The sequence below is a fragment of the Erithacus rubecula genome (assembly GCF_903797595.1).
Source record: "Erithacus rubecula genome assembly, chromosome: 1".
In the NCBI taxonomy this organism is placed as follows: Eukaryota; Metazoa; Chordata; class Aves; order Passeriformes; family Muscicapidae; genus Erithacus; species Erithacus rubecula.
Window position 1 is genome coordinate 95990589 of NC_136658.1, and position 72089 is coordinate 96062677.

A 72089-nucleotide genomic window follows, 5' to 3' on the forward strand; every position below is an offset into this window, starting at 1 on the left:
CAGAGCTGGGGAAGGGTCTGGAGAGTGAGTCTATGAGGAGCTGAGGGAGATGTTCAGCCTGGAGAAAGGAGGGAACAGAGATGTTGAAGGACTGGAGCTCAATTCTGATGAGGAGCAGCAGAAAGGGAGGCTCAGGGCAGACCTTATCACTCTCTACAACTGCCTGAAAAAAGCTGTACCAGGTGGGGTCAGTCTCTCCTCCCAAGTAACAAGTGACAGGACAAGAGGAACAGACTCAAGTCATGTCTGGGGAGGTTTAGATCAGGTATTAGAAAATATTTATTCACTGAAAGGGTAATCAAGTATTGGAATAGCTGCCCAGGGAGGTGGTGAAGCCATCACACCTGGAGATATTCAAAAGACATGGATGTGGCACTTGGGGACATGATTTAGTGGTGGACTTGGCAGTGCTGGGTTAATGGCTGGATTCAATGATCTCAGAGGGCTTTTCCAACTTAAAGAATTTTATTTTTCTAACAGTCAGGGTTGCTGCATAGAATGAGGTTGAGATTTCTGTGGTCATGCTAAACACCTGCACAAGTAAGGAATGTGCTAGAAATAAGGAAGAAGAGGTCACTGAAAAAAGCTGCTTCCTAGGCAGGAGCAGAGCAGTGCAGGCAGAAGAACTGCAGAGCAAACAATCACCTCTGAAAACTGTGGACACTTTCTATTCTTCTCATGTAATCCTGACTCTGCTGTCCTGCTCCTGGTTCATTCTGTCTCTCCACTTTTTTTCACCCTTTGTGTGCTTCATGCTTTTCCTTATGGCCTGTCTTTCACCCCCTTGTAAAGCAGCTCTTCCTGTCTTCATGTTCTTTACATATTCTTACTCCTGTGTTCCCAGATTTCTGCTTGGTTTTCTTCTTTTTTCTCTCTCAGTACACCGTTCCACAGAAAAATAAGAGGATTCACAAAGAACACTAAATATTAAAGGAATCAAGTCAAGAGCTAACTTAATCTTTTAGCTCACTATTTTTAGTCCTAGGGGAGCCAAGAAAAAAGCCAGAGGATGATCCAAAAAGACATATGACAGGGATGGGTAACTAGCTATCACAAGCAGTGATGAGCATCTGGACACACATGTGGATCCATCAGTTATTAAGGGTATTTTGTCGTGACATAATCTGGAATCATCCTTCCAGCTGCAGCTGGAAAAGAGAGTATGTTTATTTAACCCATCTACAATAACAGTTTTTTATATTTTGTCCTATTAATCTGAGTCTGAGTAGCTCAGAGCTGAATAAAGGGTATCATTATGAGATAGCATAAAACACTTCTGGGATTTATTTCTTGATAATGGACTTCCTCAGCCAGGAAAGAGCATCATTTCAGGGACCCTCACATAAATCTGACACAGCTTTCCATTAGATTTGAGGGACTGCTCTTGCAGCTCCTTTCCAATGCCATAGAGCAAACTCCAGGGCAGGGTAACATGATTTGCTGCCCATGGAAATCTTGCCATCAAGTCACTGAGAGCTGGATTAATCTCTCTTATCATAGCTGATCAAGCAGCAATTAAAGATTCCCTACAAGTCCTAAGCTCTCTGACTGGTTTAGCTTCCAGGGAAGGAGACCAGTGTCCCACAAGGAGAGCACCATCAATCCTGTTGGTGCCCTTTGACCATCCCCTTCCCAGCCCCTCTCACACCCTCCACTCAGCCACTGCCACAAATCACAACATAACACTCACTGGAGGATTGTAATCTGAGAAATGATCACTTTGCTCCTTTTGAGAGCATAAAATCAATGAGACGAATATTTACACTTTTCAATGGAAAATAATGGGGAAAAATTTTTGGAAATTTCTAGTACTTAATGCCTATGTGCTGCATGTACAGTTGTGAATTTATTGCCTGTTTTGATCAATTGGCCACTAATGAAGGTTACCAGCTCAGAAGAGGCCTCCCTTCTCCTGACTGATAGCCCTACTTCAATCTGTTCAAGGGCTTTGTTCAACAGCAGAGAGAATAAGGGATAAGAAGCAGAACTGCAAATAGACTGAGATTTATAAAACATGACATTTTATTATAAGTAATAAAATCAACCTACCAAGCAAAGGCAAATATTAAATGATATAGTCATGCATTTTGTTATCTACGCAAATATTTTTTAACTGTGTCAGTTTTGATTTGGTCTGTGTAAGTTCTGGATGATCACATCCTTGGGAGAGAGAACATATTTCTTCTGCTCATAAGCTTCACTTTTTATGTGAGTTATCACACAATCACATTTTCACCCATTTCCTTTAATATATTTAGTTACATCTCTCCCAATATATCAGGGTGATTTTGCTTATTGGTGCATTTCATTGCTGTTAAGATGCACTCATTGGTTGCCATGATTTTTTTCTTTCAATTTTGCATTTTAATCAGCATTCCACATATGTAACATCAGTCCTGAAGCTCATAAGAAAACTAAATCCCAATATATGCTTGCTTTTACAGTCTCTCACTCTTAGACCCAAAATTTATGTTTGAACTTTGCCAATATTCAAGTGAGGCATGGTTCTGTGGGGTTGTGACCATATATACATATAAAAATATCTATAAAGCATTTCTAATTTCATAATCTATAACAGTATGGATGTGTCCTCTAGTCTAAATCCCTATGTCAAAATACATGTAATTCTAGCTTATACCACTAGTAAGGCTAAAGTTTAAATGTTTCTCTTTCACTCCTACCTTTTAAAAATAATGAATACAGAAAAGAAGAAAATATTAAACAGTCAGCTTAAGTCAACTTTTGAAATTAATATTATTGTATTTTACAAAGTCAGGAGCGTGTATTTAAATGTGATACTGCTGCAGTGTTGGGTAGAACAGACAGTTCTATAATCTCACTTTGATTTCACATAGATCTCAAAGCTGCCACAGGGAGAAGAACATGTTAGACTCCTCCAGTGCCAGAATTTGTCTGTCCTGAAGAACAGCAGACTCATTTAGCATGCATGGATGCCCAGAAGAATTGAAAAAGCTGGTTTGCTTGAGCAGGGATGGGGGATGCTGGTAGCAGATGTGTATTGGGTGCACAGGAGAATTTGGGAAATTAGCTGTTTATTTTTCCTTTGGTTTGTTTATTTTCTCACTTTGGCATGTTTTAGCCTTTCATTCTACCATCTCTCTCCCAGTATGATGACTCTCAGTTTGCTTTTTGCATTCCTTTTTTCTCTCCTGTGACTCAATTGTCTCTTAAACAGTGTAGCACACTTTATTATCAGGCTGTTATGCATTGTCTTCTGGTGTCCTCCTTTCATAATCTCTGGGGTAAAGGTCAGATTTTGTGCCTGCAGTAGCCCAGGGCCCTGCACTGAGGACTCCTCATGCTCCCTGTGGGTTTGGGAGCCTGCTGAGGCTGCTGGGCTGGGGCTGTGCAATGCATTTCCTGCACACACTAGTCAGTCTGTATTGATACCTCTTGGAAAGCCCAAAATTAATATTCTGGTCATTTAGTCACTTGACTGATACATTCAGACTCACTCCACCAGGCTCCTTCCCCTTTCATCCTTGTGAAATCTTTTTTCATCATTTGCATTAGAAATCACAAATTTATCTCATTTTTGAGGGGGCTTTGCTGGACCTTTGCATTTATCTTAAAAATACATTTTGGATGGTCTTTGAGCTTACTTGTTTACTAGCTGAAGAGTTGTTTCTAATGCCATCATTTCCTTAATTCCTGTGCTTTTAAAGTTATAGCACTTCCTATTCCTTTGATGTCCATCTTTCCAACCATTGATCTTATCCCAAGGATTTTTTTACTGGCTAAAAGCACATGTAGAGTTTTCCCAGCCTCCTCCTGCTCTCCCTGCTTTCACCTTTTATGGTCTATAGCACAGATAAGGAACTCAGGGCTCAGAATCCTGTTCCTATAAATGTCTCAGGTTAAGAAACCTACCACACCCTAATGAACAGCTCCAAGTGTCCCATTAAGCCACTGTTTTCTGTGCCACTGGAAGGGTTTCACAGAATACCAGTGCACCTCTAGTCACAGGATTGCAACTCTTTAAATATATTGTTTAAGGGCACAGATCACCCCATTCACTTAGAAAGAACATTGTTTCAACTGTAATAGTCCCTCACCACTTCTATACACGAACAGGAGATTGTTTACAACTCTCTTTATTGTCATTTAGAACCTCTGAATTGACACTGGGAAAGTTGTTCATTCAAATTAATGTTTCTATTGGGGTCCTGCTGTCTTAAATGGTGCAGAAAATAAGTTTTTCAAAATAGAAATTGGTTTATTTACCAGAAATAGGTTTTACTTACTATTCATAATTTAGAATATGTTTCTCTGGACTCAATTCACACCACTAAAACTAATACCCTCTTAAATGATCTTTTAAGCATTATATGATTTTTTAATATATCCTTTTTAATCATGAACAGACAAGTGCAATTACTATTCACTTCCTGATTTTCTCCTCATAACGACTACTTTCTCTGCATTAAGCCACTCCAAATGGGAGTCCTTCATCAAGCTAAGGAACAATGTCTTTTGTGACTGAAAATCATAATGATGCAATTCTGAATAGCACACACTTAGCTATATGATCAATCACAAAATGTGGCACATTACTTTTAGATACAGTACAGGAAGTTCAGGTGGTCCCTTCCAACCCAAAAAAAGTTTATAATCAAGCAAAGTGTCTTTTCTCACACTCCTTGCACAGGGGTCATTCCCAAATCTTGTGTTTTCTGAGCCTGGCTCAGCTTAAAAAACAATACATCTGCCCACATTTCATCTTTCTGGTTTTGCCATGTGGAGTAACTGGGTACTGTAAGGAATACATCCACTCCCTGTATGATGTGGTGTAGCACACAAGTTTCTTGTTTACCTATCAGAGAGAGGAAATACAACGTCTCCCAGGGTGACTTTCATTTCACTAAATCTAAATACATGCAGCTTCCTTGACCTGAGGTGGGTTCCTCATGGAGGAGCAAGAATGAAGATGGAGAAGCAGGAATTTCTAGGACATGAGCCATTGCATCTCAACACAACCACCTAAAGTAATCAGACTAATTTCACTCTGTTGTCTTTCTCTCTACTGCCTAGAGGCAGTCAGACTTTTCCATCAGTTCACCTGGGGAAACCATCCCATCCTTTCTGGAAAAAATTTGAACCAAGAAATTTTGGCTCAACAGCTGCCCAGTCTTGGATGGAGAAAAGCAGTCACTGCCTGTATTTAATGTGATGAACAGATTTTGTTAAGAGCTTGGTATTGGTATTGGTATTCACTTCCCAAAACCACATGTATTATCTATTATGCACAGTGTTTGCAAGTAATCCCAGAGATGGGTAAGACTGTTCAGAACCCACATATCTGGAGCCTGGGGGATGTCTCAGAAGACCTTCTGTGTCACTGTGGCTCTAGAGCCACCAGTTATCACTGCCAAAATGTGCCATATTTTCCATGTTGTCCTGAAAAAGTCCAGCCAGTCCTGTGTCCATTTTCTGCTCTGAAACTTGTTTATAGAGGATAACTTTTGTTGAGTTTTTTTCCTGAGGATGATCCCCTTTTCCTGACAAAACCAGTACAGTCAAAGGCCTGAAAAAATAAATTAAAAAAAGAATCCTTTCACTCCAGATTTTTAATGCAAATGCCTAATTTGGAATTGAAGTGGAAGAGAATGCTTAAATGGACTTCCCTCCCCACCACACTTTTCCCTTACACTTTTCCATGCCAGCTATTCAGATATTTGCCCTGGTATTTTGATGGAGAAAAAAATTGATGTGAAGGTTTATGCCTGTCTGGCCACAGTCTTTTAAAGTTTAAGTAAAGATATATTTCATAGGAGAGGGATCAGAACTGAAAGAAGCTCAGTGAGCATCAATGCCACTGTGAGCTAATTGAGAACATAAATGAGCAGTGCTGTTTTGTCTGGAATGTTCTCTTCAGAGAATCTGTTTCAACAGGTAGGTCAGGAACAGGGGTTATTCAAGACTGGGTCATTAAAATCCCAGGGGTGGAAATTCCAGGTGAGGACAAACAGTGGAGACTGAGCCTCTTTGGAGAGGCAATGCAGGAGCATTTGTTTGGCTGCTTTTACAGGACCAATCCCAGTGTAGGCATAAACACCACTGAATTACATGAAGCTGTTTTCTCCTAGGCACCTTATCTTTTTAGTAAATATTTGGTAAGTCTTTATTGTCATATTTTTCTCAGTTTTGCCTCCATATTTTACCTCCTGCAGGCTAATGAAACTACACACTGGAGGCAGAACTGTTTGCTTCTTCTCATGATGCCTATTTTTGTGAGATCTGTTAATGACTCATACTTTTTATATACTCAGAAAATGAGTGGGGATACACTTTGCAAAGAGGGATCTGAGACACAGCTATTGAAGTTAAAAACATGCATTAATTTTGAGTACCCAATTAGAGATATTTTCAACCTTACTTTTTCAAAGCCTTGTATAGTAAACTCTAACTCAAGCAACAAATCTGAGTGTTCAGTGCTTTGACAGACTTGGTCCCAGAGTTTCATATCACATATCACAGAAAATGAGGAACACTTTGACCATGTGTGAAAAGCTCACCATATGCCTTGAATGTCCCTGCAGAGGAACATGGTGGCAGAGGCAATAACTGTAGCTGATCCTTCACAGCATCACTTGGCCATTCTTTTTTCCTCCAAGAGGTTCCTGCAACTCCTCCAATCATCTTTAATAAATGGTGGTGAGATCTTACAGGAGATCTTCTCTACTACATGTCTGATATTTATCCTTTAAAAAGTTTAATTTTGTGTTTTGACTGAGGAGGTGACATTTAGCCAAAATTATAAGTAATCACATAATTGAAGACTTCAAAATAGAGTGCTCAAGAGAGATTTAATCCCACTGCACTGACAAGTTGAACTCCAGCTCTAGCTGAATTTCCATTTTTCCATTCTGTTTGTTCACAGGGCACTGTTCCCACCAGAGCTGGGTGCTGGGGTTGGATCCACTGCAGGCACCTCAGCTGCAGCTCCTGGACTGACTCCTGCCCCACATGTCACCACAGCCCAGCTGCACCCTCTGGCCACCACCCCACAGCTGCTGCCCTGAGCACAAGGTGGGTGCAGCTGAGCTCTTCAGCCCTGTCTGATGCTGTGGGGGAGCCTGGCTCCTCTCAGTGCCCAGTCTCCTCACACAGTCACCATTTCTTCCTGACCTGACTTTTTCTTCCCTACTCCCCCTTTCAGCCTCAGTGTACCCACACTGGTGTTTCCCATCCCTGACTCTGCCCAGGTTGATCTGGGACCTCTGTTGCTACACAGGGAAGGAGACACAGAGACTGGCTGCACAGAGAAGCTGTTACAAGAGTGAATATTCAAAGGAGAAGAGATCATTAAGTCACAATTCCCAAGACCCTGAGCCATTTGGCCTGGATTATAGCTGAATAATCAAAACTGCATCATAGTGCTTTTCTTAAACAGTTTCTCTTTTTGTACTTTTGGGGTTTTTTTCTGAGTTGTTTCCTTCCTTCTCAGAAGTGGCTAATCCACTTTGTCTGAAACCTCTGAAAAATATTCAGCTTAGCACTGACATTTACAGCCTGAAGCATTCATGTCTGACAAAGTTAAAAGCAATTGAAAACAGGGTATTGTAATAGGAAACCAAAGAGGAATCCCAAACTTACTAATAAGAAGCTCTATCACCTCTGCCTATTGTAATGAATGACCCAGAGAGGGTAATTCAAAGGACCCTCTTTGCCCTTTCTCAGAAGATGAACAAGGCAACATTAAATGAAATGGAAAGGCTAAAGGGAAACACTTCTCACAGAGCTGCAGCACCTGAAATGCACTGCCAGATGATAATGCTGAGAACAAGAGTGCAGTGATTCACAGAAGAGTTAGCTCCACATAATAAGAACACCTGCAATTGTTTGATAAGACACATTTATAGAGGACATTTTTCTTTGTGCTTGAGGACATATGGCAAGTGCTAACTGCCTGAAGAATTTTTCCTAACAGATTATCTGGCCATTGGGATTATCAGATCTGCTTTTCCAAAGTATTCAGCACTGCAGTTGAATATATTTGGACTATGAAGTATTCAAACCTTCCAGTTCATTCACAGTGACCTAAGCTCTTTGCTCAGCCAGTGATAGTTGGGTGGTGGAGAGGTGTTTCGTGGTGTTTTAAGTTAGGAGAAATTTAAAGGGAGATGAGTTGCTCTGTGAAGATGATGAAATATGGATCTCTCATGAATTAAATAATTGCAGTTTTAACATCAACATTCAGTGTTCCCAGAATAGATTGAAAACACAACTGTTTATTTAAAATATAACCTCTTTCCTGCATCAGTATTTCACCAATGCTTTTAAACTCTAACATATGTCCTATTCATATATGTCCTAGCAACACTGCATGATATATTTCAAAAGAAGAAAAGTCAAAACCACCTTTCATAGCAAATGTCTAAAGGCAGCACACACTTTAAATGCCAACTTGCCACCAGATACTTGCTGTCACTTATCTAACATACTAATGAATGTTGTCATCAGTGCTACAGATGACTAGCAATAAAACAAACAGTATGATTTCCCTTAGAAGCTGCTCACCCTGCCTAGTCTGATATGATGGAAATATAAATGCATTTTCTCTGGAACGGATTCTTCAGATACATCTCATTGTATTTGTGCAATAATGGGCCTTGTACAAGCAACTTCATTTCCTCTGAACCACAACATCTCATCACACACTAGGTGTGAATTCATGATAAAATCACTCACCATTGTCAAATTGTAACATGTATATATATATATATATTTGCATCTAGGTTTTTTCATCTGACAAATCATTAATTGCAACTAAAAGTGTCTACGGATGGTCTTTAAAAAAAAGTAGCTATTCTATGGGTTTGTTTAAATTAGTCTTGTCTCAGCACTTCCAGCTGGGATGGGCATAATATGAATAATGAGTTTGTCTCACTAGAATATCTCAGTGTTCTGGCAGGCTATGAAAAGAATACAAATCATATAAATATTACCAAATTATCACTTTATTATTGTAATGAGATTTAATTTTTTTTATAAAACACAAATAAGCCAAAACCAAAAACACAAGCAAAAGACAAAGAGCATCTATATATCTGAGATTATTTATCTAGTTTTAGATTTATCAGACTTTTAGGTGTGATATTGATCAAAAACTGATAGAATCGTGGGATTTTATCCCAAGGGAGCCAGATGGGAATCACAGGAATCACCAAGTCCAGCTCCTGGCCCTTCACAGGACAACCCCAGGATTCACACCAGGTGCCTGAGAGTGCTGTGCAAGCTCTTTGTGAACCCTGGCAGGCTCTGCACTCCAACTCCAGCCCCTGTTCCAGTGCCCAGCCACTCTCTGGGTGAAGAACCTTCTCCTAATGCCCTCTTCCTAATGACCTCTCCTGCACAGGTTCCTGCCTTTTCCCTGAGTCCAAATCAGAGCAGCTCATGTGTCTGTCATAGCCTCTGTGCTGGGCTCCTTACTGTGGTGCAAAACTCTCCTTCTCTGAGCCAGAAATTGCCTGCTGCTCCTGATTTTGACAAGATGTGCAAACAGGATGAAGCAAGCAGAACCAGTGAGTGTCTGTGTCTGTGTGCCCTCTGCAATCTGGAAATGAAGTTAGCACTGAAACTGTCAAAAAAAGTTGAGTCCCCCCAACAATTAATAACATAGAGGTACCCAGGGGAAAAAAACCCAATAAACTTGTTCAATTTATAGGGTCATTGCAAGATCCTTTTTTTAAATGTCAGAATCTACTGTTCAAAAAAAGCAAATAACTTACCTTATCCATGAGGGGTTTGATTTGGTTTGAGAGGTTTTTTTTCCTGCACTGAATAATCAGTGTAGTAATTCAAGTCACTGAAGCAAAGCTGAGTAAGTGCTGCAAGGATGCTGAGACTAAATAAAATCTCCTGCTGGGCTACATAAGCACAAACAATATGGGTACCATTTCACTGCTGAGAGAAAAATCTGTGAGAAGCAGCTGTAAAAGCAGATAAAGTGGGAGAGGACTGAGCCATCCTGGTATTTTATTATTTCATGTTACCTGGTCTCAACCTCAAAATACCAATTATTTGGCATTTTCTTTAGTTGGCAGTAAAGTCAATTGAATTTTTAAAATTTTATTTATATTGATATTTAATTACTCATTCTGAGGAGATGATACAAAGTATCTGGAGGAAAAAGTTACAACAAAAAAGGATCCAGAATTAACTGATGATGCTAGTACTGCCAAAATAATAAAAAAAATCAAGTCTTTAACTGATATTTGGAAGGAGAAATAAGTCATCAAGATTTTACAGACAATACATATATATACACATATGCAATTAGATCTCTATATGTGTGAATATGTGTGGATCTATATCTGCAAGAGTTTGTATATGTCTATACACATTAAATGTATTAAATCACTAGAAAAGATAGATACTTAATAAGTGGGAGATATTGTCCCCATGAAAATCTGTTTTTTTCTAACCTATCATGACCAGCAGTTCAGGATAATTATTTGACACTAAAGTGACACCAAAGAGAAAAGAGAAGTGAAACTTTTCCCTTTCATTTGCAAAAAAATGTGCAGAACGATGGACATATTTCACTATTTCCTAAGGACCTGACTGAAGAGGTTCTCATCTCTGAATATTAACTCTATTACTGTGGACTAATTGCTGCCATCTCAATTAAGGTAGTCCACGTGTTTGTGAGGCACACAAAGGAAAACCTTGTGGTGAAAAAAAAAAAAAAAGCACCAAGTGCAATTTTTCCATGGATATTGCTAACCCAAATTATTCCAGCATCTTGGGTCATGCAGGAACAAGGATAAGGTTCATTTTGGCAGCAGGATTGCACAGCCACAGAGGGAACCACTGAGGACACACATGTGGGACAGAGTTTGTAGAACTGAACCAAATTGATTGAAACGACTTTGCAAGCTCTGAGAGCAGCTGGGGAGCTGAGGGAGGGAGGTGGCAGAGTGACAGGCACCTTGTCCCTGCCCAGGACTGGTAACTCCTCAGCCCTTTCTCCCCCCCAGCCTCCTGCCTTTACTCAGGGTTGCTTTGGTACTTCCAGCCTGATGCTAAGCTACAGTCAATGGAAACAATTATTGTGCTGGCTTTTGCCCACCATATTCTGGCTCCTAAGCAAACATCAGGTTATATCAGTTTACAAGCATTAATCAGGGCTTGTGCTGCTTGTGATTTAGAGTAATCTAAGTGAAAAAGCTTTGGAACCCAGCTTGCAAAAGCTCTAATATCTTCACAGCAAGGGACTTTACAAAGCAAAAAATACTGCCCAGTGTAGATATCATTTGCTAGTACAGATGATTTATACCACTGTAAAAAATGAAAAAAAACAACTTTATGGAAACATCAAGAAAGACTATAGATAAAACTATGCCACTATGTCACTTCTGAGGAATCTGTACATTACAAAATGTCTTGTTGCAATTTCTGATTTTGTTTAACTTGCAGCCAACCCACTCCTGTTCAGTCAGTGACACTTTTGGTTCAGCACATCACTTGGGATCAACCAGCACAAAACCACTCATGTCAGTGAAACCACCAACCTGCATTCACCATCTGGTCTATAAGGCAGTTACCATGTCTCTCATGTCAACAGTTTGCAATTTTGCTTCTGTTGGCTTTATATATCTGTGACATACCAGCTGCTAGACACCACAGCTTGTTCTATTTCTGATTCTTACTGCATATGGTGAAGTGCCTGGGTATTTTGGTACAGTTTGAAATGCTTTGGAAGTGCCAAATGTCTCACACAGTTAGCACTACTCCAGCAGTCTGTCTAGAAGTATTATCTTAGGTCATACTCATCTACGGGGGTTTGCTTTGGTTTTGTTTACTGTATGCTACAAGTAACCTGAATTTAAATTGTTCTCTGTAAGTGTAAGCTTTGTACATGACTGTGTGGCCAAATGGAGTCTGACTTCTGATCCTAAATCACAAATCTTCTGCAAGGTGAAACTCACCTTCAGCAGAGAGCTTCCCCATCACCACCACCATGCTCTTCAGCCTAATTCCCAGCTCAGGCCATCACACTAGATTATCCTGCTGCCCAACTGACACTGACATGCAAAACTGCAATTTTTATGGCAGATAAGACACCTGAGAAGTGATTTATGAAAATGAAATATGAAAATATGCTCAAAAGTTACTGCTTCATTTAACCATGGACAGCATCCTTCTTACTTCCCAGGAAATGTCCATGACTCAGGACCACCTGCATCTGGAGTATCCTTGTACATGTCTACACCAAGGAAAGAGAAGACCCAGGGACAATCTCTGCCAGCTGGCCCAGAGCTCTGAGATGTTAAAAGTACCTGAAGGGATGCTGTGTCCATGTGGGAGCTTGTCAGACTGTATTTATTACACCAAACTGAAAGTGTGTGTTGCACTCTCTGGGGTGGGGTGAAAATACAGATGAATGGTTGATGGTTTAGCTTTAGGAAAAGCTGTTACAGTGCAGGAGATCCCTACATGGATACTACCCATCCTCTCACCCAAGTTAACCCATCTTTGGACATAAGGAGGTCCTTGTTATTTCAGTTCTTTGCTGTAGCTTCCATAATGAGCTGAGTTTGTAGGTAGATTAGCTACTTTCTGCCTATTTTATTGCTTCATTGCAATTTAAGGAATGGAATAAAACAGATAAATCATTCCTCTCTACAAAAAGCCACAAATCAGCTATGTAAAAGAGTCCTAGTGCCAGGAAATCCACAAGAGGATGTGAATAATAACAGAAATGCATGAATAATGAGAGAAATGAGGGAAATAGCTTCATTAAGGTAATTTCCTTGGAAACAGTTATTGCTTGAAGCACTACAACAAAAGATATTTTGTTTATACCACAATTTAAAGAAATTATTTAATGATTCCCATGAGCATTCTCTGACTTTAAAATAAACACATTATGTCTTAGTCTGTGCCCAGAGAGTTAATGGTAAAACAAAATTGTTCAGCCTGGCTCTTACTGACATTAAAAGCATTTTGTACTGCCCTGCCAGTTTCAAGTAGCTAGACTTCTGCCAGGCTTAAGAACTAGGAATTGTACTTTTGCACATCTGGAAGGAGTCCAAAATGTATCCCAATACTGAGTACATTTTAAGCTGCTTAAGGTGACTTTACATGATGAGAACAGTAGAAAGGGTCAGGAAAGCAAATGACTGGAGGGTACAACAGCTCCACAGATGCATACTCTGGCCCCAGAGTTGCAGCAGCATTGTGACATTCCAGTTATTTAGCTGTTTTCCAAGTTCAGAAGCCCCCTTGGGCACCAACACCAGTGGGACAGACTCAGATATGGTGTTTGCAACTGCTCCAGAGAAAGAAGAATAATATTTTTGTTACAGAGTGTATTAGCTGCAATAAAAAAAGAGATTCTGTATTTGGAACACAATTGGTTTCCAGATTTGTGGGGAGTTTCTTGCAAATTAAAGCAGTACCAGGTTGCTTTCAAGAACTCAGTCCTGTTCACCCCATTTGGCAAATTGTTAGAAGGTCCTGATGAAAACCATGTGCTAATAACATTACAAAATATTCTACTAGTATTTCTATGAATATATAATGAATACTATGAAAACACCAAGACAGATTTAGTCAACAAGAAGCCTTTTAAACACCACAGAATATCAGAATAATCCTGCAAAATCAGTATCTTTCCCCAAAGACTGAAACTTTGTCTATATTATATATTGAATGAATAAGAAACCTCAAAATCACAAACCCCACTTTTTTCTTTCAGCCTCTTTTAGACAGAACAGAGCCAATTGCTCAGAAATGTTTCTCCTGAGCTGTGTTCAAGTGGCAGGGATTTACATTTAAAGTGACCATGTCTTACACTTCCAAACATACAATGAATTTAATACTCAATTTAAGTGCTCATACCATCTTATTATTTTCATTATAGCACTTTACTCTGCTCAGATGCAAAACAAGTCAGTTGCAGAGTAGGTAACTTTTGCATATGTGGATTGAAATCCAAAAATGCCTGCATGCTCATAAATGTCAGGCTCCTGTTTACTTTCATTTCTACCTCCTCAAGGCAAATTCCTTGAATTTGAATTGCTCTTCTGCTAAGGGAAGCAGGTTTTAATTCTGTAATAACCTGCCTAGACCCCACTTCCTTGTATCCCCCACAAAAAAGGCCAAAAAACCCCACAAACACCCCCCCAACCTGTCACTACACCAAAGGGAATAGAGAATTCCCTGATTAGTGCAAAAGCATGCAAAGCTTATAGGAGATGCTTCAGCACAAGACTTACAAAGCTTAATCCAGTTTTCTTGTATTCTAAACACTAATAGAAAAGCTTTGATTAAAAGGGTATTCTTTGTAAGAGTGCAAAATATTCTTTGTTAGATTTTTCTATGCTATTTTGAGCAATTTCTTCTAAATTTTGATCCTGCTTTAATTCCTGTGAGAACTTACAGCAGTAATGGGAGCAGGTTGCCCTGTGGAGTGCAGACAGACCCTTACTCTTTATTACCTCTCCAGCTACATCAATCTGATGCTCAGGCTACCAGATACTAGTGAGAGAGGAAAAATTATTCCCAACACACCATGGACATTTAGTCTGCTCCTGGAGGTGACATGGTACATCCAGGAGAGCTTACTTGGTGATCTATATTTGTTTCAAATATATATAAGCATTGAAACATTTACAGAAGTCTGAAGAGACAACCTAGAAGAAGACTGACTATTTATTATATATTCTCAGTAAAATGACATTTCTCTCAAGATATAGAAACACCAAATTTGGGGCAAAGGGGACTTGCAGATTCAGTTGTGTGGATTGACTTCTGTATATTCAGAGGATTTCACCATCTCCACGTTGAGCCTTAGGGAATTTCAAAATCAGTCACCTGTCCCCCCTATTGATACTTCATGCTAAGGCAGTAACAAATAATAGTTACCTGTAAGGGGCATCCTTCACTAGGTTCATGAACCACCTTAAGGATGGCTTCTTCATTAATCAGCCTCAGGGGAGGATTATTCAAAAGATAGCAACAAATGAAGCCTGAGTAGCAAGGGGGTCTGAATAAAAAGCAAAAATGTTATTAATGGCAAAGTCCTTTAACATCTAACCAATATTAAAAGTGACTGTCAAATAGTAAGACTTATCCTTCCCTTGAGAGTGATTGCTCTCAGAGGAGCAGCACTACAGCAGGCATAAACATTGCAAAAAGAGATCACACTGCCTTGTAATTAAAATAGAAACACCCTCACTGAAGGAAGAAGGTATACCTTAAAAGAGCCTGAAGTGATGTTTGCTAAAGTGGTGAAGTCTAGCACAAAAACAAGGGAAAAACAGAGCCAGCTGGCCTCTGTTGTGAGATTTAACTGTTTAGAGCCTTTCTCTGTCTAATCACACTATCCTCACTCGACAGTATGGCTACAGTAAGTGCCTGGCACTTCAAAACCTGCTTAATCATCAAGAGTCAGGACAAAGGGTGTTTCTGGGGCAGACAGTAAAGTTTGCTGACAATTTTCCATAAGAAAAGAAAGGGCAGAAAAGTAGCATGGATAACTTTGATGAGGAATAGTGCAGACAAAATTTCTGTCTGTTTAAGTGCTTTGAAGTTCATTCTTCCATCTGCCCTTACATGTCACACAGGCATCAGACACTTGTGTATTTTAGTGACAGAAGTTGGTGCAATGTAACCTTCCACATAAGTACAGTCAGACCCACTCTGCACTGAAAAGGGACAGTAATGGCTGTTTGAACTACTCAACACTTCTTCACACTGTGCAATGTCCACCAGCAACCTTCACTCACACCTTTTTCTGCTCAAGTTGCATATATAAAAATATTTGGAGCATCAAACAAAAAACTGCACCTGCTTCTGACTTGTACAGAAATTTGATTTCCATATTTACTGTCCTCCATCCAGGAATGCAAAAGAAAGGAAAAAATAAACTGAATACATAGCCTTAGTTAGATTTAGTGGTGTTGAGTAGTTTGGGAGGATATAATTAATATAATTAGTTCCACATGGAATTTTGAGGTGCTGTTGGGCTATGAGGCATGTGTGCTTGCAGACCTTGTTCTGCTATTTCAGCATGCAAGGTTAGTTTCAAAAACCTTTGTAGAAAGCTTCCCATCCTCAACATCTAATGCAATCACTAAGTTATATATCCAAGATATCTTGATCTCCAACTACCTTCCCCCACTTTAAATACAAAACAGCCAAGTCATTCTATGCATCATAGCAGAATCATATTTCTAAATAACAGTAATTTTTTATCATCAAGGGCTTACTTCTATTTATTTGCTGATTGAATCATTACAAATCAAACTGGTAGTAAATTTACTTCTGTTGAGAAGCCTTTACAGAATAATTCAATTTTCTATAAACATGTTTAATTTCTGTAAGCGATAGTAAATTATTTCCCTGATTATTTTTGAAGAGTTTTTTCTTTCATTTTTCTGCCTTCCCGAGCTATTGATTGAAATCTGGAGGCAGGTGAATAACGACTCACTCACTCCAAGTGTTTGAAATGCAATATGGGCTCCATGGTGATTCATTAAATTAGGTTAAGAATACATGGAAGTTTTCCCAAATTGCAGGAAGCTGTCCAAGTTACTATAAAAGATAAATATTGTTATGAAAATAAATGAAAATGAAATCACTTCTTTTATTTCTCAGGATATTCACAAATCACTCACAGTAATGAGTCAGGATTAAATACCTCTACAGTCTAGCAGATCCAGGGTGTCAAACTTTAGACATGAAATATCCATATTTCTTGTCTGCTGCCAGAGACTTTGTCTAGGATGGAATTTCAGGCCTCATTAAATGGCCCTTGCCCACCAAAAGTTTGGATAAAAGTGGTGTTATTGCCATTTGAGAAAAATTGGTGCAATCTTCCTCTTCTGAAAAATTGTACTTCTTAGAGATACAGAGACTTAGAATCCCTGTTGGCACTAGGGATCATTGTTGGTGGCCAAAACTTTAGAAATAGGCATGAGTTATAGGGCAAGCATGGGAAAGAAAGCTGCCAGGTCAGCTAGTCTTGGTCTCGGTAGGGATGCTGGCTCTGTGGCACTCCACAGATTTTCCACATGGCACCCATTCAGAGCAAGCCCCACAGGAAACACTTTCATTACTTCATTTTCTAGCTTCATTTCTACCTGCTGCATAGGCATGAGATGCACTTTCCTCTCAAATCATCCAGCTGAAAGCCTGCCCATCCCCAGCTTGTGATGACTCTTGACCTGCCCCCCTTCCCCTGCCTGGCTGGAGGGTGACTTAGTAACACTGAAATAGCAGAGTAAACTTATGTGAGCAGAAATTTGTCCTTTGGGTTTTTTCCCTACATAATACAGAGCTATAAAATTAAAATAACTGCTTTTGGCAAGGCAGATTACATCTCTGATGTTCTGCAGTGCTGCTGACTTCAGTCACTGCATCATTAAACCCTGTGGGGTGAAGGCAGGTGATGGTTCACTGTAAACAGAACAGGACTTTTCCCCTCTTCTGCATCTGAAGCCCCTGGACAACAGGAACAGTCTGTAACAACTTCTGTGTGGGGCAGCAATGAATCAGGAGGACTTGGGAACAATGTCAAAGCAGTGCCCAGGGCTGGCAGAGAGCAAAGGAAAGAAAGGTTTCCCTCTCTAAAGGACTGAAAAGGAACACTAGAAGGGGTTGCCATAGAAAGGGAGGTAAACAAGGATATTTGTCTACAGTGTGTTCCAATAAGATAAAGGATACACTAAAACTTCTCTAACAGGGAATGAAAGACTGACAGGGGTTTAAACATTCAAATAAACACTTTTTACAATTGTGGTCACAAGGAATTTTCTGTGGCTGGAGAGAGTAAACAGTGGCTCTCACAGAAGATGATTTCTAAGTTTGTGAGCTGAGGCTTATGAGACATTTAAAATACAGAGTTTTTTTCCTTTTTTCCTCTTCTTCTGAGCCTGAGGGGAAACATATAATGTCAAACCTTTAAGTGCAAAGGTGAAAAGCATGCACACAATACTTCCAGAAAGCATGGACAGGCTGACTCATATGGAAGCATCCAGTGGCTTTAAATGTCTCCAGCTTTAATGTAACTAGGCAAGTAATTTTTAATTTTGAAGAAAAGCAATTGAAGATTTTAAGAAAAATTCCAGCAAAGCTCCTGAACTACAATTGCCAGAAGCTTGAGGCAAAATCCAGCCCTTCACCTCTGTTACAACCTGCCCCAGAAGGTGAGAGTAACACAGGTTATTGTTAATAGATCCCTTGGGTGGATTAGAGTGAAATGACATTGAATGACCAGTGTTTGTAAAAATATATATGTAGAGTTTATTTTTGAACAATTTGGTTGCAATGGAAGTTTTCCAACTGAGTCACTCCCAGCCTTAATTTCTTAAGGGACTAGATTGTGTTTGGAAACTGACCTCAAGTGGAAAGACAGTTCCAAAGAAAATTGTCCCAGGTTAAGGAAAGGAAAGAACATATAACTGGGACAATCCATAAGAAAACAACATTATCTTGATCCTAGTTTTCCAAACATACCATCAGTCTGCCATACCCATTGCCTGAAAATAATCCATTATCTTTCATGAGAGTTTTGTGGACACTTTGCCACAGTAGTGTGTTGTTGAAGAAACAAACCAGCTCTTTTGAAGAACAAGGTCATGAATATTTGGTTTAGTTAAAGATAAGGAACTGACTAGTAGAAAATTAAGGAGAGGCTATTGCCTCAGTAACAGATAATACAGCTGTGAGGGGGGTGGGGATGTGAAAGCAAAAAAGGCTTCCTGGAAGTGTTCAGATAGTCTGGAAGCCAGCTGAGCTTCCAGCATCCAGTTATACCTAACTGAACAACACTTCCTTCAGCAGATGCCTGACTTTGCAGAGATACCAATATTTTTGTCACAAGCTATGATGTTGATTGACAAAATGAATACATCCCCCAGTGATTTTTTATTTTTTAATAAAAAGGATAAAATAAAAGGGATTAGATGAAGCAGCAAAAATTCTCTCTGTAATAAAGTCTAGAGAATCAATGTGGTCAAGTCATCTAAGATAGGATGCATTTAAATAATTATATGGCAGAAGCTTCCTACTAAGATTATGAAAAGCATTCCCTAGAAAACAGCACTACAGCCTGTATCAGCTAAAAATGCACAGGAGATGCTGGCCAATAAAAAAATTGGCACATTTAATTGTTTGAGCTTCAGAAGTACTAAAAGTTTACAGCATTGCAAAGAAACCATGGCTACAGATGAATTAATTGACTTTTTTGTTCAAAACACTGACAAAAAGACAAGAAAAGATGACACTTGTAGGGATAAAATCAACTGTGAGTTTCCACCTTCTAACTGAGAGAGCACTTTGTCAGGGTGACTGACTTCATGTGTTTCTGTTATTAAAGAAGCACCATGGAAAAACAATTAAGAAAATAGATGATACAGAGAAGCAAACTGTCATCATGGATTTTTCTATCTGAAACAGAGCAATAAAGAAGATCTATCTGACTTTAACTGCACCAAAATTCATCTTCTAACAGGAGAGTGTGGTGGAATTTCTAAACTGCACACTGCAACTCAGGATTCTTGGATGTTCAAAGCCAGACATCCCTTAGCTTACATCTCCAGTTTACAAAAATGGCACACAAAACTTATCTTTATTTTCAGTAATTAATTAGGTCATTAACTAGATAAAAGAAATTAATCACCAAGAATAATAAGCATTTCTGTCTCTGGGCAGTTGTCAGTGGGATGGGCCCAGACTCTTCAGTACTCCCAATAATAAGACAAGGGGCAACAGTCACAAACTGAAGTTCCATCTAAATATGAGGAAAATCTTTACTGTGAGGGTGACAGAGCACTGGAAGAGGCTACACAGAGAGGTTGTGAAATCTCCTTCCCTGAAGGTACTCAAAATTCACCTGGATGTGGTTCAGTGCAACCTGCTCCAGGTGAAGCTGCTTTAGCAGGAGATCTGGGCCAGGTGATCTCCAGAAGTTCATTCCAATCCCAACCATTCTGTGATTTCTGTCATTCTCTAGATACTTTGGGGAAAATTTGGCTCTACTCTGTTTTTTAGGCTCGCATGCCTTTTCTAAAGGTCATATCCTGGAAACTGGTGCTTTCATTGATCAGGTTATTATTGGATCAAATAATATTTGTTCATGTTCTCTAGGATAAAAACAAGATTGTTACAGGTAACTGATGCAACACACAAAGCCAGCACATAATGCAACATCGGTGATGCAGAGAAGAAGTGCTCTAAGTACTCAACTGTTTGTGCCAAGGGCATCACTAGCATGACCAACACAGAAACCCAGAGAAGCTTCAGCAAAATAATGAATTAACTGACATAAAAGGAGCTGCTTAAGATGTTTGGCCATGACATGGCAAAAGAAGACACTTTTTGAATGTCCCGTACTGAAACATGAAACATGGTCTGAAAAAAAGAGAAAGAAAATTGAAGGGAAAGCACCAAATGTATCACCTAATAATACAAGAAGGGAATGCACAAAGTGGAGGAGATTAAATGAACCAGTGGAAAGGACACACATCAGAAGGAGGGCTAGGAAGATAGCAGGTCAAATACAGATGTTTTTTAAAAAGGTGAGTTGGGATGAAGCATTTGCAGCACATTTCATTTAGGGTATAACACAAGAGAAAAGATGACACAGATTAAAAGTCCCCCTTTGGAAGGGGGAAAAGAAATAGCAATTTTGGGCAAACATCAAAGGGTGTAATTGCTCTGTTTATACTGAATGAAAAATGTTCTGCAAAGGAGTCAATTTGCATAATGGGCAGGCATTTAGTATGATTTATAGCCCTGCCTTAAAAGCAGTGGAGTGAAAAAAATGTTGTTAAAACCTCTGCATTTTCTTAGAGGAATAACTGGTGTTAAAGAAGAAACTTGTAAGAACATAATGAATTTGGAGACTGGGAAGAAGCTGCAGGTGGACATGTGTTATTGCACAGTTAGATGGGGAGCTGCAAGGACACCTTTTCCCCAGTACCATTATGGGGAACAGGAGAAAAGCACCTTGCAGGCAGCCACAGTCAGATCCCACAAAACTCTGATGAGGACAGATTTTCCCAACAGTGCTCTAATGTGTGGTGATATACTCTCCATCCTAAATAGTAAACTAGCAGCCACTTGCCCTGCTGAATCTCCCCAAGCTGCCTGCCTGGGCTCTAGCTCATGTGTCATATTTTGCTTGGTAACTTCCATACCAAAACCAATCTGGATGTAAAAAATGTTTCTTCATTTCCTGCTGCTCCTGTTGCCAGCTGGACCTGTTAATTGAGACTGCCCAGGTCTCGGGTATCAGTGGATATGGAAAACACACAGCCCAGAAAAGGGACAGGGCAGGACCCCTCTTGGGACAGCTGCCCCTCTGTTTCTGCAGCTTGAAGCAGTTGCAGAATGACAGCCTCATCTAAAATCAGCTAAATCAGTGAGAGGCACAAGGCCTGCGATTGTATCAGGCTTCAACAGTAAAACAACTTTTTTATGCCATTTAAATTACACTCAGGGGAAGAGAAGTGTAGATAACTGAGAGGAGCCTTTAGAGCAGTGTGCCAGGGCTGCCCAAAGCTCCTGGTTGGAGAAGCCTGACACAGAGACTGGCAGAGAGCTCTGTGCAGGTGAGCACTGAGCTCTGGGGCTGAGCTGATTGCTGCCTGGGAGCTCAGAGGGTACACATGGCATCAGCAGTTGCTGCTGGGTGCCTTTAGGCTGAGCCTAAAGTTATAGCTCAGCTTTGCTCCTGGGATCCAGGGCAGTTATATTCCCAGGCTACCTCTGGCCTCATTTTGCTCTTGAAAAGTGACTGCTTTTCCCACAAAGATGTTGCCACAGCACTCTGTGCTTGCTCTCCATGCTGATCCCTCAGCCCTTCTCCTGTTCTTCAGGTCCTGATGCCAGGCAGAGTTAGCTCCACGTGATTGGCACAGCGATATTCCTGTGAGTTTTGCATAGCCTGTAAAATGCTCTCCTTTTTGAAAAAAACCTGCTCTGCCATTCACCTTCCAGCTGAGATGGAATTCATGGCATGCCTATTTTGTTTTGAATCAAAAGAGGTGATCACATTTTGATTTGCCCGTGGATAATATTTAGTGCAGGCTTTTAAAGGAAAACCTTTTTGCTTTGTTCTGCAAGACATTGAGCACTCCCAAATTTTAAACAGCCTGATGTAGTGGGAGTTGTCCCTGCCCATGGTAGGGGGGTTGAAACTCAATGATACTTTAAGATCCTTCCCAACCCAAACCATTCTGTGATACAATGATTCACTAATCTAAATGATAAACCATAAGCCCCCACAATGGAATAATCTTGATCATGTTCTGGTGATAATCACTGAGAAATTAGTAAAAGCTAGAGCTAAACATTGTTCTTTTCAAACTCACTGTTCTATTTACTTCCTTGAAAATGTGGAGATTTTGTTCCCTCAACTGAGTGCAAAATAATTTCTAGCAAACAAGTACTAACGGAACAAACTTGTTCATATATTTTTGAGAGGTGTAAAAAATGAATGAAAACATTTTTGGGAAAAATGCCACTAATAACATTTGACTGTTTATCTTTGAAAAAAAAAAAAAACAACAACAGAACAACATTAAGCTAAGATTAGCAGGTTAATAGTGCATGTAAAATCAATACCAGATAACTTAAATTGTCAACTAATCTCAATTCACACATAAGTGTACTATAGAGTCTGTTGGGATTTTTATCCTGTTTCATTAATGAAAAAGGAAAGATTTTTTCCAAGATTACCCAGGCTGTTCATTTTATAGATTGTCCTATAAAAAACACTGTTCTGTAAAAGAGAGGAAACAGGAATCTGATACAAATCTAATACAGAATGCAGTTGAGTAATTCATAATTTGAGTTCCATTCATAAATGTATTAACTTTATAAAGGTAGAAAAATATTTACCCTCTCACACACAATCTAACTCATTATCCCTGATTGGTACCATATTCAGGACATTTGTCTTTTGAGCATTATTTAAACAATTTAAACTCATTAGGGACTGCAAAACCATTACTTACAGGGAGCAGCATCTTACATAAAGAGTTAAAGATACATCTTACCAACCTCACCTATGTAATAAGACCAAAATCACTACAGATTCTACAGCAGGGTCCTGAGTGTGTGGTAGCCATAACAGAAAGAACAGGAAAATGTCATGATATTATTATGTCAGCATGAAAGATCTTATTGTTCCCAGTCAAATTCCCTTTATTCCTGAACATGTTCTTGTTACACATTTGCTGTGGGATTTTCAGGCTATTTTAGAGTATTTATGACTCAGTTATGAATCTTCATAAACACAGATCATTGTCAGCATGGGCTCAAATGAATTCAGTATCTCCAAGGAGAAATAAATAGCCAATAAGAAGCACACTTCTTATTTCACATGTCTATTCAAATACTGTCTCATATCAGTTAGATCCATACACTTTAAAGCCTGCTTCAAGAGACAATGGCTGCACTTGTAAATAGGAGCCGAAGCACTCAACAAGCTGAAAAGGAGTCACTGAAACAGGGGATGTCACTAGACACAAAGCTTGGCAGACACTCATGATGGAGCATGACAGCATGAAAACCTTGACTGCATGTAGATCCTGTTTATGATTGTTCATTTGTGGTTCTTTTCAAGGAGAATAATCTTTGCTTCCAGAGTGATTAAGAGTCTTATTTATTACTTCATTCTGACCACTGTATAACAGTACTTCACAACTATTTCTTTATTTGAACCACAGAATCACAGGATCAATCATGTTGGAAAAGACCTCTGAAATCACTGTCCAACCCATGACTCAACACCTGCCAATTAGATCAGGGCACTGAATGTCACATCCAATCTTTCCTTAAACACCAGCATGACAGTGACTCCATCACCCCTCTGGGCAGCCCATTTCAATATCTAATCACCTTTTCTGTGAAAAAAACCCTTAATGCCCAACTTAAACCTCCCCTGGTGGAGTTTAAAATTATGATATCCTCTTGTCCTGCCAGGGGTTGCCTGGGAAAAGAGGCTGATCCCTGTCTGACCACAACAGGCAGATGTAGAGAGTGGTAAGGTCAGTCCCTCAAAGCACTCTGATGCTCTGAGAGAGCATTTCTGCCAAGTAGAACACACTTGTAGGAAATTGGTTAAATTTCAGCTGTGTCTCAGTTCATTCTCACTGTCTAAGCCCATAAATTCTTAGTAAATAACAGCAATGCCATGATTAAGCATTTCTCTTTCTTTATCTGGTAAGAATTGCATTTGTAAGAGAAGGTACTTAATTTTCAGGACGTAAACCATTAGAAACCAGATGTTTACATCCTTCTATTTGCCTTAGGCTGTGATGCCCAAACCTAAGATGAAGACAAAAACCAATTTAAAGGAAGATATAACATATCCTGCATCTACGCAGGACCTCTATGGTGTACGGGTGGGACCCATAGCATTAATCTAAAAATCTGAAATCCTTTCTGCTATTTCTAATAAATGATGAAATCGGGGAAGATGAGTAGTTTTTTGAATCCTGGTATCTATTACAGAAAAGGTGGTCTTACTTCATCCCTGACAGGCATCTGCAGGGAGTTTGCCAGTTTGCCAATTCTTCTTGATAAGGGCCATTTGGGTCAGCTCCAGTGAAAATGTTAATTATTCTATTGAACTAAGTACAGGAAGGAAAAGATGGATGGGCTGGCTGGAGTAATGACCACTGCACTCGGGGAAGGTGCAGAGCCAAAGGCATTACAAGGAGTGCAAGGCTCAGAGTGGGAAGGAGATGAGAAGCAGGATGAGAAAGGTGAGGAGGGCCAGGTGTGGCAGGGGCTCTGTGTGTGCTTTGTACCCTCATTCTGAGAGGGAAGTGGGAGTCTGGCCCCACAAGAACATGCTCACCTTCTCCATCTTCCCACTTGTTCACTCCTTCAGTGTGCAGTGAACAAACAGCACAAAATACAGAAGCATCTAAGCTGGCAGTGTGCCCTGGTGGCCAAGGAGGTAAATGGAATCCCAGTGTGCATAAGGAAAAGCACTGCCAGCAGGTCCAGGGAGGTGATCCTGCCCCACTACACATCCCTGGAGTGCTGTGCCCAATTCTGGGCTCCTCAGAGTAAGAGAGACCTGGAGATCCTGGAGTGGGTTCAGTGAAGGGCAAAAAAGATGAACAAGGGATCTGAGCATCTCTCTCATGAGGAAAGGCTGAGGAAACTGTGCCTGCTCAGACTCAAGGAGAGATGACTAAAAGGGGGCATCAAGAATGTTTATCAGTACCTGAAGGGAGGGTGCCAGAGGATGGAGCCAGGCTCTTCTCAATGGTGTTGGGCAATAGGACAACAACAAAAAGTCTTTGAACTCCACTAACAAAGTGATAGATTATTTCTCAGAGTGGAAAACTTTTGCTGATAGCTTTTTATTGGCTAGTGGCTTAGTTTATCCTCATGAAACATTGAATGAGCACTCTTAATAACCATTCTGAGTGAAAGAACAGCTTGGGCAGTGAGGTGAAGTGCCTCCACCTGCTGTGTTAGCCCAGGCACAAAGAGCTCTTGGAATTGCCTTTATACACATAGAGCTTAGTGTCAAAAAAGGTGTTTTCATTTATCAGCTCCCTCACAGAGTTTGCAAAGTAACATTTTCTAGCTTTTCTGGTTCTTTGGTCTCAATTTAGAGCTATTCAGATGGGAAATGCACAGTGCCTTCCTGCGTACAAATATCTTGATACTTTTTACTTTTCAGTGAAGTTAAAGTTTTTATGTCAGGAAAATGGCTGTGGTTAGACATTGGCCAAGAGTGTTCCCAGTGCAGCCTATTGGTATTAATGGAAAACCTCCTATTTGACTACCAAGGTTTGGAAAAGAACCACAAAACCTGTGCTGAGTTTTCAGAAGTGGCTGAAAGCTAAACAGCTGTGCTGGGTTGAGTCTTCTTCAGTTTTAAATACTATAGAGGACATGGTTTCATTTTATCTTCCCCATATTTAGCATGCCTGAAATGATCCATTTGCATTGTACATTACAGAGAGCAGCCTGGACTGTTACTGCTGTTAAATGTCTTGTCAGTGCTGCTGGGGTTTTTTCATCTAAGGGATAGAATGGTTTTCAAATTTGAATGGAAAGGATTTAATTATTTCTACTCTTTCTTCCCAGCATTTTAAATATTAATACGATATCTGTATTTTGGCACACCTGAAAGAGCAGACTAGATTAGGCACAAAAGTTTAATCTCACAGAAGGTGGGTGAAGGATAGTCTTGTTTTCAGTCACTGCTCAAGTTCTTGGAAAGGATTTTCAGTATGACAGCATAATTGGTGTGTTGCAGATAATTGCTGATAATTCAGAGTCCTCTGATAACTTTCATCCGTGTCCAATACCCCATCAGCATAGATGATCTTCTGAGGCTAGCTAATCTCCTTCATTTTACTGACAGAATCTTTTCAAAATAAGTGTCTGCTGAAAATCTTTTCTTTCCTGTCAGGTTTGTAAGGTGGAAGCTGAGGACCTCAATGTTCTTAATGCAGTCCACAATGTGTTCATACTGCCTGAGGTTTAAACTTCTTTGCTGAATAGCAGTGAATAATTTAGTTTCAGCTGCAAAGTTACTGACAGCTGCAACAGTCCTTTTGCCTTTTCTAGTGCTGCATATAGCATCCAAATTAGCAATACAAGCACACTAGAAGAATGCTAATACATAGAATGCAGGGTGGATGAAAAGCACCCCGAAGTTAAAAAAGAGGTATGTGTCTAATGTACATGTGTCCCAAGCAAAGGGATGAAAGCAAAGTGTCACAACTACAGCTCCAGTTGAATGACTGCAGAGTCATTCCTCGGTACAGGATCCTCAAAGCACTTGTCAGATGCTTTGTCTTTTCCATATTCACATTTTCACTGAACTTCCAGGATGATACATTCATTTCCTACTTGAACTCTCTTCTCTTCTAACAGTACACTCTGACAGATAATAGGATTAGTTCCACAAAATGCAGAAAAAGCAATAGTTATACTTGTGTTGTTTTAGAAGTCCCTTATTTGGGATTTCTATGAATAGCATGTTTGCTGAAGCACAGTGATATGCTAAAAAAATTATTCAAAAAGTAATTTATTTTTCACACACTTGTCTGCCTGCCCAGAAAACCAATAATTTGTTTATTCAGTTAAATAAGATAGGACACTGACTTGCCAAGACACAGAAATGAGTTCTGAGAGCTGTCAATACATTCATGAATACAGATAGCATTTTACACTGACGTTGATTTAATTTTAACTGAGGGTTTATGCATCTTTCTGAAAGATTCTTTCCCTATGGTATTAATGGTGAGAACCATCAGAGCTGTAAACTCCAGGGTTCTTCCAGCTCTCTCATTTCATATGGATAACATCCATCGTGGGAAGAGCTGTATTTTATTGGAATGGCATAACTGAATTGAGACCCTAATAAATCATATCCATTGGCACATTCTCTGCAAACCTTTGGCAGTCTGATTCCTGAGTGAAGTTTAGGAACATGTTTATGAATGTACTCTCCACAGATGGAGTGGGAATTTCACACTGTGCCTTTCCTCTTTATGTAGGATGGACAGCTTTCTTCTTCTGGTTCACGGCTGACTTTTCCAGCGGGCTCACAGTTCTGCATCTCAATTTTGTCTCTCTCTGCAGTTGCTATAAATGCAGAATTGAATTTGCTGAATGCTGTTATGTGTCTTTTTCTGGTAAATCAAGACAACAAATCACTGAGTTCAGGGAACTTATGCCATTAGAAAAGCAGTGTGATATCAGAATTGGCTGTCTGTCTCATTGCAAGCAAAGCAATGCTCCAAATCAGACTAAGCTTTACCTATTTCACACTTCCAGGTTTCCTTCAGATGCACAATTTTTCCAGGGATAAAAGTTCAGTTATTTCAGCATTGCAAAGCCTTTCATCCCTCTGTCCTCATTGCAGCTAATGTAACTGCTTGTTGCAAATGATTGATTTTGCTCCTTTTTTTCCTTCATTAGTTTATCTTTTGTTAGATGCTCAGAGAATTCTGAACACCCATCTACCTGTGTATTTTCAGAAGTTGTTTATACGAAGCACTCTCCTATTTTGTAACCTTTATTAAACCCTAAGTTTATGAAAGCTTTCATGGAGTCTGAGCACATATGTATCACCTGACTATCCTTATTTACAACCTCACTGATTCCTAACTTAAGTAGCATTAGGTTGGAGGGCAATGGCCTCCTTCTATGAATGTTGTGATGATTTTTCCCCTATTCTTTGTATTTCTTCACATTCCTACTGATTTTATGTTTTAATATGCTGTCGTCTTCAGACACCAGAAGCAAGGTGTCTGCCCTGCAGCACCCTAGCTCTCTCTCCACATTTTTTGGACATCAGTCTAATATTTGCATCACGTTTCCTTCTGCTACCACTTGTCAGAGCAAAGTCACTACTTGGCACCAAATCCAGCACTGCAAAATTCACAGGAGGTGTTTTACGAAAGAGAACTACACTGGTAAATGGCTTTGCTTTCCAGAAAACCCAATCCTTCCCTTGCTTCTCAGACATCGGCGGGAGTTAAGCAATAAAGATCGAGTCAGATGCTCTGTTGACATGGCAAAACCACTGTAACAAATCCCATGAGTGGGTATTGGCGACAGCACACAAAACTAAAACCACAGCTAAATTAAACTAAGACGAGAGCAGAAGCTCTGTCCAACTTCTGCCTCTTCCCGTCCCTGCTGTAGGAATGCCCTCCGAGCCTGTCACTGTCTGTCACTCGCTGCCTTTGGCGCTGCGGAGGCCTGAGCGCAGCAGCGCGGAGCCCTCGGCCGGCTCTCGGTGCCTGCGACCCGCCGTGTCAGTGCCCGCTGGGGTGGCAGCGGCCCCTCCACGCTCCCTACCTGTCCATGGCCCCTCACGGTCCCTCACTGTCCCTCACTGCCCCTCCATGGCCCCTCACGGTCCCTCCATGGCCCCTCACGGTCCCTCACTGCCCCTCACAGTCCCTCCATAGCCCCTCACGGTCCCTCACTGCCCCTCACAGTCCCTCCATGGCCCCTCACGGTCCCTCCATAGCCCCTCACGGTCCCTCCACGGCCCCTTACGGCCCCTCCCCGCCCGGCCGCGCCGCCGGCTCAGCTCCGCCCTCTGGCGGCCGCGCCCCGCAGCGCCCGGGAGAGCGGCGGGCTCGGGGTTCTCGGGGGGCTCGGGGGGCTCGGGGGGTTCCGGGGGCTCGGGGGCTCGGGGGCTCGGGGGGCTCGGGGGGCTCGGGGTGCTCGGGGGGCTCGGGGGCTCCGGGGGGTTCAGGGGGCTCAGCCCCGAGAAAGGGCGGCAGGGGCACATCCCACCGGCCCCCCAAAAGCACATACGAGCTGCTGGAGCAAACCTGCGGCCCGAGCTGCCGCCGGGGTGCAGAGCCCTGGAGGAGCCCCGGGCGCAGCGCGGGATGCGCGGCGAGGCTGCTGGAGCCGCGCGCGGCTGGGCCCGGAGCAGCACCGGGCCGCCCGCCGGTCACAGCCACGGCCGCTCCCCGGAACCCAGAGGGAAATCACTGCCCCGAAGTACTTGAGATTTGCTCTTTTTCTCCTGTGAGGGAAGATAATGTAAACCAAAACAGATAGCAGATGTAGACAAAAACGATTTGTTTAGACTTATCATTACTGCATGACTCTATATTGCATGATTTTCTTTTTGAAACGTCCCTGAAGTGCAATACGAAGATGGGAAATGGTAATATTACCTTGCTGTATTTCTTCAACACATTTCTTGGTGAGTTATGCCAGGAAGCTTTGGAACCATTTGTTTAGAAGAAAAAAGCTTTAACAGCCTTGTTGATGATGGGTTTCAATATATTTTTCTTCTCTAAAGTATGTATTTGACACTGAGTTGTTTCATTTGTTCCAATCTCCAAGAGTACAATTCTTATTATTAATAATAACAATATTTCAATTTTTGTGTTTTTCTCTTGGGTGGGGAGCTGTACTTCCCCATGACAATCAAGATGTGGAAAAAAAAAAAAGAGTGCATCTTACCTTATAAAAGGAAAAGAACAGCATGCATTCAGCAATAATTTATTCCAGCAGCTGCTTATCAGTGACAACGTTGAAAAAAAAGAAATGTTCCTACTCCAGGAGCCCAAGGAGGATACTGGGATGATGCAGGGAAGGAAGGAGAGAAATGGGTGTGAATCCATCAGCACTGCTTAGCCTAAGGAAGGGCTGGAACATCCTAAATGATATTTCTGGCAAGCCAGGGGTCAGGAACAAAGATTTAATCTTGTTAAATCAGCACCTGTATTTCCTGTGAAGTGACACAGGATGCACACAGGGCTGATGCTCACAATTCTAGGTCTCAACACAGATCTTCTGGCCTTTGGTATTCCTGCCTGACCTTGCCAGACTTAATGTTTGAATAAACTCTCAGGCTGACTTTGCCCAAGTTTCACCAACCAAGTAAAGTCTGAGGTACCTCCAATGGTCTCAATGGAGTTCAGTGCTGTCTGGCAGTAGGTTCTGAAAAAAAAAAATACATAAAAAAATAAAAAAGGGTGTTAGTATGAAGGATTGGTAACATTGAGGATGGTGTTACATTACCTGTTTTGCAGTGTGTATACCACTCCATGCTCTGCTCTCCTCAGCTATCTTGCCAGGGAAGTGCTTCCACATCCCTGCTAAGGGTCAGCAACTGCAGGGAAGTGCTGGCTCTGCTGATGGCCAAGAGCAAAGGAGCTTCCCAGGACTGTTTGACCACAGTGCAATGCTAGAAAGTGCCCAGTTCAAGGTGCCCTTCAGGGAGAATTAGCAATCTCAGAACAAGCATGAGTTGTATGCACTTTTCTTGCCCTTCTAATGCTGCAGTCCCCAACCTTCTTGCACCCAGATCCTTTTATTCCCCTTTTATCTTGGAAAACAGATACATGGAAAAAGAGCATCTTCTTTTACAGATCCAGTCCAAACTTTTAATCTGGCTTCATCCCTTCCACAGCACTGGAGTTTCATGCACAAAATTCCATAATTCTTTAAGATTCCTCTAGCCCAAACTGTACTACTAGCTTCACCTAACTTGGACATGTAGGTACTTAGGATAATGTATTTGATTATACATTTAACCCAAAATCTTGGCTTCCCCTGCTTCTCTCATCTGACTTCACTTTTTCTGCATGCTTTTTACCTTCTGCAGGATCTTTGATGATTTCTTTTTGTGTCCCCTCAGCTGTTTGTGGGATGATCTTTCCTTTGTCCCTCTGAGATGTCCTTATCCACAAATGTGTGTCTTCTTTCCATGCAGATGACCTTCAAATCTCAATGACTTTCCCATCCATCAGGATGGGAATCTCATCCTGCAATATTTCCTGGGGGTATATTCTTATTTGTTGCCAACATGAGCTCAGCATGGTTAAAAGAAATGTTAATGTTTTCTCTGCACCAAGGTGGCAGCACTTTTCTTGGCTGCTTTTCACTCAGTCCTGCTTCCTACCTGTTGCTCTCCCTGCATCCTCATCTTTATGTCTTGCAGGGTGTGGGTGTGGGGATGTGTGTCCCTGTATAAAGTGTGTAAAATAAAACTTTCCCTACCTCCTTTTTAGCTAATATTTCTTGCCAATATCTTGCCTGTTATAGCATTCTTTGTTCTCAAAAATGTATTGTTGCTTCTTGGAGGGTTGCCAAGATCCTTTTCTTTGCATTGGGCTCTCATCAACATTCTGTGCATCTTTTCCAAATGTGCCCTCCTTGAAAGTGGCTCACACAGGCAGCTTTCTGCATTCTCAAGTCCCTTTTCATCCCTCATTTACCAGGTACAGACTGGTTCCTTGCTCCTGCTGGCCCACCATGCAGCCTTTACTTTCTCACTCACTACATTTTCAGATGCTGTTATGGCTGTACTAATCTTCAAGCCTGGCAGAAGTCTCCTGTAAATATATATCTGCAAGTGTCTCTTTCAAACAATTCCTTCTCCATAAGCACACATCCAGTGTGTTAGACAGTTCAGACATCCCTTCCAGCTGTGTCAGTTTTTGATGACTGCGTGTCATGATGAAACGCTGGGAATAAGTAAGGGATTTGTGAAGCTAAAAACACACTGAAGGAGTTGCCTAATTTAGAATTAACAAGCTATTTTCAAAGGCACAGTGGGAGCACTTCACATTGTATGGCCTGCATCTTTATTTGCACTGTAGGCTGTGCGTCAGCAAGGCTGCAGGGTGGAGGCAACTTGACAATGCTTCATTTCCATTTTTACATATGCAAGAAACCAGCACATTGTATCTACTCAGGAGACTTTTACATATTCAGTTCCTTCCCCAGTCCCTCTGACCTCCAGTCATGCAGGTATGAGTACAGATCTTTGCTCAAGAAAATAAAAAGTTTATGTAATTTACTCTCTGTAAAGCCCTGATATAAATCTGATCCCTGGAATGAAATGGGTTGGAAAATCACCTTTTTGTGAACAGTTTCTGTTAAATTTGGTGACTGAAAGGGAGTGGTGAACACAGAGCATGATTTGGGCATGCAGGGGTGACAGCAATAAAAATGAAGAATTTGCTTGAAGAGATTATAGACAGGATGCCTTACACTGCTTTGTCCCCTGTGGGAGGTGAAGAGTTTGCAGAAGGAGAATGCTTGGTAAATCAGCGGATGTTGTGCTCCACAAGCTCAGCAGTGAGTAATCCCTGGTTCACTGGTTCCTAGCCCCAGTAATCCAGTTATCAGGAAATAGCAGAACCCTGAGCACAGGGACTCCTCTCCTGACTCTTGGCTGTAGATGCAAGTTTATTCATCTCCTCTGAGCTGGGAAGAGGCTGATATGAAGGAAAGTCACACGAGCAACCATGACACCCCTGGCAAAGAGCTGTGCTCCAAGGAGATGATTCCCCATCACTCCCATTCCCTGCATGCTGCAGGTGCCTGGTGTGGGGGATGCTGCATGGGCTGCCCACCCTGGTGCAGCAGGCTGTTCCTGCTCTCAGAGGTGATGGCTGGTGGCAGCACCAGCATTCTCTGGCTTCCATCACCTGATCATTTCCCATGGAACATCACAGGGCCTCAGAATCACCTGTTGCATTAGATTTTCCAAAGCAATCTGTTTAGATATGTAGTACATATGATCAGTGTCTTTCAAAAGACCTCAACTGGCTGTTAGGGCTCTGAATATATTCCTGGAATTGTGATTGATCTGCAGCTGCAGATCTCCAAGCACCTTTGAAAAGTGTGTACTTTTGTCAATGCAGACTGCATTTGCTTGAAACTCTGGCTGCACTTCTGGGTGGTGAGCTCATAAGCAATCTGTAGGCCTAAATTTCATTACCTTTCATGTAGGTTTAAGTGCTTTAGAAAATTTTGCCCATCAAACTTTTACAAATCTCCCCATTGTGCACAGTTAAGGAGCAAAAGAAGGTTGTCTCTTTGCAGTTGTCATTTGGGTGTTGGACAAAGGTTGAGAGATGACAAAAAAAGAATCTAATGAAAGTATGTGTGGAATCTCTCATTGTCCAACCAAAAAACATTATAATGCAGGACCAGGCTCATGAGTCCTGCATTATTCTGCTCACAACTCTGCCAACAGCCTAAGTAACTTTGTCCCAGTCACTTTTTTTTTTTTTTTTTTTTTTTTTTAATATTCATGCAGGTTACTCCAGTGGTGATACAGGGGTAATGATGCTTACCTTCCACTGGAGAGAGGCTTGGGATCTTGAAATGAACACAGAAGTGGTGTGCTCATACAAATGCCCAGACATCTTGCCTGCTCAGGGAAGATAAACACTAGAGCAAAATGATTAAAAAGGTACACCATTTATTATAAACAAACCCTCTCAAATGCAATTTATGACAAGACAAAAACATGTCTGGGAAATATCCTCAGCATTTTTAAGTTACTTCTGAGGTACATCTGTAGGCCAGGCAATGATGAATAAAACCTGTGCCCTTAATCTTCCCTGAAACAGTCTATTTACATTTGACATAAATAATGAATATTTTTTTATAATCTAAATTGTTTCAAGCATTATAGGATCTGGTTTTGTTCAGTTTAAAGTTCGATTTTTTAATTTTTTTTTTTGTCTTTTCAGTTTCTCATTCTCTGCAGTCAGAATAATTTGTCCTAAACCTGAAGCCCAGATTTGTCAAAAGCAAAAACGAGAAAGCTGTAAATTTAGACTTGAAGTGCGTCCTGGAATAACTATCAGCCTTGCAAAGATAAAGGTGAAGTGCATCCTCCCAGAGATCATGGGAGCCCTTTCCTTCACTGATGGAGACATCTGGGATATGGTGATATGCCCCATCTCAAAAGAGTGATCAGCATCACTGCCTGCTGCCAGATCAGCAGGATTTCCAGCATTGCTTCTCATTTCTTCATTTGCTCACCCCACATAGTTTGCCATGTAAAGGGAAGAGAGGTTCCAGTGTAGAAGAGCTCAAATGATGAAGAGGGATGACTTGTTTTTTCTTAGAGGACTTTTGTCCAACTGATCACCTTTTTTTCCATCTGGAAAAATAAAGGCTTGTGATGAGAGCTAGAGATGTTATGTTTGTGAGCAGTGGGTTCACAAATCCCAGTGTAAAGAATTTGTTTGAATGGGAAGGGAGACAAGAGGTCCCCACCTCCTACTCAGGGTAGGTCACTGCCAGATACTGACCAGGCTGCTGGGCACAGGGGTCCAGCAGGATTACAACAAGTGGCTGCTCCCACTCCCAAAAATGTCCTCTCCCCTTTATCCCAATGCTCAGAAAGCAAAGTGTGGGGGAGGGAGGGGAGGTGTGCACGCCTTTGTTATGCAGCCCCTATCACCAGGCTCCCAGATGTGCTAGGGGATATTCTGGGAGAGGTGTCCCACCATAGTGTGTGGCAGGGCTGCTTCAGTAGCTCCACAGTTCCTCTCTGTGCCTTTGGTTCTGCTGTGCCAAACACAGCATTGCCTCCAAATGGCATCCACCCAGCCTGGGAGCCCTGCCCAGAGCTGGCCCTGACCCACAGAAGTGCCCGTGTGCCCCAATCAGAATGTGCACAGTTGTTCTGTGTCCTCTGCTTTTAACGGTGGTAACCTCCAGCCTACTCTTAAAAGCAGGCTGAAAGGAATACTTGAAAATCTGGCTTCTCCTCTGCACTCTCAAGCTCTCAGCACAGCACTTTCATGGATGTTTGGCTTGAAAAACATATGTAAGTAGCCCTACTTGAAGTTAAGGGTACACATAAGTCCTTTGTTGACTTAGAGTGGACAGCAGAAAAACAGCTGAAAATACTGACCCAGGTCACGAGAATGAGGCAGAAAAGCAGTTATAGAAACCTCTTGCTTCGAATCCCACCCTGGGACACCACTTTCAAATCCCTGGAGATTTTCCAGATTGTGTCCTGAAATGCTTCTTTTATGCAGGACCCAGTGAAAACACTTTAAAGCCTGCTTTGAATCGCCTTCCCTCTCACTTGCAAGTAACTCTAACAGTTGGTGAAACATTCTTTTGCATGCAAAAATGAGCAGTTGTGAGAGAAAGTGTAAAGTACAGCTTCATTTAACTCTGCAGGCTGGTTTCCAAATTAACTGTGTATCTCTGCAGTCCAGACAGTCCGCATATATATTCATAAATAGCCTTTTGTAAAGCATTAAGGCATCAGTAATAGTTATATCTTAATTCATTTCTCAGAAGAAGTTTTTTCAGACTGTTATAAGCCAAGCAAATTTCTTTCTGCTGCATCTCAATATTCATTATCTATGGATGCCTGTATGATGGCTACCTCACAAATAGAAATTATTGCATAGAATGGTGAACTTTGTCTCTTGGCATTGTCACCTCCAAATTTAAAAATTTAACATAAAAGGGTGTAGAGTTAAGGCTTCTCTGTATAACTTCAAGCTCACAGTGCTAAAATTAATTTGCCTACCTTAAGGATAATGTTGGTTTTTATCCTGATTGGCTTTATTAATTTAATTCATCCAGGGAGGAGAGGGGAAGATTAATTTGGCCTTATATCATCATTCTCTTTCATTGTAACAATTGAATACCAGAGTGCAAGTAAAATAGTTGTGCTTTTAAGTGAAGAAGGTGGGATGGCTTTTCTGAACACATCGTTTGCAGTGTGAAATTAACTGGGCTGGGTTTTGTTTGGTTGGTTGATTTGTTTGGGGTAAGGCTGTTTGGTTTTGGGTTTTGGTGTATTTGAGGGGTTTTGTGGTTTTTTTCGGGGGGGTGGCTTGGGGTTGTTTTTGTTTTGGGAATATTTGGGGTTTGGGTTTTTATTTTTTTGGGGGGGGGGGAAGACTTGTTTTCGGGTTTTTGTTTGAAGGGGGAGGTTTGGGTTTTTTTGTTGTTGTTTTGGTTTGGTTTTTTTTTTTTTTTTTGGCAGAGAGGAGGTGGGTGGCGAGCCGGTGACGCACGTCGGGAGCCCTAAGTGAGCAGATGTGTATTTTTTCAGCTAAAGAGTTAAGGGCGGTGCTGGCCGCCCGCGCGGCGCGGCGCTCCCCGGAGCATCCAGCAGGCGGCCGGAGCTCCCGGTGCGATCCCGGTGCGCTCCCCGGTGCTCCCCGTGCGCTCCTCGGTGCTCTCCGGTGCTCCTCGGTGCTCCCCGAGCGCTCCCGGTGCGCTCCCCGGTGCTCTCCGGTGCTCCTCGGTGTTCCCCGTGCGCTCCTCGGTGCTCCTCGGTGCTCCCCGAGCGCTCCCGGTGCGCTCCCCGGTGCTCTCCGGTGCTCCCCGTGCGCTCCCGGTGCGCTCCCCGTGCGCTCCTCGGTGCTCCCCGGTGCTCTCCGGTGCTCCTCGGTGCACCCCGTGCGCTCCTCGGTGCTCCCCGGTGCTCCCCGTGCGCTCCCTGTGCTCTCCGTTTGGTCCCCGAACGCTCCCCGGCGCTCCCGGCTTTTCCCGGCTTTTCCCGGCGCTCCGGACGCGCTGCCAGCAGCCCGCGCACCCCGTGGGAAGCAGCGCAAGGACTGACGTCCGAACATGCTGCCTATAGGATCCGAGCTGCCAACCGAGCCCCGCTTTCCCCCCGCGCTTTAAATCCGGCTGGCGGGGGCAGGCGCCCAGAGCGGGAGAGATTGGGAATGCGGCGTGGCAGCAACTCCCGAAAGTTCTTGCTTTCTGTAACTCCGTGCTTTCGGACTCGGAGCTGCCGGGCAGACCTGAAGCTGGGAGTTTAAGGAGCCCCGGTTGCGAAAATGCCTGCCACTTGCTGGGCTTTGAATTTGACAATTGGTCTTCCAGAGCTGAGGAATACTTAACAGCAAGAGAAGTCAAGGAGGAAAAGGCAAGTTTCACAATTCAAACCATGCTAAAACATGTTCTTCTTTCACCTTATGGAAGCAGACTGTGGAAAAAGCTGCAGGTGCTTTTTGATTTGGTTATTGACAAGATGTCTCACAAAGTAATATGACTTTTAAACTCTTCTGACTGTTTAAAGCCAGCGAGGAGCGGCAAAATTAAAGCAAGAAATTAATTTGAGGACTTTCAAAGAAGAAAGCAGTTTTCCAAGAAGAGCAAAGTGGGACGATGGCATCTGGAGAGTGCCTTCTGCTAGACTTAGACACAGATAACTTCATTTTCTATAACATCTCTCTCAACCAGAGTGCAAACGTCTCCCTCCTTGAGGAAGACTGGTTTTACCCAGCGTTCCTCTACGCCATCCCCACCATCTATGGGATCATCATTCTGATAGGCCTTATCGGCAATATCACTTTGATTAAGGTCTTCTGTACTGTGAAATCCATGCGAAATGTCCCTAATTTGTTCATTTCCAGTTTGGCCCTGGGAGACCTGCTGCTTTTAGTGACTTGTGTGCCTGTGGATGCCAGCAGGTACCTTGCTGACGAGTGGCTGTTCGGCAGAACTGGATGCAAACTTATCCCCTTCATACAGCTCACCTCTGTAGGGGTGTCAGTCTTCACTCTCACTGCTCTCTCAGCTGACAGGTAAGCTTGGCTGCTGTTGCCTTGAAAAGAAGCCTGCATAATTATGACTCCATAAAATGCATAATTATAAATTTGTATTTTTGGGTTAAATGTTTCTTTTTAATGTAATGAGGGAAAAAGAATCACCTCAGGTGTTTTCTGATGGATATTAGCATACAGGAGGAGGATGCAGACTGAACACAGGATACTTTTTCTAAGCTAAATGTTTGTACAATTTAGCTAATAGGCTACATTAATTCAAAGAGAGACAAGAGGAGAACAAACTAAAGACCAGAGACAGAAAATGCCATTAATGAAGCTCTGCTAAAAGGTAGCATGTTCATATTTGCCAAAGAGATAATTGATCCATACTTCATGAAGTGTGAAGGCACTGGAGCAGCAATTTAAAGTGCAGTGAGAATCAATTTTTTTCTAGTGGCTTGCTTCCTTATAGTTAACAATATGTGAGGTAATATTTCATTCAATATTTTTCAAATATTCAAATGAGCTTGCCAGGAATCACAGTTGCCATAGCCAGTGTATTTCCCTTGGTGAAACAGTTTGCCCCTTATCCAGTCAAAACTGATCTGTGCTGTTAGTTGAGAAACTTCATTTTCCATAATGTTTAGTGAAAAATAATGTGTAGTAAATGCGCTGTTTTATTTTCTGGATACTTCCAAAAGAGATTAAGGAATACATTGTCACTATGATGAAGTGATGCAGAAGTAATAAGTGAAAAATTATTTCAGTTTTGTTGTGATCAAAAAACACATAGGGATTGTATCTTTGCTCACAAATAATTGAAACTAGGTTTGCTTTGGGTAGTCCCTTGAGTGTCACTGCCTCTTGCTAAGCTGCTCTAAAACATCAGACTACTTATGTTCAGATTTCAGTGTAGTTCACACTCATATTTCAATATACTCTTTGCAGTTTCAACAAAAGCAGATAACTCCTCCATGTTTCAGACAGAATGGTCAATATGTTTGTCCTCTCCTCCATGTTGGGATATATAAAAATAGCACTGTCTGTCCCAGAAACAGATGACAAACAGACCTATGTGTAGATAAAAGTCTTAAAGCAATATTCTTTAAAGTGCTGTGGAGATAGGAAAACAGCACTAGTGAAAGACCACAATCACTTTTGCTCCTGAGTTTGATGTGGTGTCTGGACCACCTCTGACAGCTCTGAAGAAAATGTTGGGAAAACAGTAAGTATCTCTCCAGGAAAATACATCTTTCTAAAGTTGTAATGTAAGTTGTTTTAAGAGGTGTAAGGAAAAGAAAAATGCATTGTAAGGAAGATTATGTTAGAGATATTTATTGCTATCTGATCGCATGCTACATAAAGTAAACATTGCAAATGCTTTTACTGAGCAGCACATCAGTAACACTTTCTGCCTGAAGTGATAGAACAGAACAGAAAACAGCAGCTGTGCCAGGCTCTGGGTTTGGTGACTTCAAGTTCTGAACTTCAGCTTTATCAGGAACCCGTTAACCATCATGCTGCACTGATGATCAAATGTTTCCATTTTCAAGGGATCATTTTACCTTCTTCTAATGCATCTGTGGTTCACTGCAGAAGGAGATAATGAAACTTGTAACTTTGTTAGGTCTGTGAATCTAATATGCTGTGCATTGAAACACAAGTGTCCCTTATCCATTAAGTTTGCTGAAGTTTCTATTTTGATAAATTAACAGCAGTGCTGGGTTAATTTTGTTACAAAATAATGCAGTCTATATTTTGTCAACTGACAGCCCATTAGTCTATTTCCTTAAAGCTGTCACCCTGAGCTCCAGACCCCAGCATTAATCATGTCAGAATCACTAGGGAAATAACCTTAAAATGTAAAGGGAAAACTTCCAAAATGTGAGTTGCATGTGAACCAGGGTGGTGATGCTGGCTGGGGGCTGTGGAGGGTCTGGAAGCCCAACACCCTGCTGCAGGTGAGATGCTGAGCCTGGCAGGTGGGGTGGTTTCATAGACACCCATTTCTGATGGCAGCCATGGCAGAGCATGAAGGGAAACAGAAGAAAGGGGCGTGGTGGTGAGATGATTAATGCTCAGTGCTGTGAATCCTACCTGAGATGCTCACATGAGGCATGTGAATGTCTCTGTTCTCATTAATCTAAGCCATACACCATGTCAGAGAAAAGCCTCCTAAACCTCCTGCTCTGAACAACATTACATGACACTCCCCAAGAAAAGGGAAACTTGTCAGTGTACTACAGATCTTTTTTCTATAATTCATCATCTGCAAAAAATTATCATAAAACCCTCTTGGTTTCAGCATCCTTCCATTGCAAAAGCAAATGGAAACAACTGCTGGCATTACTGAACGTATCATGGTGATGCCTAGAGAGACATCCCAGGGAACAGAAGTCTGAAGTGTAAAGAAAAGCATTGGAGTGGGATACAAGAGGGTCATTTTCAGAGATATGACCATTGAAACACAAGGTGAAAGGCAGTGGGTAGGTGTGAGGGGCAGATAGAGTATGTGAGAGTGTGTGAGACACTTGTGCTACATTATAACAATGGTACAAATCATCCAGGCTGTGTGGGATCACCTTCTGAAAACGAGGGGCCCAGTTTTAGTAAGTTAAGCACTCACATCATCAGTGCAAGAGTATATGCCTTCCTGGGATATACTTTTATTCTTTCCATTTCCACTTTGCCCTGTGTTAGGAATCTCTCATCTGCCAGTGACAGCAAACACTTGGCTGAGTGCCAGTCTCCAGCACAGAGCACCTAAAGCTGCTCAGTGTTACCACCAGAATGAGGGACTGTCCAGAGGATTGACTGTTCACTTGCAAACTTCTCAAGGAGAAGCCGAGGGACAAACTGCTGACCTCAGCTTTTCCTGCAGTGGGAGCCCCCAAGCCTGCAAGTGTTCTGTGTATGTATGGACACAGCTGAGCATGCCTGCACAGGTTTGAGCAGGAAGGGACAGCCAGAGTGTTCCTGGGTGCTTAGGATGGGTCTGTGTACAATCATGAGATTTCTGTCAGACTTCATTATTATTTCAGAAAATATGTAAGAAAGGGCAGAAAAGAGTTAACAATATTGCAAATGTATTTCCTCTGGGACCACTCCACTGACTGCACAATGCTTGCATCTGTCTGGCTGCATTTGCAGGAGCAGTGGGAGTTGTCAGGGAACAACTGTTTTCTTGCAAGTGTGTCAAATTTTCAGAGCAGTCAGGAGAGGGTTAAGGCATGTCCTGTGCTTCCAGCCACCTTCCACGAGTGATAAGGCGCCAGTGCTGAGTATACAAGAGGGAAGAAACAAGCAGCCCGTGTGTGTGTGTGATGTCTGTGTGTTTTAGAAACACTCTGAATGAGGTTGGTAGGGGAAGGACATCTGTCTGCCCTGCTGCTCTGCACTGTCAAGCCACTGGTTTCTTCAGCTACTGTGCAGTTTATCCCAGAAAAAATGGGAGTTTGGGTTCTGTCCTCCTCCTCCTTCACCTCGTCCTCAGTGCAAGGATAAGGGGCACAGAGGCACCTGTGAGAGCAGTGACACCTGGGCTTCCAGCCCAGGCAGAAAAGCCAAGGCTGTCTCAGCAAGGGACAGGAAATTAAAGAAAATCTTTGCACAGCAAGAGGAAAAGCAACTATTTAATTGCCCATGTCATGGGAGAAGTCTTTATTTAATTGGCTTTCTCCTGTGACTGACAGGGTATATACATTTGCATTTGAATTAGCCAGGCTGTCAAGCATTGATCATAGTTCCTCTCTGCTAGGCTGACATGGTAGAAGATCGAAATGTCCTGGTGCTCATGCAGTGAAACCTTCCTGAAGCAATGCTGTTTTTACAAGCACACAGCAGAGAAAGTGTAAAATGTAATTGGAGTTTACAAGCAGCATCTTTACTTTAAGCACCTTGGATTATATGGATTCTAGTACTGGAAAAGTGCAGCACGCCTGCCAGCCAGAGCTGCCTGCAGTCCTGTGGTGGGAATGACAGTCTAGTGAGATATGTGGAGTGACATTAGACAGGAGATTAGCTGGCTTATGGTGGTAAAATCAGCTGCAGACAGCAGGGCTGCAGTCATGTGGGACACCTGAAGTGAGGATGCATTTGGAAATGTTGACCTCAGTGCCTTGGTGCAGGGATGGATGCAGGAATGCTGCAGGGCTCCCAGCTCTGCTGGGTCCCTTGGAATGCACCACAAACACAACTTTTGATGTTCTTCTGTACTCATGGGACTGTTTATCTAAGAAATAAAACTTTCAAACAACACTCCTAAAAAAAAAAAAAACAGCAGTGCAAGGAAGCAAATCCAGAATTTCTACGAACACACTTTTAAACATGCAAAAGTCTTTGTTTAGTGTTCATCTTTTCTGTGATTTAGATGTCTCCAGCCCCTACTATTAATATTACCTACAATACTACAGGAGGTGTAACATCTACATGCCAATTCACTTATTTTACTTTAGAATCACTGGTTTATATCTTTACTAGAGGACTAAGGGAAGCATGCCACCTTAATAAAAAGCTATGAAAAGTCAACCCATATTTCCACTGAGTTGATTTACATAATGACACTTTTTTAAAAACACCATCAGATGTAAAGTGCCAAGTCCACAGCAGTTAAGAATATATTTTGGGCATTCTAGTCACAGCATTCATGAAACACCTTCAGGTAACTAAGGCACTATTTTGGATTATTTTACTTGTGCTGCCCCTGGAGAGTTTGAGGGGGTGGCAGAGAAATCCGCTCTGAACTACCAAAACAGCCTCTAACCCAGTCCATCTAAGTTGGCAAAACAAAACCCAATATGGAGAGTTTGGATCCACTGATGTGACCTCATTATCTCAGCCAAAACACTGATCCTTCCATGCTAGGAAAGAAAACAGGAGGGACTTTGGGGCCCAGCCCAAAACCTTCCCTTTCCCTGGTGCCCAGTGAGTCAGGCAGCCCCATCTCCACCCTTGCACAGTGTCTGTGCTGCTGCCCTTCACGTGCTGATGGGTGCAGGGTGATAGACACATATCCCCTTCAGCTGATGTACAAGAGTCTTAGATCCTGGTTGCTGGTCACTGTGTCAATATAATATAAACTCTCTTTACACTCTTAGTTTTAGCTGTCATTTCCTCGGCCCCTGAACCCATCTGCACCAAGAGCAACTGATCAAACAACACAAACTTTCTGAATGTCTTGATTAACCAGAGCAGATGGCTAAAACACAATAGATGCACATCTATAACCAGGAAGATTAGAGCTCCCATTAATAGCAGTGGGACGGAAATCTGAGTTTAGAGTCAGTGCTAATGTGCTGGAGACTGTCAATATTTAAGCAATCAAAAGGAAGAAAAGTCAGATTACCTATTGTTTGCATTTCAGTAAAACCTAAAACCCTCAATCAGTTGTCATGGTCTCATAGTATGAGGTGCTGTACACACTGTTATTAAGGAGAGTAACCTGCTGCAGAGAATTTGCCAGCTGTGTGTCCCAGCAGTGGGTTGGGATTTTACTGTCACTGCAGGGAGATGAGCTCTGGGTGGACCCATCAGTTCACGCCTTACTATTTGATTTTCAGATTTGGACAACAGCCTGGCTGAGAAGGGAAGGAGGTAGCTGAGCTGAAAATGTAGCAGCAGGCAAAACCACACTGTGAAGCATCCCGTAATTGCTTTGCTCAGAGACAACCCTTGCAATAACCTGTTTTCCTTTATTTTGGAAAGTGAGTTCACCGCTGTCCCTATGGAGTCTGCTCACCTTGTTCTTCAGCAGTTTGACCCCAGGTACCCACCTCACCCCATACAATCAAGGACATCATGGGCCATGATGTTTTGCCCATAGCAGGCTCTGCAGCCACCCACAGTGTCTGCTGTGTAGGATCTCAGGCAGAGCAAGGGCTTTCAAAATCCCTGTGCCATGGGGCAGAAAACAGGGACAGTCCATGGGCTTCTCACAGTGCTGAGGCACCTGAAGGCATCCCAGCAGCAAGCCAAGTGCTCTGCTACAGAGAAAAGCAGAAAGCTGGAGATGCCTGACAGAAACTCCCCTCCTGATGCCAGGCTAGTGATCAGTTTAATTGGGCTGCAGAAAACTGTGGGAAATCAAAGGAAGAAGCATTGTCAGAGCTCTGCCATCCTGTCCTCACTTGCCCTCTGTCCACATTCAGTCTCTGCAGTTTTCTAGGAAGGTAGGACAGAAAACAGTACCATGACACCCTGAGAGAAAAAAATGTTTCTTCACACCTTCAGGCAACCCTGAAGCATGAGATTGAGACATGAATGTTCAAATGACCTGGCAGAACCAGAGATGTGGATACAGGACTAGGAGATACTGCACTAGCCATCAACTCAGCAGTATTTCTTGCCCACACCTGTGCACAGAGGCTACTGAATGTCTCATAGGATTTGGATTTTAAAAAAATCTTTCCAGTCACATGAGGCTACTTTCTGATTATTCAGACTAAAGGCACATATATCTCTCTACCACCTCTTGTGTGTCTGGCACTCTGCTACTCTCTCTGCTTAGAACTTATGTCATGTTTCAAATTGAAATTTGTCTGACCTCTAGCCACTGCAAAATAACCTGACTCACAGCAAACCTGAAAGGCTGAGAGGGTTGAGGCTGTTCACCCTGGTGAAGAAAACATTCTGGGGACACCTTATTGCAGCCTTTCAATACTTAAAGGGGTTTATAAGAAAGACTGAGAGGGATTTTTTACCAAGGACTGTAATGGACAAGGGGCAGTGGTTTAAACGGAAAGACAGCAGATTTAAGTTGGGCATAAGGAGGAAATTTTTTATGATGAGGGTTGTGAGACACTGGAGGGAGCTTGTCCAGAGAAGTGGTGGATACCTCACCTCTCAAAGTGCTCAAGACCAGCTTGGATGGGTCTTTGAGCAGCCTGATGTATTTGAAGATGTCCTTGCTCATTATGGGGGGGTTGGGCTTGTTGATCTTTTAAAGATCCCCACCTACCAAAGCTATTCTATGGCTCTGTGATTAGAGCAGTCAAGGACAGAAATAGATTGTCCAGCCCCTACATGATGCTAGGGCTCATACAATGGTGATGATCTCTTATGGCACCTATGTTTACTGAAACCACAGAAAGAACTTAAGCATCATATAACTGGCTTAGCTTTATATTGAATTACACTAAAGCCACAACATGATGAGAATCCCACAAGATATTTCATTTTGTCACATGCAGAAGAGTTACTCTAATGTCTTCTTTTGTCTCTTCTTTCCTTAACAGAGCACTATTTTTTTTTTGCATCTCCTGCTCACTTGGCTGCTGTGTTTACTATTTTACACATAACTGAGTTCAAATGGTTTATTTTAGACTATGGCCATTTACCCCAATGACTCTACAACATTCTCAGTCTGGTTAGCCACTGTGTCATCTGCAAACTTTTCCAGTGAAGGTTTTATAGCCTGCTCAAGGCAGGTGATACACACAATAAATAGCACTGCAGCTAGAGAAAGTTCCCAGGACCCAGGCTATGAACAGTTCCACACACTGCTTTTTACCACCACACTTGATGCCCTGCTAGGGAAGCATGGGGCCCAGGGTCCCCACCTGGAATCCCCCTTTCCCAGACCTAAAATTTTAACCCTTTCCTGTGGGAGTGGGACAGGAATTGCATGGATAGGAGAGGGAGGACAACATGTACCCTGGTTCACATATGTACATATCTACATGCATGGTCACCTGTGCCAACATGCCCACAAAAGCTGCAGCTCCTCTGTACACCAGCATGGCCCACATCCTATTTTCATCCCCTATCATGTTGTGACAAGACAAAAAACCCCTGACATCTGCTGTGTGTTAAACAAGACAGACATATTAATTATCACCTGTTAGTAGGATTAACCTGTCTCTTAGTCCCTCTACAACTGGCCTTGGGCAGCACAGAGATTTGCAATTTTCTTGGTCACACCATCCAGCTTTTCTGCACATCACATATTTGAAGCAGTTCTCCACTTCTGAGGAAATTCACCACTTTTTCAGGATTTAAAAAAAAAAAAAATTTACACCAGTTGTTCCTCAGCTGCTTCCTTTAGTACTCCTAGGTGTAAATTATTAGGCATGTTGCTGTTAAATTAGTTTGTGTTAGCAGATTTTGACTCACATCTTCTTTAATACACCTCACAAGTTTTGTGCTACATCTCCAGTACTGCACACACAGTATAGAACCCCATGCATCTCCTGCTCCTTTGGTCCTGAAGACAACTATCAGGATATTGCTTTTCACTTGGTCTCATTATTGTTCATATCTTCACTATTTATGTGTATGCTCAACTTACTGATTTTTTTTATTCCTGATGTATTTAAAAATGCACATGTGTCTGTTACAGAGTGACCTTTGATAATTTGTTGGCTCCTTCAGCTTCCCTTATCAGTCACTAACATTTTAAAACTCCGATACTTGCTGTCATTTACTTTTGCTTTTTTTCCCATCTGTTGCATATTGATTTTTGTAATTACTTCTTTGAGGTTTTAGCATGACTCCTCCTTTTCTGTTATACAGGGCAGCTTTTTTTTTTTTTCATGGCAAGGAGGGAGAACACAGGAAGCAGGTAGGAAGTCAGCAACTAATGTATAGTCAGTGATGCACCTTTAGATTTTTTTTTTCAGTCAGTTGATTTGAAAGATGCTTTTAACTTTAGGAAATCTGCTTCTCTAAAGTTAACAGAATCATAGAATGGTTTGGGTTTAAAGACACCTTAATGGTCATCTAATTCCAGTCCCCAAAAATGGGCAGGAACACCTTCTAGTAGACCAGGATGCCCAAAGCCTCATCCAACCTGGCCTTGGTTCTAAATATATATAGGGTTTTATTGTATTTCCACAAAATTAAAATAAGCACACAGCAGCTGCTATACCTTATGGAAGTGCTAATTTTTAGGTCAATGATGAGGTCTTCTTTCTCTGTCAAAACAAGGTACAATATTGATTTATTTTACATCACTGGCAGGACTTTTTCTGTTGGGAAAGTGCCATTTTTAGAAACTCTAATGAATTTCTTTAACTGGCTCTGTGGGATATCCAGCAGTTATGCCACCTGCTTAGATCACTCAGTGATTCTGTCTTTATGTCCCACTCCCAGGCTGCTGACATCCCTGGAGACTTGGGCTGAGGCAGTAAAGCCTTGGGTGGAAAGCATCCCTGGGGCTTGCTCCTTCTCATGCCTGGTGGCCCCAATGTCAGCACCAGTTTTCCAGATGCTCACCACAAGGCAACCCCAACACCTGCTTGTGTTCTGTGCACGAGCAGGCACAGCCCCTGGCTGTTCCCAGGCACTCAGCACATAGGAGTGTGTGCTGGTGCTGGAGAGCTGTGTAGGATCTCACTGGTTTTGAAATTAAAGGATGTTTCCAAATTGTGTCCAGGGGAGCATCAGGCACAGCATGGCCAGCCAGGCAAGGGAGGGGATTGTCCTGCTGTACTCTGCCTCACCTTGAGTGCTGGGGGCAGTTTTGGGCAGTACAGTGTAAGAAAGATATTAAACTATTACAGAGCATCCAAAGGAGGCCAACAAAGATGGTGAAGGGTCTGGAGGTGAAGCCATGTGAGGGGTAGCTGAGGTCATTTGGTCTGTTCAGCCTGGAGAAGACCCACTGCATTTAAAACTTCTTAGAGGTAGGAAGAGGAGGGGCAGGCACTGATGTCCTCACTGTGGGGACTGGTGACAGGATCCAAGGGATAGCCTGAAGCTGTGTCAGGAGAGGTTTAGGCTGGATATCAGGAAAAGGTTCTCCACCCAGAGGGTGGGTGGGCACTGGAACAGGCTCCCCAGGGAAGTGGTCACAGCACTGAGCCTGACAGAGCTGCAGAGGTATTTGAACAATGCCCTCAGGCACAAGGTCTGACTCTTAGGGATGTCCTGTGTAGGATCAGGAGCTGGACTCAGTGATCCTTGTGAGTCCCTTCCAACTCAGCATGTTCTGTGGTTCTGTCAATGAATGGGTCCCAGCCCAGCAGCTCTCACATCTCTTCACAAGCAGCCATGGAGCTGGTCCCACTGAAATCTTTCCCTTGGCATGAGGCTGAAGGTCACCTTCTGGGAATAACTACCCTAGGTATAAAGGGAGTTTTTATGATATCCATGAGACTCACACTATTTCCTGCAGTAACCTTTTAATCCATTGTTTTTCATATGTATAGCTAATTTCTGAAATATTTTAGGCTGTGGGTGGTTATGATTAGGAATAACACATTTACTATCAAATTATTAGTGTTTAAGCTCTCCTTCCCCAGTATGTAGTACAGTTCAGTGGTCTCTAAAACACTCTGTCTCAATTCTGCATTTAGGCATTCCTAGACTGAGATTCTTATTTGTCCATATTCCAGGATAATGTAGCAGTATGCAGGTATATAGATTGAATTTTTAACATATGGTTTAGAAGTAAGAACTGTGCCACTTCTGTCAATGCCTCCTTTATATTTAAATGTTAAATTAATAAAAAGACAAAGTAGGCAGTACCTGCCAATGTATTTAAGATTTTCCCATTAGAGATGTCTTTGTGCCCATATGCAATTTACTAAAGATTTTAATAACAGATGTTCACTCAAGAATCATGCATAATAATGATAATCTTAACTAAGTATGCAGAAAGCAGATAGACCCAGAATAGGTTGTCGGAGTGTGTTGATGGGTTAGACAGTCTAGCAATTTTGTGGATTTACTGAATTGTCTTCAGAGCTATAAATATTCATAACATCCATGGTAGAAACAATCAAGAAAGTTTTTGGCATTGCATTTGTCATAAATTTCTTGGTATATTTAGTAAGACTGTTTCCATGCTTTCCAGGTGGAGCTTCACACCCTCTTCTTCATTTATGTAGTTTTTCCATAGCATCAATTTTTTTTCTGTTGCCTGAGGCTTTTTTTTTTGCATGGTAATTGAGCCAATCCTTCATATTATGTGGGCAAAACAATAATGTGATGCTCACAGAACATAATTGCAAAATCTTAATGAAAGGATTTTTGTTCGGTCTGTTCTGAGGCAAGGACCAGACCAATGTGCCATTAACCTTACAAATGGGAACAGATGATTGGGGATCAGAGGGACTGCAAATTGCACTTTTCTCACTGTATCAGTTACAAGTGGGAACAGAAGTATGAGAGACATGCCGACTGAGAGGCAGTTCTTCCATCATTACCACAGGAAGTCGTGGCAATTTCAGGCAATCATTTTCTAGAACTGAGAGGAGCTCAGTGTTTCCACTTCTCAGCAAGTTACGTGACTGTTTCTACAAGACATCAGTCCATTCCAGCCAATCCCTGCTGTTTTATTTAAATTTGAGTTTCTAATTAGCTCAGCATCTCAAAATAGAGCACAGTTTAAACAGATTGAAAATTTTGTAAGTGGATTTCTCACTTCAGAGAGAAAGAAAGTGGCAATATGTACATCCTCCTATCAGCCTGATGCAGTCTAAACAGTGGGACCAGTAATGAAGCAGGAGTGGGCAAGGCTTCTGAACATGTTTCTTGTTGGAACAGGTTTTTACACACTTGGGTTTTAAAACATTATACAAATTCAGAAGTGGGGCACAGGATTTTTTAATGTAAATGGTGTTGGGCATAGTAACAGATGATACTACTTGGAGGAAACCTTTCTTGACATTTAAATACTTCTGCAAATTCATTTTTGGGGTGTCCCTTTCTTGTGGAGGACAGATGAGCAGGCCTTTTTTCCCTCTTGTATTTCTTGCAAGTGTTAATCTGTAGAAAGATGGACGTGCTTGGAAGGACTGAGATAGAAAAGGGAAGTGCTCTGTGGCAGAGCCTTTTTCAGCCATTTTCTCTCCCTACACTCCTGGGTCATCTACATTAGCTTTCCTTGCTAACCTAAGGGAAGGGAAGAAGGCATTAATACAAAGCATTTATAGAAGAGGAGAGCAAGCTGAGACTGCCTGTAGCACCAGCTTCTCCACACTGCATAAAGTTACTTCCCCCCAGAAAAACCCCAAAAAACCAAAACCAAAGACTTAGATATAATGAAGCTAAATTAGTTTAAAATCCCAGGGAAAGCATCTGATTTTCCTCCCATTCTTTAGTTGTTTTCATTTAATTTTTGTGGCTGTTGTAGCAGGCATAAGTAGATGAAGGTGACAGGTAAAAGCTGTGAAGGAAGCACTGAGGCTGCAGCCTTTGTGGGTAAGGTCCTTTCTTCCCCAGAGACCAAAATTGCAACTCTTCTATGCTTAGAAATGTATAGGCAGTATGGCTTTGAAGGCCATGTTTATGCTTCAAGTGGTGTGTATTTTCTTGCCTCAGCTGAGGAGCACAAAGATGGATAAAATATTTTTGTACCAATAGAGAAACTACACCTAGGAAACATTAGCATCCATTTGGGGCTGTATTTTGGGGCTTTGGACAGTGTATCTGTAACTGTCTTTTTCATGGTACAGCTACTCCTGTGTTTATATTTGAAGCTGCAGCTTTGGGGCTAAGTGGATGATATTAACCAATGTTTGCATACTCCAAGCTTTAGAGCGCATTAGGTGATACTATCATTAGTTGCATTATTATTGCACAGGGACAATGACACATTTCCCTGTTTCCCTGGCACAGTAACCTCAGTGGGAAAAGTATTTACCACACAAAGACCTTGGGTGTGCCACATTTTCGTGGTTTATGGCTGTTTCAGTAGTTTCAGTTGTGAGAAACAATTACTCAGTGAGCATGATAGAGATCCTAAGGGATGTGCAAAAGGCATTTTCAAGGATTCGGTGGAGATGCACATGCTCTGTGGGCTCCTATCAATCCACAATGAATTTTTGGGATGAGGTTAAGAAGTGGTCAGGTGTTCTGGGTTAAATCACCAGCTTTCTCTTGGAGGCTTGGATACTGACCTGGAGAACAGGGACAACACCAGAGTCACAGTGGCTGGTGTGGGGATTTCCTTAGCAGGGAATCCTCACAGTGCCCCATGAATTGCATTTATATTAAGCACACTTAGAATAATCCCATGAGTAATTCCTTTTTAGGGCTTCTTTCAGTGAGACTGTGAGACAAGGAGCTGACTGGCATCCATCCTGGCTGGGAGGTCATTGGCAGCTGTAGGGACACAGCAGGTTGCTGCTTCACAAGTGGGAACAGAGAAATTCAAAGACTGAGCAGTAGTGAAGGTCAGCATCTCTTTCATATTTCCAACCAGATTAGCAACCCAGTCATTTTCATGTGGGCTGTTTGGCCTATATGTTTTATTCAGCTGAATCTTCAGAAGGCATATGTTGAAGCCTTGGGCTTTGTTGCAGTGCATGAATTGTACCTCTGTTTCTTAAAATTTTTTTAAAAATTTCTTGAAAAGCTGATAGGGAAAGCAGTTTAGCTGAAAAGAATATATATATCTCAAATCATAATTCAATAATTAGAGACTGAATGTGCAAGCAGTAGATGTGATCAGTCCAAAGCCATGTCTAGATGTACTGCAGAGAGTTGAGCATCCAAAGGGACACATAATCTCAGAGCCCATGTTACAACCTGGGCTAAAAATAGTGCCATAATAAGACCTTTGCATGAAAGCTCAGTTCCATGAGGTTCATGGCTCCTCTAAGGTGTATAGGTACATTCATCAATGTCCCATTCAAAGTGGATTGAAATACTCACATGCTGGATGTTAAATATGGGAAAGTTACGTGCCTCAGGCTAACTCATTGAAAAACAAATTGCAGAGGACAAAGCTGTGAAAATCTTGAAATATTATTTGACATACAAACTAGAAATACACCTGCTGAAAAGCAGAACAAGCTGCTACTCAAATCCAGTCTACCTTGATGAAGTTCTGAAGAAATGTCAAATAAATTATAAACCCCAGGCTTGACCCTGCCAGGAAAATGGTATGGAAATATAAAGGAGTGAAGGCATTTCTGAGCCCCACTCAGATGCCAACTGGGAGGTGCAGCTTTTTCACACCCTGAACACAAAAAACAGGAAAATCCAGTGGTGTCTCAGCCTGGGGGGCCAGTTCCTCATGCCTAGCACCTGCTGTGTCCTCACCAGGAGCAGCCCCTGCAGCTGCTGTGCAGAGTGGAGCTGCTGGGGCAGCTGGAGAGACCCACTGGCACATCAGCAAGGCTGACTGGAACTGGGGATTCCTACCAGATCAGTACTGATCACACACACATCAATACCCAGAGACTAACAGAGATACTAGAGACTTCTGCTTTAATTAACCCACCGGCAAGGAAGTCATGCAGATCATCAGCAAAATAATTTTATTTGATTGTCAGGCTAATAAGAAAATATCTACCTGTGTTTTTTCACCTGAGAATTTATATTTTCCAAATCTGTTTTCTAGCTTTGTTTCTTCTGTCTTATCTTTCTGTTCTTTAACTCCTATCCTTTGGGTCTACACTGAACCCCTTGCAAGCAAAACCTCTCTAACATCTCCTCTTACATCTGCTTTAGGAGGTTTAAAAATGCACTAAATGCCTAGTAGTCAGTCCCATCATTCCTAGACATTTCTAATGATGTTCTGTTCAAACTGAATTGTTTTAAAATGCCATCTCTGATTAAAATGTGCCACTATCTTGAATTGGAGTAATTTTTTGGCTCTCCCTACTCTGTTAGTTAATAAAAATTAAACAGTTTCTCTATATTCTTTAACTTATCCATGGTTTTGGAACATAATACTGAAAAATGTTCTCTCAGCTGTCTATATTTTGGAAGACAATCCCTGAAATAATCACGATAGCATGTCATGTTGACAAGTATACAGTGAACATCTGCAGAAAAACCTTTAAATGAACCAAATATGCTAATACCTTGATATATTATTCATTTCCTTTTGCATTTCTCTTCTTTAAGGTTTACTGAAGACTTTCAGTGAGCTCATGTTTCTGTCAATAATCTATATCTGGTCAATGAGACTATAAATGGAGCTATTTCAATAGCACTCCTTTAGTAATCTGCCTAGCACTTCTGTTTTATGACTGCAATAGGCAGAGCATCATATTTGTTTAGGAGCTGTGACGTTCTTCGCCTGAGTTTATGATCTGGTGCTGGAAGATTGTGCTTTGTGGTCTGACACCACTTAATCCCCAGTTTCCGAAGTGCAAGTTAAAGAGATGCTAAGCAAGCCTTAAAAATACTGTGTCTGGCCATTGCAGCTGGAAAAAAAAGGACAGTTGGAGAGCTTGGAAAATAAGTGGCTAAACAGCAAACTACTGAGACCAGTGTTTGTAGTCCATGAAAGGAAAAGTCCTCTACACAAGACATCTGTATGAAGAAATACCTGCAAATGACAAAATGTCTAGATACAGTCCTCATAAAAATAAGTGTGTAACCATGTATAAATATACATGCATATAAATATGTGTATGTATTTAAAATACGTACAGAGATGTAGAAACACATATACCTACACGGAGGGAAAGCTTGGTGTGCTGAGCAGGACACTGCAGACAATCAGAAGTTGAATGCATGCTTACCCTGCAAACAAAGCAATTACCCAGGTAAAAGGGTGCAGAACTTATGGACTGCTCTTTCAAATGCTGAGCTTTGAGATGATGCAGGCTGTGGCAGGTGGGAGTCACAGGCTGTGAATAGCAGTTCTAGCTACTTAACCTGAATGCATTGAGTTAGGGAAAACTCTTGCCAGCACCACCACCAAACAGCAGTTAAGCAGGCAACATACTGTTTTTAGCTGGAGAAAAATAAAATTTGCAGGAGTCCACTATTCTCACAGCTTGAAAAGTGTGGCAAAATCTCAGCCCAGTTTCCTTCAACACTGTTCTGTGAAGGGGTGTAAGCTGCTGTACACTTTTGAAAGGAGTCTATGATTGCACTTCCTGTCTTAATGCTATTTGGACACATAATGTCATTAATACTAATTAACATGTTAATGTCAGGGAGCCCTGGGCTTTGTCAGGTCAATTACAAATTAAATGAACTCATGATCGATACACATGAAACTGAATGAACTGATGACAGGTGGCTCTGGTTTAAATTGAGAAATCTATTGAAAATATTGAAATTGAAAACTCCAGAAAAAAAAATCCAGTCTTGAGTAAAGAATGATTTTGTTTGTGGTTTTATTTCTGAATGGAAGGGAAAAGGAGGAATACTATGCTTGAATGTTGAGGTCAATAAACTATTTTCTTTTTTTTGTTTGTTTTTTTTAGGTATAAAGCTATAGTAAGGCCAATGGAGATCCAAGCATCCCATGCACTGATGAAGATTTGTGTGAGAGCTGCTATAATCTGGATTGTATCCATGTTGCTTGCCATCCCTGAAGCAGTATTTTCAGATCTGCACCCTTTCCATGACAAAGAGACTAATAAAACCTTTATCAGCTGTGCTCCTTACCCTCATTCAGATGGGCTGCATCCCAAAATTCACTCAATGGCATCATTTCTCATATTTTATATTATTCCCTTGTCTGTCATTTCAGTGTATTATTATTTTATTGCTAAGAATTTGATCCGGAGTGCTTACAACATCCCCGTGGAAGGAAATGTGCATGTGAGGAAACAGGTAGAGATTTGGCTTTCTTCAAAAATCCACATTCTTCTCTATGAATCTGGGAGGAGAGAGGGAGCACAGGGAAACTTATACTGTGACAGACCGTGTCTGTTGCACTGATTTTAATAGATTAGGTGGGGTAAAAGAATTAAAATGGAGGAAGGAAGCCATGATACAGGGCTAAAGAGTTGAAGCCTGTTTAAAGCCTGTGTCTCCTCCTGTTTGGAAGTTCAGAGACTCTGGCAGAGTGGTTTCCACGGCAAGCATAGCAGGAGACCCTTGCCAAGGCCTGGGAAGGTGTTGACTAGGATGCAGGGAAAGGGGCAGAGCAGATACAGGGTTTGCAGATTGAAGCAAGGGGTGATATGGGAGAAAATCAAAACTTCACAAAGTCACTTTGTCAGAGAGAGGACCTTGGATAAAGCCTTGCCTGTTTCTAAGCAGCCTATTTACCTTGATGTATTTATCTTGTTTGCCTCACCTCTTCTTTTAAACTGAGGTGTGCTTCAACCTCAGCTAAATGGACATAAGCCTTTGGTAGCTGAGCAATTGTCCACTCAATTGCACCCAGTTGGCACCTCCACCTCAGGCTGACCCAACACAATCATCTTACATAGCCTTCAGGTGCTATGCTGAAGCAGTAAGGCTGGAAAAACTTGGGTTTTGCCCATCAAATGATGTGCAATCCCTGAAATCCTCATCCTTTTCCCCTTCTGAATGTGCGTAACTCTTTTGCCCTGCAGGCCATTTCTCTGCTGATTCAATGGCTGTTTTGATTAGTGGCAATAAAGTGAGCAGGACAAGCAGCACTTTCCCCTTTGGTTTGGGGGAGAGAGCTCTAAAGAAAGCAAAAGGCCAGGCTGGTCTAGAACCCTCTGTCCATCATTTCTGTCCTGCAGTGCATTCAAGGGCTATATGTCTCCATCTGAGATAACTGGTATCGATTTCTTTATTGCATTGCTTCCTTTCTTTATAGTGCAGATGTGGCCTCAATAGCCCTATATCAAATTAAGAATACATTTTGAAAGAATATATGGTTTAGCCAAGGAGAGCCCTTCTCAAAGGATTTAATTTTCAGCCTGCTCACTGGAGACATTATCACCTGATGCATGTCAGTCCTTCCTAAGCTCAATGGCTGATTTTTAGTCAGTGCCATTAAAGGGGCATGAAATAAATTCAAAATGGGCTTGCCATGTCTCTGTCTCTCCTGCCTGCTTCCTGCTTGCAGCTGTCCTGAGAACAGATCAGCCTGTGTGAGATGCTCAGTTTCTGATTTACCTGTGGAGCCTGGAAGCAGAGTGAGGATGGGGCAGTGTCCTGGGAGCCTGGCCAGGCACTGTGACTGCATTGGGGTAGGAGCAAGGGCAAGCAGGGCTGAGGCCAGGACCAGTTGCAGGTCATCCCCTTCCTACTTAAATACAAGAAGTGGGATGCAGCTAATCCCCTAGGAGTGTCTGGGGAGCATTAGTGGAATTACCACATTAGGGTAACATTAGGGAGCACTAAAAGGTCAGCAGTGTTACATTTCCCAATCTTGCAAATTCTGGCTGCACCTCTCCCAGGGAGCAGTGCATTTTAGCAGGTTTTTCTGGGCAACTCTGTCTGTCCTGTCACTTTGGGCTACCCCCTTCACAGCTTTTGCATTCATTAGGAAGAGAGATGTGTTTTTCAGTGGCTTTGTTATCTTAATGTGCAGCACTTGTGGACAAAAGACAAGGTATGGTTTACCTCAGCTCCCCTTGGTTGAGCAATACTTTTGGGTTGACTCCAAGCCTGTAGAAGTAAGTAAAACAACAGTGTGGCCAGTCTGCATGAAGGTTATGCTGCGTGCTAGCTGGTTTTATGAAAGCACCTTTCCCTAACAAAGCTCAGATTCTATGAGGTGGTCATCCCTCTGTTGGCCACCTGTAGCTCTCTCCTGGTGGCTCCAGTGCTTTCAGATGAAGGGTCCACTCGCTGCTGCCTTTCTGTTCCTCCAGGTACAGAATATCCTCTCTGTTTCTCCATCTCCTTCAGACTCTGAGTGCTGCACTTGGTCTCAAAGGGCTGTGAGCTGTTGACAGCACTTTTGTGTACATACACCACATGGCCCCATGGCAGAATGTCCTGCTGTGAGCTCTGTGAAATATTCCAGACTCCTATATGATAATTAATTATAATAATAGTAATAATAATAAGGTAATTTATTAAAATTACATATGATTGTATATATTATATGTGGATAACTAATGCAGATAGTCCACACTTTTGTTGCTGAAGCTGGGATTCTGCAAAGTGACAAGCCATTGGAATTTAATCTCTTAAAAGGAAAGAAAAGACTACTTCTTATATAATAAATGTTCAGAGTTATTTGTTTATTAGGGAAGGGGGTTGAGGAGAGATGAGGACAATCCTTGACTGTTCACCTGCAGTCCAGATTTCCCTGCTCAGGGCATTCCACCTGCCATATGTTAGCTGGAAAGCTGCAGCTCAGGGGAAAATATCCATCCCCTGGTGTGAGCCGGAGCAGCAGCTAATGTGTGTTTCTCTCGGTGCAGATTGAGTCCCGTAAGCGCCTGGCCAGGACCGTGCTGGTGTTCGTGTGCCTCTTTGCCTTCTGCTGGCTGCCCACTCACATCATCTACCTGTACCGCTCCTACCACTACTCCGAGGTGGACACGTCCGTGCTGCATTTCGTGGCCAGCATCTGCGCCCGCATCCTGGCCTTCACCAACTCTTGTGTCAACCCCTTCGCCCTCTACTTGCTCAGCAAGAGCTTTCGGAAGCAGTTCAACAACCAGCTGCTGTGCTGCCGAGCTCGCCTGCTCATCCGCTCCCACAGCATGGCCAGGAGCACCACCAGAATGACCTCCCTCAAGAGCACCAACCACTCCCTGGCCACCTTCAGCCTCATCAATGGCAACCACCTCTGCCACGAAGGCTGTGTCTGAAGGGCACAGTCGGGGACATCAGCTGCTGAGCGTGGCTGCTGGGCTTTGCTCCAGGGGATGGTGAGCAGAGCATGTGTGCACACACACATGTAACAGTGTGCTCAGACAGTCAGAGGAGCTTGAGGCGTCCAACATTTCATCTTGGGCTGAGGTTGAAGGGTCCAGCATTTCAGCCTGGACTGAGGCATCGCCAGAGCATCAGATCATTGAGCACCAGCCCATAGGATCTCCCTGGGCAGTGCTGATGTGCTTTCAGTGAGAGCAAAATGAGCACCTTAAGATCAAATCTTTTTTGGCTCTGCAGAATGTTCATTGCTTCCTGCTCAATCCCAAACATATGCAGACTTACAGCAGTGATAAGGACCGTATCAGGTGCACACAATTTGTCAGAACAGTTGCATCCATCTCTTCATGGTGTAATGTGTTTTTGACATAGAAATAAATTCATTTAAATAAGGTAACTACTTTTACAAAGGAGTTCAATGTAGGTCATTTACAGACTTTTCAAGTATTTATTAATGTTCTGAGTACAGTATTAATTCATGGTCTAAAAGATACCAAGAGTTTACTGGGGCGTGTCTGTGGCCCCATCTGAAATGAGCAGTATCTTGCACCACGTCAATGTGAAAGCAGTAACGTGAATAAATGTGAGTTGGAATATGTTTACAGCTTTCATCTGTGTGAGCTTTTGCTGTATTGTGAAAGAGATAGCAGGGCAATTTCCAAGCATTACTGTTTAGTTCTTCCTGTCTTCAAAGGTGTGACATAATAAATCACGTAAGTGGTACCACAAAACTTTAGTTGGGTTTAACTAAGGGCAGGCAATATCAGAAACTGGTGTAAGCTATTTTTCTTGTGGTAGTGTTTTGTAAAACACTGTTTTTTCAGCAAAAGCTATCAGCAATGCAAGGTGTGATCTCCAACCTCCATTTTTTTGTACTGTCTTCACAGAAATCTGTGGAGACAGAGTGCCAAAACTGGCTAACAGATTAGAGAAATGGGTCTACTGTAATGTTTGCCCCAGAACTATTCCTGTGCCAGGTACATCTATTCTGGAACAGGAGCACAGTGTCCTGCAGATAACAAACTCCTGAAGAGCCAGGCTATAAGACATGCAATGAAGCTGCACACCTGATAAATAAAACTGCTGCCAAATGAGGCCATAAACCAATCACTGTAGCAGAATATTGGGTTTTTAATGGCCCGTATCCTCTTTGATGATGATCATTTTCATTACCACACCAAAAGAGAAATTAAAGTTGGTAAAACTTTGTCCTGGGTTTGCTCTGTGTTTGTAGAAAAAGTCAGGTGTGCAGTGTAAAATCACTCAGCCTGCAGCTGCTGGGGGGAGCTGCTGTCTCCAAGGACTCAAACAGGCTCTGGTGCCAAAGGCAGAGCTCTGAAAACTTTGCCTGATTTTCCCTTTTGTCCTCCAGATGAGACTGGACACGCAGGAAGGTGAGCTCAGGATGTGCTGCTGAGGGTAGCACTGCCCTGTTCCCCCTCCAGCCCTGGGCACTGTCACCTGTGTGCCACCCCTCCTGCTGTGTCCCCACATCCCAACCAAGCTGAAAACTGATGGGATGGGGTTATTTTACAGAGGAGTCAATTCTCTTGCTTGGCTGACTGTGTCACTATGATGTTAATTTCAATTTACTGAGCTATCTGAGGTCCTCATTTATTAAAATTTACAGTGCTTTCCCTAATCTTTACTTTGAAGCCACATACATTACCAGAAGCTCAGTCTACTACCATTTCAGAGACCTGGTTGTGTTCTGAGCTGTTTATGACATTTCAAAATGAGAAAAAATTATCTAGCCTAAGGTATTTTTATTAAATATTTTCTTTAGCCTTGTAAGAATTTAACCAAAGGCAAGCAGGAATTACATACTTCAACAGCAAACACACCAGGTGTGCTACACAATGTGTCCTTGTGTTTGGTAACAAACAAGAGATTACTGTTCCACAAGAGACTTCAAAAGTTTCTGATTTTTTGTTTCTAAGGGAAGGGGATAAAATCATAAATCATGAATCATAAAAATGAGAAAATCATAAATATAGGGGAAAGAGCACAGTTATAACTCCCTTAGGGCTATGCTGAATGAAGTACCCTGCCTCCCTGAACACAGGAGACCTATGAAGATTTAGCACTGTAGATTTAAATAAGTGCTATTGATTATACACTTGCCTTCAAAAAAGAGCTAGTGACTCCTCCAAAGACAGGAAAAATGGTTATAGCTTTGGTCTGAAAAGTGCTTTCCAGAAATGCAGCTGCAGGTTGCCCACATGTGTCACAGCCTCACCCCTGCCTATGTTTCTCAGCATTATTTACTTGATTTACTATTATTGATGGACTTGGCACTGCTGGTTGAACTCGATGACCTTAGAGGTCTTTCCAATCTTAATGATTCTGTGATTCTATGATTCCTTTTAACTATATTTTTGCATCTGATAAGCATAAATTTATGGGGAGTTCTATGCAAAATGCAATCTTTTCATCTGAATCCAAGATACATATGAGTTATTTTAATATTTAGAAAATTAGATCAAGTATTTTCAAATCAGATGTCCATTTTCATTAACATTCTTTATTTTATTCAGATCCCTGTTTCCCTTTTCAATATCTTTAAGACAATTCGGTGGGTCTGTGGAAAAAAAAAAAAATGAAAATAGTTCCTTGCAAAAGTATTTTGAAATGTATTACACAAACTTTTGCACTCATTTTTTTAATACCATCGAAAGAGCAAACCTGAGGTTGGAATTCTTTCTATTTCATCCTCATATTAAAATAATGCAAAATATCAATGCAGCAGTTGAGGTCAAGGAAGGAAGATTCAGGAGAGTTTCCTGAAATATCCCAGCATGTAACTGAAATATTTGTAGCTGCAATTTTTTACATGTGTCTCATTCCTTGTCTCATTACCTTGGTTTCAAAAACAGGGTGTACTTTAGACTGCTGCAGCAGCCTGATCCCTTATCAGGGCTCTCTGCAGTGTTTGCTGGCACAGCTGCAGTGCTGATTCTGTGAACCTGGAGCGTTGTCTGCAGCCTTTTGTTTGTTTGGAAAAGTTTCAAAGTGCCGAAGATAAAACCTGTGCCCAAGCAGAACCCAAGAAAACCTGTGCCCAAGATAAAATGCTGGCAGGCAATGCCAGCACTGTGCACTCGGGTCCTGCCCAGTCCTGGGAGGCTTTGCAGTCCCTGGCTGTGAGCCTGGGGTGGCTCTCCATCCTCCTTTCAGCTCTGCTCTCTCCATCAGCATTGGGAGCACTGCAGCAGAGCAGGCTCAGACCATGTTGTTTAAGCAATGTTTTAATGTCCCTGAAATGCCTGGATCCTGGTTTCCACACTGGGTCCACGTCTAAAAGTGGAAGGTGACATTCCCTTTGAAGCAGGCAGCCCTGTGGGTCCAATCTGCCCTGTCCTGTGTGACACATGCAGTTGTGCCATTTCAGCTATCTGCAGGGGGGGGTGTGGGAAAATGGTCCAGGGTCAGAATGTGTGTGTTACACAGCAGGGCAGGGTTGCTGCTCCCCAGAGTGCAGCTGTGCTTTCCTCCTGGCTCCCAGGTGCTACCAGCAGAGTCACCAAAGGTACGTGGCTGCCATTTGCTGAACTGGTATGAAATGCACAATGTTAGACAGGGATAGATCCAGTATCTGAAGGGGGCTACATGGAAGCTGGAGAGGCATCCTTCATCAGGAACTGTAGTGATAGGACAGGGAGCAGTGGGTTCAGACTGAAAGAGGGGAAATTTAGGTTTAGACATACAGAAGAAATTATTTACTGTGAGAGTGGTGAGTCACTGGAAGAGGTTGTCCAGAGAAGTTGTTGTAAATACCCCATTCCTGAAAGTGTTCAAGGCCAGGTTGGATGGGGTCTGAGCAACCTGGTCTAGGGTAAGGTCTTGGAGCCCATGAGAGGGGGTTGGAACTAGATGGTCTTTATGGTTCCTTCCAAACCAAACCATTTTTTTATTCCATTTTGAGTCATGTTCATGCTTATACTGAGTTATGTACATGCTTTCTCAGGAGAAATTAAATAGGATAAAACATTGTTCTTCATTAGAATTTAAATTTTTCTGAGATTCCTGCATCCCCTTCCTAAAGCTGGTGGGAGATGAAGACTCCAAGTAAATCACAGATTTCACTGTTCTTGCTTTAGTTTAGGATTATTCCATGCGGTTTGGCTCTAAAACTATTTATTCTAGGTTTGACAAATCCCTTTGAGAAAAGATCAAAAAGTATAGAAACTTGCTAATACTGACACCAGGTAAACAATTCAGATTCCTCATCTCTGTCTTTGAGAGGCATTTTTCTTGCAGTATTTTCAAATATTACCTTTTAGAAAATGTTTAAATATGAAAAATCAGAGGTGTGTGATTCTGCTGCATGGCAACAATAGGTGCAAGCAAGAAAAAATTACAGATGGTGGAAAGAAAGGGCTTTACTTTTAAGCACAAATATTTATTTATGAAAATATTTGTTAAACTCAAATATTTATTTTTTAAAATCCACCAAATCATATATAAAGTAATGATTTTTTCTTTGTTTTAAATAACAAACAAAAATTCAAAGCATCTCTATTCACCTAACAAGAAAACAGGAAACCTGTTACTGATATGTGTCATCCTGATTCTCCCAATTAGCTTGATTTATGTGGAGTGAATGTTACAGTTAAAACCCAGAAAGATTATACTTTTATGCATGGTTTGGCAGAAATAATATACCTTCTTCCTCATTTTTCTGACAAAATACATTTTTTTTACAGCAGAAAACCATCTGTGTGTATTCAGTTGGGAAAAAATAATAAATCTCTGCCTTTCAGCCTTCTTTAAAGGCAAGAAGCTCAGTGCTGCTTATCTGAGCAGTGAGAAATCCCCTGAATGTTAACTGCTTATTGTGAGTGCTGGGCCATGATAACAGGGTAGCTTATCCTCTCCATCTTAGGAAACCACAGCAGGTGATGAGCCTCTATCATTCACCATAAATCATTTGAGATTACTAATATTGCCCTTTCCAAGAGGAAGATGGCAGCAGTTCAAGGATGCAAGGAACTATTTAGATTGCATTGTTCAAAGCTGAGAATTTTCTGCACCTTACTGAAATATTTGTGCTACCTTCATTTCATATTTTTTAAATTTAATTTTTATTATATCATCTTTGTATGTGATACTGTCTTTTAAGCCTGAAACTTATGGATGGAAGATAGCTGATTTTAGCTCAGCACCTTGAAATTGGTGGAGTTTAATGAGGATTCACACTTAATCCACAAGTCCTCACACAGATAGGGCAGCTGTGCAGCTCATGACACAAAAGGGATGAAAAAGTTTCCTCTGGAAAGAGTCCCCCCTTGGAAATTCCCTCACTGCTGGCCAGCTGCATTAATATTATGTGTTTGCCTTGCACTTCATAATAATTGAGCACAGCAATTGTAAAATCTTTAAAGAATAGAGACTGAATAGCATTCTGCTTAATGCTAAGATTACCAATGAAGACTATGTCTCATTTTATATTAGAATTACATCTAAAACTCATTTTGTAAGTGCCTAATTGCTTGTTTATGGAAATAGCTACTTCAAATGATTTCTGTGATTAGCTTGACTGTTTTGCTCTAAGTGAATACAAATTAAAGAGAATCAATCCTAGAATTCTTTTGAAATAGAAGATTGAATCTATCTTACTGTAAATTAATTACACAGAATGGCAAAATGCCTGCTTTATGCTGAATATCTCTTTGTAAGTGTTTTTTCAAGGCAAGTCAGGTCCACCCAGCATGTTGCTCTGAAGTGAATGGATCTGGGCTGTGTGTCAGCACTTCCAGCTGTGGAGTCAGACAGTGTTTTATCCACACCAACATCTCCCTGCAGCTGGGTTTTAGTGGGGCTGGATTTCACACCAGGCTCTGCACTGAGGCAGAGAAGGAAGACTGTAACACCTGTCCAGTGAGCGAGGCTTCTTGCCCAAAGTGTTTCAAAAGGTTAAAGGGAAAAATAAACAACAAAGTTGATGTTTCTATCTGTGTTTTACGATTGGCCTAAACCCAAGTCAAAGCAAGTGGAAATGGGTCAGTGGGTGACCCACTGGCCCTGGAGGTCAGCAGCAAAGCTGAGCATAGTTCCAAAGGTTTGGGACGCCACTCTCCTACCTACAGCCCTGATAAAAGCTGGCACCCAGCCTTGTTGAGCATCCACCTTGTCCTCACCAGTCCATGGAGATGGACAGGCACATCCAGTGCACATCATAGCCCCTGTTTGGGACACCCCCCTTTGCCTGAGACCCCATTTCCCATTCCCAGACCAACTCTAGCTGACCACATGGGCTGAATGCCTGTATTTTAAATGGCTGATGTCTGTCCCACCACACTTACCTGAGTCTCTGCCCAGCCCTGTCTCCCTGCTGCCAGCAGAAGGATGCACCTGGTGCCCCATTATTCTATTCTTACCAGCTGCTGCCCTGTCACCACCATCTCATGTCACCCTAGGCAGGCTCCTAGGAGGATTTAACAAGGAGAAGGGGTCTTTTGCTCCCCACAAGTCACCTTAATGAGGCACATAGGAGACCTCTTCAGGTGGTGATTCAGGTCTCTGCTCATTTGTCCCTCTGGGGTTGTCAAACTCCCCACTGGCATGATAAGGGAATTGGCTGTGGAAACACTCCCAATGGCCACAGGGACCCTGTGGGACAACTTTAGATAACTTGCTCAGGCTCTGTTAGACCAGAAGTCTAACTTATGATCTGTCTCCCCTGTGCCATGTGGTTACTCATGTAGCAGGCTGAATAGGGAAGAAAAGTTCAGAATAAAAATGTCTTTTTGCCATAGATTCATTCAAAAGAAGCTAATAGCAAATCCAGAAAGTTCTCAAGCCAATCTCATGCCTACAGTACATTCAATTTTGCTATGCAGAGGCTGAAGGTAAAGAGCAGGAGCAATAGTCCTTGGTCTAATACACACTCATATGGGCCATGAAAGGGACAATCTGTAGGAAAAAAATTAATTTACTGGTGACCAAAAAGAAACTTGGGAAAATTGTGTGTGTTTCTCGCTGTAAGCATAGTGTTGTGTTTCAGGGAAGAGGCAAGCTGCACAGTACCATCTCAGGGACAGAGTCCAGGTTGAAAAAGAGTCTAATGTTTTGCCCTCACTCAGCAGTTAGCAGTCTCCAGGCAAAACTCACAAGAAGTGGAGCCCTTGTGGTGAGCACTAAACTCCAGGAGGGCACTTCAAATTCAGTTGTTTGTTCCTGGAGGAAAAATCATTGAGCACTTCTAATCTTTCTGAATGTGCATTCAGGACCAGTTGCTGACAATCCAGAGCAAGCCAGGAATCGATTCAGGAAATGTGGCAATCCATTACCATGGCATACACTTAAAAATTTCTTAAAGAGACCACACAGTATTTGCTTTTTATAAAAATTATAACAGCAAGGTGAGAAGCCACAGACTGGCTTTACTAGCAGTTGAAGACACAATCCACTTCATTTCAGTTTCCAAGTGCATGTGTGCAAAAAGCTTAATTACAAACTACAAGATGGTACATATTTTATAAAATGTGTGTAAATTTGATATCTCCAATGAATATTATTTATTGCTTTGTAAAGTGATGTATGCATGCATTCAGCCATCTGTATAGAATGTAAATATCTTGAATTGCTGTGCACAGAGGCAGTGCAGTTTATTTTATCTGAAACATGCTTTGCTTCCCTTTTCCAGAGGCTGTATAATCTGCTAGAAAAAACAGGGGAAAATAATTCCCCTATTAAAAGAAAATTTGCATTAATGTCAATGTCTCAGCTTTCTTGAAATAGCATTTCGAAGAAAAGAAGTCAGAAAGTGAAAACATGTTGCAATTTGGATTTTTTTTATCTGTGACTTTGATTTATTTTCTAATTTTATACACTATATATATTTATATTTTTTCATGTTCTGTCAAACATGAATATTGAATATTACAGTTATAAAGCATGAAAGGCAACATAGATTACACCTGTTGCTTTCTAGTTAGAAGAAAACCCCCAAGTTTCATAAGCATTTTTATCCACTTCTTTTGTGTCAATTTTCAGGCATTAGAGAGGGTTATCTTCCAGTGACCAAACAGCCAACACCAGAGGCTGTGCCACCAAAAATCCCACTGATAATCCTCATCCCAGGTCCAGTTTGCTCCCATGAGCAACACTGGGCCAGCAAGGTGTGCAAACCCAAAGGGCTTGGCAGAGCTTTTTGAAATGGGTGAGGTTTTGACACTCCCATTTCTGCTACCACTGACCTGCAGCAGTGGTGGAGATGTGGATGCAGGACCAGGGAGCTGTGACAGGAGCAGGGGAGAGAGGAGGCCACAGAGCAATGAAAAGCTGCAGTCAGCATTGTCTATAAAAACAAAGGGCTCAGAGCAATTGTATTAAAATATTTGGAGATATTTAACAGTTATTGGCTATGAAACTCAGCTGCATAAGGTTGATTAATTAATGGAAAAATACAGAGGCATGTTGTGAAAGCTCTCCTGTGATTTGTTGGCATTGGTGGTTTTGTGTCTGGCTCCCTGGAAAGAAACTGTGAGTGACCTTTGCTTCACCATCCATACCATGTTGAGCATCTGTTACACAACAGTTCTGGCTCTCTAAGAATCAATTGAGCTCATGGCTTGAAGGACATGTTGCTTTTGTGGAGAGTTATTGCACTTGAGGTCATCAATGCAATCCACCAAGTCTGGGGCTCTTTTCTATCCTTGTTACAAACATTGTGAGCTGGATGCAGATATTGGAATGTAGGAGTGCTGCAGGAGGCAGTATGTCACATTAACTTCAATTTCTTTTGCTTGGCATTGTTTGATTTGGATTCATAATGCAACTCACACTTTGTTCCAAGTTTGACTTACTATTAATAGTATTATTTAAAGCTTAAACAGTATAGACAACTGACAAAAGACTGTTTATTGGAAAGGTTCTCTTCACATATTTATGCCATCCCTCATTTAAAACTTCAATTTTGTTTTCTATCCTGTTGGCTACAATTCTGTTATATATTGTTATACAAAACTGCTTCTTGTATTGCTTTATCTTGCAAGTGATCTGTGTATTATAATATTAAACATTATGAAATAATCTGAATACTGCATTTGAGTAGGTATTTTTCACAGATTGCATGTATCAAAACAGAGCTTTCACTGTGCATTTAGCATGAAAAGGTATGGAGTACAGTAATAACCCATCAGTTTAATTTTTTTCACTGTAGCCTTTGCACAAATTGGAAGATCCTTGACATTCACTGGAAAATCTATAGAGAAAAGTGTTGCAAGACATCTCACAGCATTGCACACATTGAAGTGCCCAGAGATTGCAAGTTCTACAAGTCTGCAGTCTGGTTTCTTTCTGCTCAGGCAGACAAGGCCAGGATGAGTTGTGCTGGCACATCAGCAATCTCATGACTTGAACACATGAAGGAGTAAAGAATTTCTCTGGGCAACCCGTTCCAGCATCTCACAGCCAAGAACTTCTTCCTGGCATCTAATTTACACCTGTGCTCTTTCAGAGTGAAGCCATCCCCCTTGTCCCAGCACTACAGACTTTGTACAAGTCCCTCTCCAGCTCCATTTGAGCTGCTTTAGGTGCTGGAAGGCTGAGAGCAGATCACCCCAGAGCCTTCTCCTCTCAGGCTGTCCTCACAGGAGGGATGCTCCAGCCCTTGGTCCCTCTCCTGCTGGTTCCCCAGAGCTGGGTGCAGGCTCCAGGTGAGGTCCCATAGGGTGGGGCAGAGGGAATGAATCCCTTCCCTCCCACCAGCTCTGATGCAGCTGAGGACACAGGTGGCTCCCTGGGCTGTGAGCACACACTGCTGGGTCACATCCAGCTCCTTCTCTGCCAACACACACAATTCTTGTCATATAATACAAAGAATGGTAGAGAGAATCACCCTATGCTGCCTGGCATTACTTCCAGACAGTAGGAATGTTCTGGAGCAGAACTGTGCTTCTCTTTGCTTCTGCTGCATCTTGTTCAATGTTGACATTAATTAACATTTTACATTGTATTTCTATTTGCATGGGAGATCTTGGGAACTCTTTACTGGAAAAATACATTTCTTTGCTGTTTCATATCATCAGACTTTGGGATTTATTAAGATAGTCATTAAGAAAATATGTCAAGTCTCCTACCTAGTGGGTTTTATTAAGTATTTTGGGTTATTAACTTTACTGGATTTTATTAAGTTTTCTGCCACTGGCTTAAGGGACACCCTTACCAGGAAATGAAGTTAATGAAGGTTCTATTTTCATGTTATATTAGGAATATTATCTACACCCTCATTCAGAGTTGGTCAAATGTAAATAAGGATATTTTTATTGGGAGTTACTCTAGGGTCCCTCAGGCCACTTAATTCAGTTTATTCAATATGATTGAGAACTCATTCTTAAGCTTTCTTGTGTAACCTCAACTTCTTGCTAGTCCTTCTGGAACAGAGATTATTGTCCTTTGATTAAGGTAGATTATTACTTTCTTTATTATAATTTTAAATTTATTTGTAGTAACTATACTTGAATTTCTATGCTTCAGGAAACACTCCAGTAAACTTGTGAGACCAGTTTCCATGTAAGAAGGGCACAGCTCTGATAAATCACTATACATTCACACAAACACAACAGATCTTAGAACAGGCACTAAAATTCAAATTAAGGCAGAGGAGGTACAAGCACATTCTCTTTCACTGTAAAATGAAATAAAAAATATGGTATTGGGGGAAACAAATAAATGTTTGCTGAGAGAAAAATGTGCTTTCTCTGCTGCCTCACCAGCTCAGGATAATTTTCTGCAATGACACTCTCCAAAGTCTGCCCAGTAGATCTTTTCCAGGAGCAAGAGGTGCAGGAAGGACCAAATGAAACATCTGAATTGTGGTGTTTCATCTGTTGAGAAATTTGAATTGAAACCTTTCCAATGCTGGAGATGTTAGAGACAGTGTTACCTGCAGCACTGGCTTCTGTGCAGACTTTTTCTAGATGCCATGTGAAAATAAGGCTTCAAACAAAACAGCAAAGATGGATGGGGTGAGTCTCTCAAGAAATGCAAGATGCTTTTTGATAAAATTAGGCCAAGTTACTGTGCCTGGTGAAAAGAGCAGAGAGACAACTGAAAAAAAAAGATAGAGATATCTAAGAGAAAGACTGAAGTTTGAGAAAGTGACTGGCCATAGGGGTTGGCATTGCTTTCAGTGAAGAAAACTGAGTTATCCTACTCTTCTTGAAGATCAAAACATCAAGACATTTCTCCAAACATTTCAGACTCTGCTATTACCTCTAGCATGGGCACTGCAGAGAGTTAGTCTCACCTAGGTAAGGCTGAGCTCTGTTCATTGAAAAGAGGCAATCACACTGATTTCACTCCTGCTAAACATTTGGACCTTTTTTATTACATTACTTTAAAGAGTATAATTGTAATACTGACTTTTTCTAAGAGCACATGATCAGTTTTCTATCTGAACATGGGTGTTGGTAGCATATGGATGATATCAAGGTGGATGTAATCATAATTTCCAAAAAAAGCCAAGGCACATGGGTACAGACATAATAATGACTCTTTGTTTTAGATCTTGCTTCTCATCACAGTGAATTTTATAGTTAAACTAAATGTAATATAGACAAAGTGCAAACACCAGAAAAAAAAAAACAAACTGATCTGTGCTTTCAGAGACAGCATTGCCATAGCATCTCCACAGGTATCAGAGAAACAAAAAGATAATGTTAATTTTCATTATTCTAAATGAAGAGTTGTGGGAAACCTTGACAGCTCCTTTATAATGGATTAAGGATTTGATTAAGCGTTTATCAGTGTTGTCAGTCAGTTTAAACTATAACCCGAATGACAAGTTCATCTTCTCCCTGTGTGCTGCAATGATTATGAGCTGGACACAGAACAGAACACAGAACACTCCTACCTTGCATTGAGGCTGGATGGTCCATTGGCATCAAAGAAGCTGTTAGACTTTTCTTACAGAAAGATACAGGGATTTAGGTGTTGGTTTGGGTTGACTGTAGCCTTCTGCACCTTCCAAAGTGGAGAAAAAGGCGTATCTAGAACTGGAGAGGCATGTGAGTGTGTGCCTTCTCCTGGCTGTATATGAATGGTCCTTGCCTACTGATGGTTGTTTTGTGTTTGTCTGGCACAGATGTGTGGTTTTAGAAAAGCTTTTGAAAAAAATGGCTCTCAAAATACAATTTTTAATTGTCATTTTAGTTATGTATGGGATGAATCATTCTTGTGATGAGTGTTTGTTAATGGTAAATTCTCCCCTTAAAGAGTACATTCTTAGCCACAGATATTTGTTTCAAACCATCCTTAGTCATCCTGAGGCAGCTCCCATTTGAAGTGGCAGATTCCCACTGAAGTCCTTTCTAATTTTTGGAAAAGATGCCGCCAAGGCTGAAGAGTCAGATCACAGGTTCACCCTTCTTTCCAACATTGCTTTGGTGAGCACATGTCCCTGACAGCATTTCAAGGGCAGGGGAGCAGCATTCAGGCTTGATGGGGTGCAAGTCTATCAGCTGCAATCTCTAGCCTTTTCTGGTCTAATTCTAGCACTGTATTCTGCACAAGGTTGGGATCTTTGGAACACTCCCATGTAACTGTGGCAATCATTTCACAATGCTTCCAGTTTGCCTACAACTGATGGTGGCACACCTGCCTTCAGTGCAGAGCCCAGCTGGTACCAGCACATCCCAGAATTTTCCTGAGGAAGCTCCAAGACTTGATTCTGTCAGTACCTAGTGCCTTTCCATGGGAAGCTGCAAATGCAGCAGCATTCAGGTGTGGACATCAGGACACCAGCCCTGGTACAAGCTCCTTGCCCTGAGACCTGGCTCTGCTGCATCAGAGCACTGCAAACCTGCACTCCAGTTTTCCTTGCAGTAACTTGCTTGCATGGCAGTTTTTGTAAGCCAAGCAGGAAACACTGGCTGAGCTGAGATTCAAGGGCATCCTCCAGGGGAGACATGCTTGTGTTTGAGATTTATAGCACCCTGCATAAAATCAGGACTTACTTCTTATGCCATGGAAATTACAATTCCCATGATAATCCATTCTTCAAACCTAGTTAAGAGATGTCTTATTATAGCTTGTGAAGTAGATCACAAAGCCTGAAATTCCCATTAGATTAATTAATGTTTTGAAGGCATGCTCCTAAGACACTTTTTAAGAGCCCAGGACGAGAAATAAATTTCATCATGACACCCACTGTGCTACCACTTTCCAAAATGCCCAAACCTTTCAGGGTAGCTCATCACTCATGTGCCATGAATGAAATGTTTATTAGATACTCTGCATCTGTCCCCCTGTCTTTGCAGAATGTTTTCTTGAATCTCTCCAGACACAAATTCTATTACTATTTTTAAATTCTCTTTCAGAACTTGTTAATGTCCCCTATTCTTCAGTAGTTCTGTGAGTCTCTCTGCGTTCCTGAAAGATTATTTTTGTGTCATAGATATTGAGATTTCTTTTTAAATACAAGATTTAATCTGTAGTTTAATATAATTCTTATTATCAGCAGGAAACTAGGATAGCATCCAGGCAATTAGCAGAAAACTAGGACATGAAAACAGCAGTGAGCAAGAAGCCTTCAATAAATGTATAATTGCAAGATAAATATTTTGGGAATTTATTTCTTATCTTGATTATTTGCCATATTGGTGTCTCTGGAGATGCTGGAAAGAAGTGAGAGAAAAATCTGTTTTGTTATGGTTTTGTCTGCCAGAATATGCTGGTTTTGGCTGGGATAGAGTTAATTTACTTCATAGTAGCTGGCATGGCGGTGTATTTTGATTTGTGCTGAAAACACACAGATGTCTAGAATCACAGAAAGGGAGGGAGGGGAGAGGAAGGAAGGAAGGAAGGAAGGAAGGAAGGAAGGAAGGAAGGAAGGAAGGAAGGAAGGAAGGAAGGAAGGAAGGAAGGAAGGAAGGAAGGAAGGAAGGAAGGAAGGAAGGAAGGAAGGAAGGAAGGAAGGAAGGAAGGAAGGAAGGAAGGAAGGAAGGAAGGAAGGAAGGAAGGAAGGAAGGAAGGAAGGAAGGAAGGAAGGAAGGAAGGAAGGAAGGAAGGAAGGAAGGAAGGAAGGAAGGAAGGAAGGAAGGAAGGAAGGAAGGAAGGAAGGAAGGAAGGAAGGAAGGAAGGAAGGAAGGAAGGAAGGAAGGAAGGAAGGAAGGAAGGAAGGAAGGAAGGAAGGAAGGAAGGAAGGAAGGAAGGAAGGAAGGAAGGAAGGAAGGAAGGAAGGAAGGAAGGAAGGAAGGAAGGAAGGAAGGAAGGAAGGAAGGAAGGAAGGAAGGAAGGAAGGAAGGAAGGAAGGAAGGAAGGAAGGAAGGAAGGAAGGAAGGAAGGAAGGAAGGAAGGAAGGAAGGAAGGAAGGAAGGAAGGAAGGAAGGAAGGAAGGAAGGAAGGAAGGAAGGAAGGAAGGAAGGAAGGAAGGAAGGAAGGAAGGAAGGAAGGAAGGAAGGAAGGAAGGAAGGAAGGAAGGAAGGAAGGAAGGAAGGAAGGAAGGAAGGAAGGAAGGAAGGAAGGAAGGAAGGAAGGAAGGAAGGAAGGAAGGAAGGAAGGAAGGAAGGAAGGAAGGAAGGAAGGAAGGAAGGAAAAGGAAGGAAGGAAGGAAGGAAGGAAGGAAGGAAGGAAGGAAGGAAGGAAGGAAGGAAGGAAGGAAGGAAGGAAGGAAGGAAGGAAGGAAGGAAGGAAGGAAGGAAGGAAGGAAGGAAGGAAGGAAGGAAGGAAGGAAGGAAGGAAGGAAGGAAGGAAGGAAGGAAGGAAGGAAGGAAGGAAGGAAGGAAGGAAGGAAGGAAGGAAGGAAGGAAGGAAGGAAGGAAGGAAGGAAGGAGGAAGGAAGGAAGGAAGGAAGGAAGGAAGGAAGGAAGGAAGGAAGGAAGGAAGGAAGGAAGGAAGGAAGGAAGGAAGGAAGGAAGGAAGGAA

The 72089-nt window shown here is 41.9% G+C and overlaps 1 protein-coding gene and 1 long non-coding RNA gene across 3 annotated transcripts; both read left to right on the forward strand.

Moving 5' to 3' along the window:
• Nucleotides 1–29573: 29573 nt before the first annotated feature.
• LOC306805877 lies at nucleotides 29574–34342 on the forward strand. The gene is made up of 3 exons (XR_013775319.1): nucleotides 29574–29692; nucleotides 33548–33703; nucleotides 33987–34342. It is a non-coding gene; the product is annotated as an uncharacterized lncRNA (long non-coding RNA).
• Nucleotides 34343–34930: 588 nt separating this feature from the next.
• On the forward strand, nucleotides 34931–57223 carry GRPR (gastrin releasing peptide receptor). 2 transcript variants are annotated; one of them, XM_079313282.1, is made up of 4 exons: nucleotides 34931–35074; nucleotides 37641–37811; nucleotides 53885–54236; nucleotides 56762–57223. In XM_079313282.1, exons 1-4 carry the CDS (start codon nucleotides 35049–35051, stop codon nucleotides 57152–57154), a joined length of 942 nt encoding a protein of 313 aa, XP_079169408.1. In that variant the 5' UTR covers nucleotides 34931–35048; the 3' UTR covers nucleotides 57155–57223. The 2 variants fall into 2 exon arrangements, with proteins under 2 accessions (XP_079169408.1, XP_079169407.1); XM_079313281.1 differs by lacking the exon at nucleotides 34931–35074 and having other exon boundaries at nucleotides 36863–37811.
• The last annotated feature ends 14866 nt before the right edge of the window (nucleotides 57224–72089 follow it).

Excerpts from the sequence above, each read along its gene's own strand:
- GRPR (XM_079313281.1), top strand. The coding sequence starts at position 37,393 with ATGGCATCTGGAGAGTGCCTTCTGCTAGACTTAGACACAGATAACTTC. Across the intron at positions 37,812-53,884 it reads ACTGCTCTCTCAGCTGACAG|GTATAAAGCTATAGTAAGGC; the intron begins GTAAGCTTGGCT and ends TGTTTTTTTTAG. Across the intron at positions 54,237-56,761 it reads ATGTGCATGTGAGGAAACAG|ATTGAGTCCCGTAAGCGCCT; the intron begins GTAGAGATTTGG and ends CTCTCGGTGCAG.